Source organism: Lactuca sativa, chromosome 8 (assembly GCF_002870075.4).
Source record: "Lactuca sativa cultivar Salinas chromosome 8, Lsat_Salinas_v11, whole genome shotgun sequence".
NCBI lineage: Eukaryota > Viridiplantae > Streptophyta > Magnoliopsida > Asterales > Asteraceae > Lactuca > Lactuca sativa.
The window spans coordinates 23,993,055-24,065,143 of NC_056630.2; the positions used below are offsets into that span (position 1 = coordinate 23,993,055).

Sequence of the window (72,089 nt, forward strand, 5' to 3'; positions counted from 1 at the left end):
AATTAATTTAGAATTAATTAAGTGATCAAAATGAACTAATTAAATATGGCCTCTTAGATATATGTGTGTGATGGGCCAAGTTCATTTAGGTTGGGCTAAGCTTTCATGGATAGTCCATGGAGTGTTTAACCCATGGATCATATGAAATGAAAGGTCATGGGTTTAACCCTAGTCTCCACACTATATAAAGATGTCCTTGGTTGGTGAAATTGACACTAGTGTGGGTACACTCAGAGGGCTAGCCGATTTCACTAGAGAGAACCAAAGTATTCTTATTCTCAAAGTCTTCCAAGGTGTTTTGGTGATTGGTGATTCCACTTGAGGCTTCAACACTATTAGGGCTAAGCTCTTAAAGCTTGAAGACATCAAGCTACCCCAAAAGGTATGTCATCTAACTAGTCTTTGTAGTATAGTTGCCTCATATTATGTTAGTTAGGATTAAAGCCTTGGAAAGTTCTTATTTGCATGTATAATAGAGAAAACATAGATCCAAGGTTTATAGGGTTGCATGTACACCATAGGTGTGTTTGAATGCTCAAAACCCAACAGTATCCCCCCCTCGAAAATGTTTGAAAATAGTAAAGTAGGGCAGTGAACTCACCCTTGAAGCGTAAAACCGTTGATATACGGTAGAATTTGGTTGTGGGCCAGTGACAATCCAACCATGAGGTAATGGTCCAGAAGGGGGCGATCCAACAGTAAGATTGTGGGCCAGGGGAAATCCAACCGGAAGGTTGTGGGCTAGGGGTAATCCAACAGGGAGGTTGTGGACGCAGTATGTATTATTTGTATATGTTCTGTTATGTGGTATTTAGGGGAAACTCACTAAGCTTTGGCTTACAATTTACGTTTTATGTTCAAGTACTTCAGATGATCGAGGGTGTAACATTCATTATTCAGGTAATTTACATCTTTGACCCCTTAGTATGAATTTTTTTGCAAAGTTGGTCCCTTGGCACTTAAATGAGAAACACGGAGCTGTGTGCATATGCTAGGCATACATGGTCAATGTTCAAACCCTAATTTTTAGGGTTTGAGCCCTATTTAAGAGTCATTAACTCCCAATATGTTCTCCCTCATCAGCCTCCATTGCCCACTTCTTTCCTTACAAACTGTAATATCCATGTATGGTGTTTTGAGCTCATTTTTGGTGTTTGGTGTCCACTTTTGAAGGAAAGAATCCATTGGAAAGCAAGGAAGGAACTCCAATATTTTTAAATCTGAGTCTTACACTCCTTGAGCAATCTCTAGAAGGTATACAGTTCTGAACTTGTTGGTTATCTCGTTAGATATTGCTAAATGTGGAGTTTTGTGCTTATTAGTCTCATAATATTTGTCTATTTGGGTAGGAGTTACTTTGGACTAAATGATTTGTCCTTTTGGATATTTTAGAGTGTTTTGAGTTATAAAATGGGAATCTTGATTGCTCACATCCCTCCATGGATCCATTTTCGTGGCTTAGAACCTTAGGATAGGTAAGGGTTTTGGTGTTGGGCTCTTAATAGCCATACAAGATCATAAAGTTGGAAACTTTATGATTTAGAACGTTATTTGAGTCTAAATCTGGGCTTTGGATGAAAAGACTTAATAGATTAAGCACTTAATAGAGGACAAAAAGTGGCAGCTGAGTATGCTAGGCGTACTTGAGGGTATGCTGCGCGTACCTGGTAAAGATCCCATAACTTGGGCAAATGAATACACTACGCAGGGCGTAATGGCTGAGTACGCCGATCGTACTTAGCCTGAGCTGACTTGGTTGACTTGTGACCTTTCACCTTTGACTGGGATTTTAACTAAGTTTAACCTAGGGGTGTTTTGGGTATTTTGAGCTGTGAATTGAGTCTATGTCACTGTTTTCTAAACAAGAATTTATCGGAACTCGTAGAATTGACAGTTGAAGCAACATTCTTTTTTGCTATCTTTTCAGACTGTAAGGTGAGTTTTCCTCATTGTACTTATGGGTTGAAGGCACCAATATTGGCAATAGATTGTGTATTCTGGTTTGGAATGTTGCTACTTTGTAGTGAACTGTTAAGATCTGCATGATTATCTAGTTGTTGTTATGTTTTTATTTGTTTTACATGTCGACATAGTGTGGTTGAATTGAGACTGTAATGCTTTGTGTTGCCAGTCAACAATGTCAGGCAGTCCAATCGAAAGGTTGTGGGCCGATGGCAATCCAACATTGAGGTTATGGGCTAGAAGGGAGAAATCCAACCCTGAGGTTGTAGGCCGGACAATCCAACCGGAAGGTTGTGGGCCATGAGTAATCCAACCAGGTGGTTGTGGACCCAACATGTATTATTCGTATATGTTTTGTTGTGTGGTGTTTGGGGGAAACTAACTAAATTTTGGCTTACAATTTAAGTTTTATGTTTCAGGTACTTCAGATGATCAGAGGAAAGCTAAGGCATGATCATGCACATTCTTCTGATTTTATGATACTTGATTTTAGGATACATGTTGGAAAGTGTGTCAAATGTCGTTAACTATTGGTAATATTTCTAATAATAATAGGGTCCTCTTGGGTTGCCCTCAAGATTGAAATTAAGTGGAATAAATAAAGGAGGAATTAATTTATTAGTTATTATGGTTTAATAATTAATTAGAAACTAATTGGAAAACAATTTGAGAATTAATTAATAGTTTAATTAATAGAAGGGTTGAATATCAATTAATCAATAGTTGGTTAATCAAGAATATTCCAGAACCCTAAGAAGAAGGGCGGGGGATGAACATTCCCTTTGGATAAGGAGAATTTCGTTCATAGGGTTATCCGTCCCACATGGGCTTGAGGATAAAACCCTGGAAAGTATCCAAGGCTATAAATAGGGCCTTAGGGATTCATTCTTTCTTGCTCATTCTTTGGCTTGATTTTTCGCCACTTCTTTCTCCTCCTTGTGGAAGAGCTCTCATTATAGTTCATACCCTCCTAGTTGTTTTTTATTCTTCTCTTTTGAGTTCATTGGGTGTGAACCAAGAGAGGGATTCTGGTTTGGGTCCTCATCGTCCAAACAAGGTGGCACGCACGAGGAGTCAAGCGCGATGATCTTTGGCTGCAAAATAGGTATGTGATTTTCCTTTGTATTTTGGTTTTATAGGGTAGATTAAATTAGTATGAAACCATAGATCCATAGGCTGCACGTACACTTAGGTATATCGTAGTTTTGATTTTCCCGCTACCTACTTTAGAGTGTATTTGATGCATAAAACCTAACAATACTCTGATTTGTGATTATTACTTTTAGGAAATATGTCTTGTAAACAGTTATGGTTTTTGGTTGAATTTTAAAAATGAAAAATTTACCTTGATTTTTTTGGATGTTACAGGGGTGAAGTAAATGCGTGATCGTGCACATTTTTCTGATTTTATGATATTTCATTTTGGGATACTTTGATTCGTGATTATTACCTTTGGAAACTATGTTTTGTAAACAACTATGGTTTTTGGTTTGATTTTAAAAATGAAAATTTTACCTTAATTTATGGGATGTTACTAGTTGGTATCAGAGCCTTGGTTTGAGATAATTGGATGAGCATTTGTGTGACTCCGGAATGAAACTAGGGATCTGTAAGAGTTTTTAAAAGTAACCAAGGAAGAATGAGATGTGTACGATCAGCTGGAGAAAGAAAGTGTACCCCAAGTTACCGAGACTATTATTTGTTTATGATTTCTATGATAGAACTACATGCTAGTGATATGTTAAGGAACTTCAGGAATTGCATGATAGAATTGCCTGATGTATGATGCCAGATAGCCTAGGAGAACTTTATGTATAATATATGAAATTGAAATCATAACTGTAGTTGCTTAGTGTGTTCATCATGGTTGTACATAACTAAGATTTTATAGCCTGTGAATGTTTGGTTTAGCCTTATTTCTTGTTCCTTATCTGGTTGTGGGCTTAGGGTAGAATCAAGTATTCAACTGTCTATGGAATCAACATTATGTATGATTAGCCTGCACGAGTGACTACAGGGTTGGTGGAAGTTTCATTAGTCAGTATGCGAGTAGCCAGTCAGCTAATGAATGATTAGCCATTATAGAGAGAGTGAGTATAGGATAAATGTGTATCCTAGTTGCGGTTTGTTTTAGGGTAGTTTGTGATGATCCTTTGTGAAAAGGTAGGTAGGTGTGGAAGGTTGTATGGGCTCGTACTACTGGAAGCACATGACCCGTACGCGTAGCAAGGAAGTCACACACCCCTAGGGTTTAGCTTCTCTGTGATGGTTGTAATATTATAATTGTGGTAATTATGATGTATTTATTGGTACATGTTTAGTATGGTGTTCACGAGAGGATCTGGTTCTGGATTTGGAGATGGTGGCCATGATAGGCTAGGGTTGACTGATGATCAGATTCGGGAGTTGATTGCCATTGAGGTGGCTACTATTGTCTGGAGTTCTACTCCGGGACTGTTTAGGTCTATCAAGATAACTATGATCGACCTGCTCGATGATCTCTATGATGCCCTCACTGAGACTGCTACTGCTGTAGCCACTTTAGTCGTTGCTGTTGCGGATTGGGGGGGGGGGTTAATTTAAGTACTGGGACTTCAACAACATGAAGCCCCAGGAATTCGATGGGATCAAGGACCCATTTGTGACTATGAGATGGATTTCAGATGTTGAGGGTTGTTTCTTCACCTGCTCCTGTCCAGAGGACTGGAAAGTCAGGTGTGCCCTTAACCTCCTTCGGCTGGGTGCGAAGGGCTGGTGAAACCTAGTAGCTGGTCCCTACACTCCTGAGCAGAGGACTGTTGTTACTCTGGAGCAGTTTTCCGAGATGTTTCGCACAAGATATGTTCCCTAAGTGAAGAGGGAGAGATTGGTTCAGGAGTATATGGATCTAAGACAGATAACGGATATCACAAAGATGTTCACTGAGAGGGATTTATTCTTTCCCGAGTTTGCTGCTTAGGAGTAGGCTCAGATGACGCGGTAATTGAGCATGCTCAATACAAATATCCGGCAGTTTTTTTCTACCCAGCATTATAGTACCCTTGTTGAGCTTCAGGATGCCACGAGGAGGTGAGATATTGAGATAGAGATCTAGACGTGGGAAGTCTACATCATAGTGGTTCAAGCCCGCTGATTCACGATATGGGGGACAGAGGGGCCGTACTTGTGGTAAGTGCGGCAAGGTTCATTAGGGTGCTTGTCGATCTTCTTCTAGATTCCACAAATGTGGCAGGGTGGGCCATATTTATAGGGATTGGAAGATCCATGATTTGTTACCATTGTGAGCAGGTGGGCCATATGAAGGCTCGGTGTCGCTTGTTTGCTACTAGGCCCGCGCAGACACCAACTGTTAGGTCTAATAAATGTTGTGTCAAATGTATGCTATTATAGTTTTATTTATTCCGTAATGGGTCTGTCCAGGTTCAAAATTACTATGATAGTCTTAGTTTATAAATAGCATGCATGTATCTTTTCGGGTAACACCCTTACGCTTTTTGGCAGCTCTCACAGAAAAGTTTCGTCTTCAAGATCTCTGTTAGAGCTGTGATAATTAATCATTCGCTACTTTTCAGATTATCATTGTTTCTTGTCTTTAATTCATATCATTAATATAGAAACTATCGATCTTTATTGTTCTCACAATTGGTATCAGAGCAGGAGATAGTGTAATCAATTCGCTATTCTTATGTCGAGTTTTACATTAGGATTTTACATTTTTTGCAAATTTGTTCTTGTTGTCTCAATCATCTCAATCGATTGTAAACCATAGATCTAGATCTCTAGTTTATCCTTGAACTCAATTCTAGTTTACACATATGATTCTATATTTTGTTTTCTTGAATTCTCGCTATTATGGCTAACGACGATCTTCACTCTCTTTCATTTAATCTCCCTAGTAGCATCGATTCAACTACAAGGATTCCTATTCTTTTTCCAGATGACTATAAGGTGGGCGCTTCACTTTAAAGACTACATACTGGGAATCGAAGAACATGGCTCAACAATATCTCATGCAATTACTGAAGAAACATGCAAGTCCTCAGTAATGAAAAAAAAGTCAAACCCCAAAAGGATTATGATACAATCATTTCAGACAACCCTGATACTGATGAGAAGATCAAGCTAATGTGCAATCTAAAAGCGATGAGAATAATTCGATTTGCTCTTTCACCTAACACATTCCGACTTGTTATTGCATGTGATACAACAAAAAGTATTTGGAATAGATTGAAGGAATTGTATTCGGGTGAAGACGACTTGCAACATTCTGTATAGACGACACTTCTGTCAAAATTTGGTTCTTTCATGCAAAAACTAGATGAGAGTTTAGAAAAGGCAGCCAATCGCTACAATCACCTGTTAAGCGGAATGCTTAAATATAATATTGAGCGAAGAGACATTGAACAGAAGGTCACATTTATGAAAGATATTAGATCCGAATGGAAGGCTATAGTTTCCAGTTTTAAAGCCTACGAGCAATTCAAAAGCTATTCGTTGGCAAAACTCTTAGGTATTCTGATGTCTTATAGAGATGAGGTCACTAAGGAAGCTAAACTTGTCTCTGGTGTTGGATCTCTGGAATTGGTTGCTAGAGGTAAGAAGTCAGTAGTTGATGATTCCGAATCAGATATTTCAGATAATGAACTCTATAAAGAAGAAAAGGCTCTAATGGTGTCTAATCCAAAGAAATTCTTTAAGAAGAATTTCTCTCGTTTCAGAAACAAATACAAGCAGGGAAACTCTAGTTTGAAAGGCCTAGAGAGGAAGATTTTAAGAAATCTTAGAATGATGTGGAGAATAAAGAAAAGAAGTTGTTGGGTGACTCTGGTTATGACTGTAATTATTGTCATGGGAAGAATCACTTTGCAAAGGAATGCATGCTTCGAGAAGACGCATGATGTGATGACATGGCACCACCGAGAGGCTCCACGTCGCAAAGAGAAAGTTCGGCTCTTCCACCGACCAACCGACATGGCACCACGTAAGCAAGATACATGGCATGTTCTAGAAGGAGGCCATGTAGACAAATTAGCAGGCAACATGTATCAAAAATCAGATTGGCCAGCACCACACATAGGCGTGGTGCGCCAAGAAGAAGGCACGACGCCCCCATATATTCCTATAAATAGTTGCATTGTCTTTCCTTATTCCTCACACCAATTCTCACATCTCTCTCTGGTTCTTTAAGTCCGACTTTTTTCTGGACTTTTGACAATTTTAGCGGGGCTCTAAGATATCTAGGACCCAATGAAGATGAGCTTTTGGGTTGGAGTGTTGCCCACGTAATTTTCCGGTTTACGCTAAAAATATCTATAAGTCAAGCTACGTTTACTAGGCTGTTAGGGTAACTTATAATTATGTTTATAGTTGTTGTTAGGAACCTATAAGTACCTGATTAGTCATTAATTCCAATTAAATATTTTGATTGGTTTACTTACGGGAAAGGTGTCTAGAATAGGCATATTTACTTGGTTGTTGGAAATCAAAAAAGCTATATGTCGAAATGATCATGCTTCCTAACTGTCCTGCATGGCTGATCTATAAGATCCTGTTTTGAGAAGTTCTTATTTCAGGATTGTGGATAATAAATGGATCAAATGGAGGCCTTAGGCTTCAATTGAATGAAGTTTAGAATCTATTGGAAGTGTATGATGTTGGGCAAGTGAGTTAAGCCTTGAATTGTTTGATGGAAGCTGAAGGGTAAAATAGGAAAGGTTATGTTTCAGACTTCTTGCATAAATTAAGGACTTTAGTTTGAGATGTTTTTAGTCATAAGTATGAAGATATAATTGTAGAGCTCATTGATACCTTTTCGTGGATATAAAGATCGTCGAAAATGGAGTTGGAAAGAAGAAGTTGTGACTGTTTGAAGTTAAGTTGGAAGAAGAGACTCTGGCAGTACGTTGGGCATACACCAGGAGTACGTTGGAAGTATTGAATAAGGAAGTCGTATTTTTAGGGTGTTATGCTCGACGTAACTTTAGGTACATGGGCGTACCGTCACAGTTCAAAAACCCTATTTTCATGGTTTTTAGCCCTATTTAAGGAATCGAACCCCTTGGGGTCCTTCCTAACATCAGCCTCCACCCTCTTGAGTCACCAACTCGAAACCCTAGCCTCCTACATCAAATCTTGAGTCTTTCTATATGTTTTAAGTGCATTTTGGATGAAAGAGAAGTTCGAGCGTGTTGATTTTTGAATCTCAAGCTGTGGATCCAGAGCCTACATTGTTTTTCTCAACTCCAAAAGGTATAAAGCTAGAATCTTGATGATGTATTTGTTAGATCTAGCTAGTTTTTGGTTTTATTAGACAACATAATATTACTATAGGGGCTAAATTGTAACTATATCTATTATATATTTATCTCCTGTACATGTTACGTGATGATATACACAATACAATTACCAAAAGCTATTTTGGTATCAGAGCCAAAAATACTTTGGCCTCCTTAGGGTTACAACCCTAGCCGTCAATTTCAAGAACACACCCACACAAATCAATGGCGATTATCACACCCTTCTCCACAACCGAGAAGACTTCACATAACTCTCATAAATTCCCTTTTACCCTATCTCCAACTAATTATGGTTTTTGGAAGACAATGATCCAACCTTTTCTTGTTAGCAACGGTCTTTATGGATATATTGATGACAATATTCCATGTCCCAATGCATCTCTACCAGTGTCGAACAAAACCACTACAGTCGAACCCCAAGCAAACCCGTCACATGCAGCCTGGATCGCCAATGATGCCCATGTCCATATGCTTCTTCTATCAACCATCTCTGAAGCTTCCTATCCTCATGCAAAAGGTACAACATCCAAAGATCTCTGGTTTTCTTTACAACGAGCCTATGCTCCTCAATCTTCCTCTCGAGAATACACACTCAAAACGCAACTCCTCAAACTCGAGATGAAACCTGATGAAACACCTTCCACCTATCTCTTACGAGCCCAAGAGTACTCCGATGCTCTTGCCAACATTGGTGAACCGGTTAAAGATAAAGATTTAGTTATGCTTGTGATTTCAGGTCTTCGTGAAGAATATAATGGACTCAAGTCTAACCTCCTTGCTCGGAAAACCCCCACCACTTTCCGAGATCTTCATGGCCTACTTGCTGATCATGACCTCATGATTTGGAAGTCTATACCCAGTGTACCTCCAGTTCAAGCATTTGCAGCTACCACCGCCACCCGGTCCAACCCCACAAGTTTACCTACTTCTCCTTATCAACTACAAGCTCTCCAACAACTCTTATCTTAGCTTGGTTTACAGCAGAACCAGGCTCCTCCCTCTAACCCTCAAGCTTTTTACACCACTCTTCCTCCATCGTCTCGAGGTCGCAGTTTCAACACACGAAGAGGTCGGGGCAGTCACACACAACCATCTGGGGGAAATCGGACTCAATTTCCTTGGGCTTCTACACAAAACACAGTCTTTGGCACCTGTAACCGCTGCGGTATTGGACACATTCCTTCACAATGTCCTAACCGAGATCCTACCACCATGCGAACCCATTCACATCCCACTGCCAATTTTGCTGAAAATCGCTATCACACTACTACCTGGCTCCCCGATACCGGCTCCAACAGCCATGTCTCTCATGATTTCTCATCCCATGACAGTCACACACCTTACTTGGGTGAGGATGCTCTTCACGTCGGCAATGGTATGGGTCTACCTATTCTTCACATTGGTTCTACTCATTTTCTCACCCTCTAAAACGTTTTCATTATCCAATATTCTTCATGTTCCGGAAATCAAAAAAATCTCCTTTCTATTCAAAAGTTTTGCTTAGACAATAATGTTTTCTTTGAATTTCACTCTTCTTTTTTTGCTGTGAAGGACAAAATTACCAAAACTACCCTCCTCACGGGTCCAAGTGACAATGGTCTTTACTCCATTCGTCTTCCATCCTTCCAGCACCTTCCCAAAGTTGCATACATTTCTATTAGAGCTTCTTCTGACATTTAGCATCAACGACTGGGGCATCCTCATACACAACTTTTGAACTTTATGTTTTCTAAGTATTTTCTTCCTGTTTCTAGCAAATCTTCAGATTCTTTTTGTAACTCGTGTCATATTGGCAAATCATCAAAACTTCATTTATCTACTTCAAGTTTTAATAGTAAAAAACTTTTAGATATTGTTGTTTGTGATGTCTGGGGTCCGGCCCCTGTTAACTCCATTGATGGTCACAACTATTTTTTATTACGTGTTGATGATTTCTCTCGCTTTATGTGGATTTTCCCTCTAAAACGTAAATCTGATGTTTTTGATGTGTTTAAACAATTTGTTGTTGTGATTGAACGTCAATTCTCTACTAAACATAAGTCGGTTCAAACAGACTGGGGTGGTGAATTTCGCAAACTTACCCAATTTTTTTTACCTTTATGGGCATTATCCATCGTCTCTCTTGTCCTCATACCAGTGAGCAAAATGGTCTCGTTGAGAGATGTCACCGTCATGTTGTTGAAACCGGCTTCACTTTACTTGCTAAATCGGGGGTCCCGACTACTTATTGGCATTTTGCCTTTGATACGGCGGTCTATCTCATAATCCGGATGCCCTCTCGTACCACTTCTCATGTCTCTCCATTTGAAACTATCTTTAAGCGTAAACCGGATTTCTCATTTCTTAAAGTTTTTGGGTGCCAATGTTTCCCTCATCTCCGAACCTACAATCAACACAAAATGGATTTTCGGTCCATTACATGTATCTTTCTTGGTTACAGCTCCTCTCATCATGGGTATCGGTGCCTTGACCCTACCACCGACAAGATATACATTTCTCAACATGTCCGGTTTCATGAAACATCCTTTCCATTATTGGCACCTAAACCCGTACCACTTCAGACAGCCTCACATGACCCTTATGTGTCAACCTATCCTTCACCTACTATACCTGAAGCACCCATTTCCACCGAGCCTTTAGCAAGTTCCGCTGTTGATGATAACATACCTTTTCGTACCTATGAACGCCGGAGACGCCGCCTCCCTGTTCTAACCGATGCACCACCGACCGCTACTGACACCCAAAACGCTCCTGTTAACCCTCCGACAGCTCCTTCCGTCGCCCAATCGTCCCCTGCCGAGGCCCCATACAATGCTCGGCCACGCCCAGCTAATTTGCGTCAACACCCGAAAAAAACTCAACCATTTGACCCCTCGGCCTTTCATGCCACTACTAACCATGAACAGGAACCAACAACCTTTTCCGTTGCAGTTAAACATCCCAAATGGCAACAAGCAATGGCGGATGAATATGGGGTTCTTATTCGGAATGGCACTTGGACTCTTGTTCCTCCTAAACCTAACATTAACATTGTTGATTGCAAGTGGGTCTACAAAATCAAACGGGATCAGACTGGTTCAGTTTCGCGCTACAAAGCTCTTCTTGTTGCTAAAGGCTTTCATCAACAACCTGGGATTGACTATCATGACACCTTTAGCCCGGTTGTCAAATTTACCATGGTTCGAGTTGTTCTCTCTCTTGCGGTATCCAACAAATGGCCCCTCAGACAACTCGATGTTAAAAATTCCTTCCTTCATGGTGACCTTCATGAGACCGTTTACCTGCACCAACCACCAGGGTTTGTTGACTCACACAGACCTAATCATGTTTGCTTGCTTCATAGGTCTTTGTATGGGCTGAAACAAGCTCATCACGCCTGGTTCCACCGCCTGTCTCGTGCTCTCAATACTCTCGGCTTTAGAGGATCTCACACTGATCCTTCTCTTTTCATCCTCTTGGCTAAGGCTATACAAGTTTTCATGTTAGTTTATGTTGATGATATTATTATTACTGGTAATAATCCAGGGGCTATTAATCATATTGTTTGAAATCTTAGTGAGACCTTTGCTATTCAAGACATGGGGGCTCTCTCTTATTTTCTTGGTGTTTCTGTTACAACTTGTGGCACTGATCTTTTCTTATCTCAGCAACAATATGTGTTGGATATTCTTCAACATGCAGGGCTTACTGATGTCAAGCCTGTAAGCACTCCCCTTCCTACCAGCACTTATTTTACTCTTGGTGACAGTGCTCCCTTTGATAACCCTATTCGATATCGTCAGACAGTTAGGGCTCTATAATATGTCACCTTATCTAGGCCAGATATTTCTTATGTAGTCAACAAAGTGTGCCAGTTCATGCATTCTCCTACCGTTAATCATTGGTCAGCGGTTAAACGGATTCTTCGATACCTTAAAGGCACCAGCACCTTTGGCTTATGTCTCACGCCCTCACGAGATACTACCCTTCATGCCTATGGTGATGGGCATAATCGTCTGCTCACTGCTTATTCTGATGCTGATTGGGCTGGGTGCCCGGATGACCGTCGATCCACCAGGGGCTATGCTATATATCTTGGGAAGAACCTTGTTTCCTGGTCAGCAAGGAAACATAATACTGTCTCTCGGTCATCCACCGAGGCGGAATACAAAGCTCTTGCCGATACCGTTGCTGAGGTTACTTGGCTTGAAACCTTGTTATGTGAACTGTGCATTCTAGTCATGACAACCCCGGTTCTTTGGTATGACAATCTTGGTGCCACCTATATGTTTGCTAATCCTGTATTTCATGCTCGCAAAAAACATGTTGAGATTGACTTCCACTTTGTTAGGGAGAAGGTTTCAGCAAAGCGTCTCTCAGTTCAATTCATATCCACAGATGATCACATCGCTGATATATTCACTAAACCATTATCTTCACAAAGATTTGAGGGGTTACGATCCAAGCTCAATGTCCTTAACCGGCATAAGCTTGCGGGGGAATATTAGACAACATAATATTACTATAGGGGCTAACTTGTAACTATATCTATTATATATTTATCTCCTGTACATGTTACGTGATGATATACACAATACAATTACCAAAAGCTATTTGGTTTTATGAGCTTTTGGTCACTTTAGTGCATAAAGTTTAGATCTTGAAATTTTGTGACCTTTTTATGGATAAAGTTGGAAACTTTATCCATCTAAACATCGTATTGATTCAGATATAAAGGTTGGAGACTTGGACTTAATGAATTAAGTTGAGAAAGATGCATTTTTTGTCCCTCTGAGACTTAAAGACTAGATCTTGGTTGTTTGGACCATCCTAATGGATAAAATTGGAAACTTTATTCATTATGGAGCTATTAGGAGTAATAAAAAATGTGATCTTGGTCCCTTTCTTCCCTCCATGCAAGAGTCATGATGCTTTGGTTTGTGTATTAAGTTAGGATTTTGGTGTATGGACTCCTTCTATCCATAGGATGCCATCAAGTTGGAAACTTTATGACTTAGAATGTTATTTGGGACTAGATTTGATATTTAGATGTAAGATCTTAATGAAATAAGCACTTAATGAAGGTAAATGGAATTGGTCAAGTACGTTGTGCATACCTGGTAGTACACTGAGCGTACCAGGATAGAGCCCCATAATCAGGAAGGGATTTACTATGCTGAGCGTAGTGACCGAGTATGCTAGACATACTCAGTCTGTGTTGACCACCTTTGAGTTTTTGAATTTGACCATGAATTTGACTGATTTTGACCTAAGGTCATTTTGGGTAATTTGAATAGTAGTTGAGATTTGGGACCCTGTTAATCGTATAGGTAACCGGTAGAAATAGCTTTTGGAGTAGTGATCGGTGCAACTATTCTTTTAGAGTGTGAGGTGAGTCTCCTCACTATACTTGTGGGTCGAAGGCACTAATGTCAACCCACTGAATTATGTTGTAGGATGGTTGTGGTCTTTGTGAAACTTACTAATATGCTTGTATATGCTTTCTATCTTTGTAACTATTACTAGTATGATTGTATGTTATATGTATAGAGCCAATCTGGGCTCGGAGTCATTATGGACTCGGGGTTGATACGGACCCGACACAGCTACATGTTGTTACATGGAGTCATTATGGACTCAGGGACGATACGGAACCGACACAGCCACGTGCTATTATATTTCATATGTGTTATATGTGGTATTTTGGGGAACTCACTAAGATTTGTGCTTACAGTTATGTTTATGGTTTCAGGTACTTCCGTTTTCAAATGGAAGGGTCTGACTTGATCGTACCGCATCCCTTGGAGTTTTATTCTGCACTAAATGTTTACAAATTACTCTAATGTTTTTAGAATACTTTGACTTTGATCGTCTTTTGGAACAATGAATGAATGGAATTTAACTTAATGAAGATAAAAATGTTACTCGGTATTTTTGGGACATTACATGATCCTGATTTGATACCCATGAAAGTATATTTGGAATTTTTAAAGAATCTAATTTCTACCGGATTTTCATAAATGTTAATAAGTTATAGCATTATAGTTTAATACTTCATAGCCGTGTTACCCACCAATTGGATCGTCAGAAGGATAGTTGTTAGTCGTCTGAGTAATTTTCCATGTGAGTTATCTCACTATATTGTGTGTTACAAAATATATCGATGTATGTTAGGATATATGAGCTAGTAGAGTAGAGACCGATAGTTCCCATGTGCCTGTACTAGAAGAGCCGAAGTATAGCCTCTATGTGATAAAGTGTTATTGTATTTGAATTATTAATTACGGCTAGAATAGGGTTTGAAGGAGAAACAACGACATGTTAGGAGCCTATAGACCCATGTATTGACGAAGAAATGCCAGGAAGACCGTAGGTCTAAATATGCATAAAATTGGTGGATCGGCGAAAGGTTGGGAGCTAAACGGTGGATCGGCAAACAATCATGAGTCTTTATTTGTATGCATGTATATGTATTGTGATATATATGGTATTTTGGGGAACTCACTAAGCTTTGTGCTTACCTATTTTATTACAAATGTTTTATGTATCTCTTCGGATAATGAGAAAGGCAAGGCTCGACTGTACATATGCGCATTCGTATCATGTTTTCCACGTATTGTAATTATACTCTAATATATTTGAATTAATAAAAATGAAAAATTTATGTTGAAAATCGGGATGTTACAACGTTTCAGGGTACAGGAGCGTACTAGAGTACTATGTTAGTATCCTACATTGCTTTCTTTTTATAAGCTTCGTGTGTGAGCGTTTCCCTTTTCGTGATGTTTGGACGAGCTTCGAGACTCAGACCACTACTATGTATGTCAGAGTCATCTAATTAACTGGTGGATATGATGCGTCGGAGGACCATTACTAGGATAGTCTAAGCCATATAACGGGTGTTGATAACCATCCCCGATTTAACTGTCTTGTGGTGTTAATGAATTATACCGATTTGAGGAGACTGGATCATATGCCCATTTGAGCACTTCATTCCTCTCATTTGTTGTACTTTTTATCCTCGTTTGCTGCCAAGGAATCCCCAAAGCAACTTGTTGTTCACAATTATCCTTTTGATAAAATCCATGAGGCTGTTACATAGGGTTAGTATGTGAGGATTAACGAGATGGCTAACTAAAGCAGATATTACCTTATAAGATATCTAGGATATATGATATGGTTTTGGTAATAGTTGGTTTTGCAGGTTTGATAATTATAAATTATTATTATAATAATGTTGTGGGATTGAAAACATTATGTGACTCACCAGGTTTCCCAACCTGACCCACTCCACTTACATGCATCATAGGTAGCGGTGTTAAGACTGATTTGAATAGGACGATGAGTGATTAAAGATAAGAATTGTAATAGAGTTTAAGATTGTAGGTCATTATGCTGTAACTATGTTGTGTATTGATAGTGGCATCCTTAGATTTTTTTATCTCGAAACAACATCTTTATTCAAAGATAGTTTTTTTTTTTATAAAAGGAAACAATTTACACAAAATTGTTTATTATACTGAGGTTTTCCGCAAATAATGATGTTATGGTTTTTCAAAGCGTAAAAAAAAGTTTTTTTTTCAGTTCTGGAAAATAAGGGATGTCACATAATTACTGTGAAAAACATGAATAAAATAATTGGTCTTCAAGATTTTCAGGATGACGATGACCTGATCAAGAGGACTTTTAGGGAAGAAGATTATGTTGAGATTATAGGAATTCGGCTTATAGTCATTAGTGCATTATGTATAAATAGGCAAATTATGTCTCAAAATCATACACAAAATCACTCTCTTTATCACTTGTATTCTACAACTAAAAACATACTAATTATACTCATTCGATTCAATGAAATTACCAAGGCAACCCAGATATTTCGGCTCCTGAGGTTTTATGTCGGCGATCTCACCCGGGTTCAAGGGTTTTCCTCATAATTCTTGTGTCTAGCACCTCGAAATCTTGGTTAATATTCTGAATACAACACCACAACTTTTACGAATTTGGTTGATTTTTTTTTTGCATATTTTTGACCAAAACAAAATAAATGATAAAAAAATAGAAAATTTTGTCTATTTCCTAGTAAATTTCATAATTACGCATATATCCTTATAAAACTTCAAATTATATATATATATATATATATATATATATATATATATATCCTTATAAAACTAATAAACTCACATATATACCTTGATGTAACGTCCCAAAAGTTATAACGTAAAAATTTCATTTTTAGTTCAACAGAAAACATCATTTAATCTTATCAACCATTCAGAAGTACGTCAAAGTAAAAATGTTTATCAGAGTACAATTCCCAAAATCATAAAGTACGGAAACATGGGTGTATGCACTGAGACCAAGTCGTACCCTTCCCTTTCGAACTCGATGTACCTAAAATCATAACCATAAAATGTAAGCACAAAACTTAGCGAGTTCCCTAAAATACCACATACCATACATATACTTAGGCCTAGCCCTCACATTGGGGTCGACCCACAATAATGGGCATAGCCCTTCCTAACCAATGGGCCTATCCCAACATATAATGCAAGAGTCACAAACACAACTAGAATCCTACATAACATACATTGGTCCAAGCCCTTCCTGTTCCATGGGCCCAATTTAGCATAAAAATGGTCCTACCCCGTCATATAATGGGCCTATCCCGTCATAAAATGGGCCTAGACCAACATACCATGCACGAGTCATAAAGACAGCTAGCATATACAAATACTAGTGGGCCGACATTGATTCTTTTGACCCACAGGTATAGCGAGGAGACTCACCTCGATCTGAGATAACTGAAACACACGTGCTGCTACCGGGTTCCTCACACAGAACACAACCAAATTATTCCTATTCAATAATTATGGTAATGTCCCATAATCCAAGGTCTAATTCATATTCTATCATTCCAATGGGTAAAATACCATTTTACCATTTGTAACGACCGCAGATTCGGGCTAGTAAATTTAGAGATAATAAACGTTAAAAATGACTTTGTCATAGAAGAGTATTTAGAATAAATAATCTTAACCAAAGTTATAGTATATGTCACAAGGATTCTGTACATATAAAGAACGCTGAAATCCGACTTATAACGAAGAAGTTATGACCCATCGAAGTTTTGCGACTAAACTGACACGACACCGTGTATCGTAAAAAGTGAATTTTGACGTAATACTTTTTAGCCTTAGCGAACTAAACGAAATTCGTAGTAGACGTTAAACCGAGATCGTTCATATAGAGAACGTCCAAATCTGACTTCATTTGAGGAAGTTATGAATTTTCTAAGATTTAGCATACAATATACAACCCAAAAATCGAATTTTAGATTGATCGAATTTTAGCCAAAACAATATAAAAGAGAATTAATATCTCGTTAATAGGAGCTCAAAGATAAAACGACAGTAAAAAATGGAGCTCGTTTGTGAAAGATATGGACGAAACTTAGTCCCTACTCTTCGAGCGCGACAAATTCGATACAGATTTGTAAATCTGAGATAGAATGAGCATTAGCCGATGGAGTCTAAATGAAAGTTGTAGCACTCGAAAATACCAACACGTGGATATAATGAACGTTGAGAATAGATCTTGTATGTTAAAGATATGGACGAAACTTAGTCCCTACTCTTTGAGCGTGATGAATTCGATACAGATTTGTAAATTTGATATAGAATGAGAATTAGCCGACAAGTCTAAATGAAAGTTGTAGTAATTGTAAATACCAAAGCGTGGATATAAAAACATAGAAAATGGAGCTCGTACGCAGAAGATAGGGACAAAACTTAGGGCCTACTCTATGATCAGACCCCTATAAATAGAGGATGGATTCTTCATATTTTCTTACTCTATTCCTCTAAACTCTCTCTAGAATCCTTCTTTATTTCTTGTTAGATTTCTCCTAGTTTTAGGGTGCTATAAAGAAACTCTGAGTCGTCAAAAAGCCAACGAAAAGAAGTTTTTAGAGTCGGAGTTCTGCCCGCGTAATTTCCCGGTTTTCGTTAAAAGCCCTGTAAGTTAAGCTACACTATTTTGTTTTTAGTGTAACTTATATCTATAGTCATAAGTCGTTATTATGAACCTATAAACAAGATTTATCAGTGATTCCAAGTCTTTATATTTATTGATCTACTTATGGGGATGATGTCTAGATTGTAATTTAGTGAGGTGTTTAAAGTGAGATTTCCAAACAATCTACTTCGTATACGAAACAGAACCTACCTCCGATATGATCCTACCTGGTTGTTCCTTACTTGATAGATCTTGAATGTAGACTTTGTGTTAATGATAAATCTATACTAATAATTAGTCTCAATAAATATTAGACTAAAACTTAGTGATAATAATACTAGGTTACGTCGACGGAAAAGACAATTGCTAAAAGCGAAGCGCTATCGTTCGGATTACGAGTCATCACTTTAACAAGTCAATGCATAGTCCCTTTCATGAACATGATTTTAATACAAGTATTAATTAAAGTAATAAATATATGTTTATGTGTGAAATATTTGATATTCCCTGAATTACGTGTTAAGAGCATTTATGATAATATATGATGATTTACAATAAACCTAAATTAATTAAGATGAATATCGGGTAGAATCTTCTTATGAATACGGGTGTGATATACACTGAGGGTAGAACTTTAAAATGTGTTATTGATCCGAGAGCATGGATTAGACATAGTTATTTGTCCCTAGTTCGAGAGTATGGAGTGGGCATAGTCATTTGTCATTAATTTGAGAGCATTGATTAGACATACCTGATCCGAGAGTATGGATTAGGTAAAATTGTTAATTTTAGATCTGAGAGTATGGACCGTTTCTTTGTAAGGATCGACGGGGTGGGGTAAAATTGATTATATGAGGCAAAAATAGTATATTTCAAGTTATTATATATATATATATATATATATATATATATATATATATATATATATATATATATATATATATATATATATATATATATATATAACATTATGGGATTGAAATCCCTATGTAGTCACCAGGTTTGTCAACCCGACCCACTCAGTCTATTTGTATCATAGATATCGGTGCGAAGATATATTACACTGAGAGATTAAAGGAGATCTACATAACTAGTGTAAATGAATGTAAGGTCTGTTTATGCTTATGTTTCTATATTGATGATGACATCCCAATGTTTTAATATAAATAAAATACATTTCTTCAAAAATGCGTTGATAATATATTTGTCATATTTTTGGGACAAATTCTGTAATAATATTCTTCAAAAAGAATACTTTGATTTTTAGATAAGCATAAATAAAATTTTTAAAATGACCGTGAATTTGGGAATGTCACACCATTCCCATATCTGACCCAATAACTCATGGACCAATTCCCAAAAGACCTAAGGCCCAATAAGGGTATCTCTCGAGTACGCCACATGTACCGGGCTGGTGTGCCCCACGTACTGCTTGCTAAAGCCAAACATACAACCTATCACAGGGAGGAATCGGGGAAATCCATGCATTACGCTGAGCGTACGCATAAGTATGCCCAACATACTCGATAGGTGACCAATTCCCACTTTTAGGACTTAATGCTTAAGACCGAAACATCCAAAACACAAATCTAACCACTAAGGGATGTCTTAAGTCACAAAGTTCCTAACTTTATGACTTTTCGTGGCTTAATGGGGTCCAAACGAAATCCATTAGTCTCAAACTTCATCAAAAGACCACCAAATCATGCATGGAAGGACTATACTCATCAAGATCTGATTTTTATGATTTAATGACCTCAACAAAGACCAAATATGATTCTCAAAGGTTCTGGAGTAACTTCTACTCATAAGGACCAGAACCATGGGACCAAAACATGAGAAATCATAACCCAAACTAGATCTACATGAGAAAGCCATCAAGATGAATTTTTTTTACCTCCAGAAGCTATATCAAGATGGAGAAGGCCTGGATCTACAAACTCCAAGACAACCAACACTTTTCCAAGGATTTTTCTTCTTCTTCCAAATGCACCAAAATCCACCCAAAATTACTCCAAGGCTCAAAATCCTTCCAAATGGGGCTAGGGTTTCGAACATAGGGTTAAAAGGGATGGAGGATGAAGATAAGAAGGGTTGGAAATGATTAAGAGACTTAAATAGGGTCTAAGACCCCAAATTAGGTGTAACATTTGTAATTTGGTAAGTTTCATTTTATCCCCTTTAATGCAAATTGTTAATATTTCGGTCCCTATCTAGTACGCGGGGCGTACTCTATGAGTACGCTTAGCGTACTAGCCCTTTAGCTAATCGTGGGTTTCACCCACGTACGTGGGGCGTACTTGGAGTACGCATGGCGTACATGGTGCAGGGGAAAACCCTAATTTAGGGTTTTCACCCTATTTAAACAACTTATCTCAGTCTTGGACACACCATTGATCAGTCTCCATCACCTTATGCCCTAAAAACAAAATCCTAAGCGCCTCTTGTGAGTTTTGAGCTTGAAAGTGAGATTTTTGTGGTGTTTTAGTGAGAGAAAAAGAACTTTTGGTGGTTGCTTAGGAGTAGCTTGGGCTTGTAGATCCAACTTTAACATCATCATCATTGCAAGCCATTTGAGGTATAAAGCTCTCTACTTGATGGTTCATTATGGTAGATCTAGTTTTCGGACTTCGTTATGCATTTTTGGGTCTTTTTAGCTAAAGTTAAGCTTTTGATCTACTCTAGAAGCCATGGATGTTAGATCTTAGCTCCATGGAGGTCCCTTGTTCATAAAAATGCAAACTTTATGAAAGATATTGGTCCATGCAAGTGTTAAGAGCTTTATTAAGCTTCTTTTTGAGTGTTGGGTCCCATTAAGTCATCCATGGGTGTAAAGTTGCCAAATTTACGTATTAAGTCACTCTTTAGGACTAGATCTAAGAGTTTGGTAAGAGGTCTTAACTAATTAAGTCCTTAATGGAGTGGATTGGTAGTTTGGGGAGTATGTTGGGCGTACGAGCTGAGTACACTTTGCATACTGTGCAAATGGGCTCTTGGGCTTGACGTTCTCAAAATTAGGCCATGCTTTGGACTTTTAAGGTTGGGCCTTGTTGGGCCACCAAACTTCTAATTTTGAGTTATTTCTAGTATTTTGGGCTCTCTTGGATTTAGGCCCATGCTGGGTTTGTGACATCCCCAATTTCGCGGCCAGAAAAGACCAATTTGTTTATGCTTTGTTTTAAAATCAGAGTAATCCTTTTTAAGGAAAACACTTGCGGAATTTGTCCCAAAAACAAAATATGATAAAATTTATCAAAACGTTTCTTAAAGAGAATGTAATTTTCATTAAATAATAAAACCTCGAGATGTCATGTTCCGATACAGACCAAAAGCATAAACAATATATAATAGACCTTACAAAAGTTATTTATAACTACTGATCTATAATCCAAATTCTCTCCTCAAGTCCATCAACTTATACCCTTGTGAATGCAAAGAAAACTGAGTGGGTCAGGCTTGGGAGCCTGGTGAGCATATAGGGTTTTCAACCCACAATAATATTATTATTATATTCAATTATCTAACAATTAACCCAACTACCCTTCCCCATTATCTTCTTTACTCTTAAGGTTTTACCCTAAGAATCAACTATCATTCATTCAATCATTCCTAAGGATTGACCTAAGGAACTGGCACGAAGTCCACTGCTGCTAAAGTTTATCTCTCAAGTACTAATTCCATAGCTATCAGGTGCTAACTCCATAGTCACCAAGGTTTACTCAACAAGCGCTAACTCCATAGTCACCAAGGTTTATACAATAGGCACGAAGTCACATCGTTACCAAGGTTTACTCGATAGGCACTAAGTCGCATAGTCGCCAGGGTTTACTCAATAGGCACGAAGTCACATCGTCACCAAGGTTTACTCGATAGGCACTAAGTCGCATAGTCGCCAGGGTTTAATTAATAGGCACGAAGTCACATCGTCACCAAGGTTTACTCGATAGGCACTAAGTCGCATAGTCGCCAGGGTTTACTTAATAGTAGGCGCTAACTCCATAGTCACCAGGGTTTACTTAATAGTAGGCGCTAACTCCATAGTCACCAGGGTTTACTCAATAGTAGGCGCTAACTCCATAGTTACTAGAGTTTACTCATACCATCTCTCATCACCCACCAAGTATTCCATCTACCCATGTTCTACCCAACATATTTGTAGATATAATTTACATATATAGTTTAAATTATATACAAACTTGTATAAAACATTCATCCAACATGCATCTAAAATAAACAAACAATATATAAACACATAACACGTATTTCATAGCAAATACTTCAGATCTATGTGTTAGAAGAAAGTAACCACACACTCACTTGGTTAGACGATGCTCGGACTGCCCTACAGCTCTAAGAGTAGTATTCTTCGGTGATATCAGGATTACTTCGCACACCGGGCTTCTCGCGGGCAGAGCTTCGACTCGGAAACTCTTTTCTTCTCAGGATCTTCGGGCTTCGGGACTTGCTTCGGGTCTCAGGGTTGATACCGGAGCTTCGGGGGGTTAAAATAAGGCTTAGAGGGTGTATCGGGAGTGGGAGAGAAGGGATGGAGCAACCATAGTCGGCTGGCCCTTCAAATCTATTTATAGGACAAATTTGGCCCTTGCTACGTCGTGGCACCCTTTTTCCATGTCGTGGGCTTGGTATTCACTGCACACGTCATTGAAAGTTGCATCTGGGGGACTCCCGGAGGTGTCAGGAGACTTGCCACGTCGTGGCACTGGTTTCCATGTCGTGGTCTCTGACACAACTTTGGGGTTTGTGCCTGAACTTCAGAAATTCATAACTTTCGCATACGAACTCCATTTTCGACGTTTTTATATCGATGCGAAGGTGAGATTATGCTCTACAACTCTCGTTTAGACTCCATTGGCTAATTTTGACTTTAGTTTTAATATATTATAAATATATTACTTATATATTATTTTTAGTAGGCTGGGACAGGAAAACTTCGTTCGAAATTCATAACTCCTTCATCTGAACTCCGTTTTCGTCCGTCTTTCCGTCGTTGCACTACTATCGATGAGATCTTCAATTCTCATTTAGATTGTTTTGGATAAATATCTCTCTAACGTAAATTCACTATTTACATCGCGCTGTGTAGTGCCGGTTATGTCGCGAAACTTCGACAAGTCATAACTTCTTCGTTATAACTCGAATTTCGGCGTTCTTTATATTTTCGGAAACCTTGAGACATATACTACAACTTGGTTAAGATTAATCCTTCTAAATAATCTTCCATCAAAAAGTCATTTTTGATGCTTATTGTCTCTAAATTGACTAGACCTAATCTACGGGCGTTACAAGGTTTTGGGCCGAATTTGGAAGATTGGGCCATATTGGGCTTAAGGTTGCCATTTAGGATTTTGGGCCTTTTGATTAGTTGGGTTGGGCCTTGGTTTTGGGCCAAGTAAGAAAAAGGGTAAATTGGTCTTTTACTTGAGATATGGGTCAAGTAGCTTAGATTATTGATTATGGGTCAAGATACAATTATTAATTGGATATTATTTGATGATGTTAGCTCGGGGACTTTCCGGACCAGCAGACCGAGATTCATTTGAGTGTTTTAGCAGCTAGAGGTGAGTTTCCTCACTTTGTTTAGCGGGTCGAAGGCACCAATGTCGACCCATGGTTGATATGTTTAGGATGCTAGATGTCTGCGTGACTCTTGCATATGTTATGTGTTTATATGTTTACTGGGCGGGGCCTGATGACCATTATGTATACTATTTATCTTTGAGATTATTCCATGTGTTATGTATCTATATGCTTATATGTTATATGTATACCAGGCAGGGCCCGATGACTGATAGATTTGTATACCGAGCGAGGCTCAATGTCGGGCGGGGCCCATTATATGTTTGTTATGTATGGTATGTATTATCTTGGGAACTCACTAAGCTTTGTGCTTACGGTTTTCCGTTTATGTTTTTAGGTACTTTTAGTGTAAAGGAGAAGATCCTAGGATGATTGCAGTACACACACCACCTCGTTCCATATTTTATGATTACTCTGATGTATTAGGATGTTATTGATACACTTTGTTTCACCATGATTTCTATGATGATGTTTTGGATAATAGATTTATTAATTTAAAAATAAAAAGTTTTAGTCTTAAGTTTTGGGACGTTATATTAGGTTTTGCATCTGACTGGAGTATGCCCACCGTACTCCAGGTACGCCCAACATATTGGATATCACTCCGCGATCATCCCAGCGTACGCCTTGTACGCCCAGTGTACTCGGCTTGGCCCAAAATCCTCATAACTTCAAATGATCATAACTTCTTCGTTCCAACTCCGTTTTCGATGATCCTTATATCCACAGAAAGGTGCTGAGGATCTTTACAACCCTATCTGTTTACTTTTGACTTAAAATTCATCGAACTAAAATCTTTAATTCATGAAAGGCCCGAACCATCATTTTTACTATTATACCCTTGGGCTCCAAAGTGCAAACCGAACTCTCTAAATTAGCATCATCCAAAAGGGTCTAATCCACTCTTTCCCCAATGTCCAAAGCCTTATTATAATTGATCTTCGAGTCACAGCCCCAGATTATGAAATGACTCGAAATAGGGTGTAAACACCTAACACTTAATTTAATATAACTAATCTATTTAAAAAGTTAAAACATTATCTTTAAATTATATTATTACTAAATTACTAAACTACTCATTTGCAATCCCTCGTTTAAACGATCTCCTTATTCGCGATATGATTATTTATGACTTGATTCTTTGTCGCTTTGTATGTTATATAATCGATTAGCAAAACCTGGTGGTTGCATATTACCAACTGATTTTAGTGGCGAAACATAGTGACTGCATACTCGATAAATTAGCAAAACTAGAGTAAAACCTAGTGATTGCAAATTCAATTAACAAAAGCTGGTGATTACGCCAAAAGCTGTGGAATTACTCAATAGAGTCTAACGGGTTATGCATAGTAATGTTATGACTCCAAGATCTATAGATGTTGTTTTTAAAATAATTAGTTTTGCCATCTAAAAAGGGGGTTGCAACACAGCTTGTTGCTCGTTTACCTGCAACGTCTATGTAAATCTTTCTTTTGAATTTGGTAATGAATCATCTCATGGTTATTTAAAAAAAAAAATTAGCAAAAACATTATAGGTCATGAACAATTATATTGTGAATAAGGATATCGGTTATGCGAAGGATTGCATATGGGTATTTTAGTAATTTTTTTATAGTCTATTTTAAAAATAATGTTTTTAATTGTTAAATAGATTAATTATCATTAAGTTAAGTATATATACGTGAATTTATAGATTTTGAAGAATATATATATATATATATATATATATATATATATATATATATATATATATATATATATATATATATATATATATATATATATATATATATATATATATAATTAAGAAAAATAAAGGTTGAGAATGAGGGAATCATTCTCACCCACATGGCGGAAATGAATAACGGATAAACATATTTTTCCAACCAAATATGTTTCTTTAAACTATGTAATCATTACCTTAATATACACAAAAAACATTTTTTTTTTGTTTTTTGAAAGCTATTTTTATCAAAAAATTATTTTAAATATATTAAAATTCATAATTTTTTTATTCTCTATAAATAGACATCCATATTGATATAGTTTTAAGATAAAATAAAAAATTTATATTTTTTTAGAGTTTCAGCTCTCGTTATTTATAAGTGAATATATTACAGTACATTCGTTATTCACTTATGAATAAAACGTATGTTTAACTTGTTTTATAGTTTGAATATCGTTCATATATGAATATAACACGTAATAAAGTTTTCTTACTTAAAATATATTTTTTGACATCATCTTTCATCGTATATTATATTTATATACAAATAAAACGTATATTAGCTATCATCATATTTTATATTCATAGATGAATAAAACATTTATCAGATTTTTGTTACAGTTAATTTGCTATTCATATATGAATAAGTATTATAAATGATACTTAAAAGTAAAAAAATTAATCATATTTATTTATTTATAAGTGAATAACGAATGTACTGTAGTAAAAATCTGATGAATTTTTATTCACTTATAAATAATGATAGCTAAAACTTAAAAAAATAATTTTTTTAATTTATCTTAAAACTATAACAATATGTATGTCTATTTATAGAGAATAAAAAATTATGAATTTTGATATATTTAAAATTATTTTTCGATAAAAATAGCTCTTTAAAAATTAAAAAAACGAAAAAAATGATGTTTTTGTATATATTAAGATAATGATTAGCATAGTTTAAGGAAACATGTTTTGTTGGAAAACACATGTGTATTCCTTTCTCATTTCCACCTGTAGGATAGAGGTTTTTGTGGCAAAAATAAATGAGTGAGTAAGAATGATTCTTCTATTCTCAACCTTTTTTATTTTCTCAATTGAATTTACGTCTCTCTCTCTCTCTCTCTATATATATATATATATATATATATATATATATATATATATATATATATATATATATATATATATATATAGGTGGGTTCAATTGAGAAAATAAAAAAGATTGAGAATGGGGGAATCATTCTCAGCCACTCATTTTATTCAAGCATAAAAAGACATGGTGACAAACTTGTAAATATGAGAACAACCTTCAATCTCAAATACGTATCTGTAGTTCAAACCCATTCATCGTTCATCATCCAAATTTCTTCTCCAACTTTCAACAATCATCCAGATTTCTTCAATTAAACCACCATCAACATCATCCAGTGCTAATCAATCATCGATCTTCATCAATAATCAACACGATTCAACAGTTAACAACAAAAATTCGTTTTTGGTTCTTTTAATTCAACCTTCAATTGTGCTTAAATACGATCAGATCTTTAACATCTATGATTAATTATACTCCCAACGTTATTAGATCAACATCATCGATAATCAACAAAAATCCACTTCATATCATTCATTCAACATCGATTATCAAATAAAACTTGAAAATTGAGGTTAGAAAATATCAAATTGTTTTTTTTGAAAAATTTCATATAATTCTCTATAAATCTACTCTTTTGTAAGATTTAAATAGTCAAAATATCATGTTTTTAATATTTTTAAAAACAGTTAAATTGTATACACTCCAACTGTTTGATAAAATATATGAATTAAATTACCACGTTATATTCATATATGAATATGTTTTCTCAGTATATGATTATTAAAAAAAAAAAACAAATATGCAAGTCTGTATGTTATTCATATGTGAATAACATATAAAAATTATATATATTTGTGAAAATACATTGTAATATTCATATGTGAATATACTGTGTAATATTCATAAATGAATATATCATCTAATATTCACAAATCAATATACTATGTAATATTCACATGTGATATACCATGTAATATTATATAATATTCAGATATGAAAATATTATCTAATATTCATAAGTGAATATACCATCTAATATTCACAAGTGAATATACTATGTAATATTCATAAGTGAATGGATCGTCTAATATTTAAATATGAATATACTATATTTATTATATGCTATATTCATATATGAATGATACTTAAATTGTAAAAAAAAAAAATAATAATAATCATAATTTTTATTCATAACATTCATAATTGAATAACGAATGTACTATAGTAAAAACTTGATTCATTTTTATTCACTTATGAATAACGATAGCTGAAAATATAAAAAAATAAATTTTTTATTTTATCTTTAAACTATATTAATATTGATGTCTATTTGTAGAGAATAAAAAATCATGAATTTTGGTATATTTAAAATCATTTTTCGATAAAAATAGCTTCTTAAAAATTAAAAAAAAAATAAAAAAACTATGTTTTTGTATATATTAAGGTAATGATTAGCATAGTTTAAGGAAACATGTTTTTGTTGGAAAACACATGTTTATTCCTTATTCTCAACCTTTTTTTTTCTCAATTGAACTCTCTCTCTCTCTCTCTCTCTCTCTCTATATATATATATATATATATATATATATATATATATATATATATATATATATATATATATATATATATATATATATAAGTGAAAATGTATTATTTGTAGCGTTGCATAGGAAATCCTAAAATTCTAAAACTTCTAAATAAAAGAAAATAATCTCTAAAATGATTAAACTTGGAGATTAATCAACTACGTAAGCAATGGATGTTTGGCTATGCAACCATAATTCTAAAAATGTTGCCTTTACAGAAAATAACTCTCGTGCAAACAACACTTTTACCAAAAACAAAATGTTGTAAATAAAGGTATTAAGAGAAGAAAATTCCGATGACAAAATTTAGATCATGCTCCAAACAACCGCTATAAAAGAGTAGGGCCCGTCATATGAGGCAGGCGAAAGAAAAAAAATGACATTTAAAGACAAATATAATAAAGATTAAAAAAAATTATTTATTTTCACTATAGACGTGCTCAATTAGCAATAAAAAACAAGTCAAATTGTTTATATTTTGAGTTAGTTTGAATTTGATCTAAATTTAGGCCCTAAAAATCATTTTGGTAATAATTTTTTTATAAATATATACTACATAACCCAAAAATTTTGGGCCCCTGGAGATTTGGACTCTGGGCAGTCGCCCGGGTTGCTCACCGTCTAAACCGGTCCTGAAGATCACTCCACAGAAAAGAATACAATGGTACCGTGAAAGCGTGTAACTAAAGAAAAGCTATATACTCAATAAAGTTGTACATGATTCCATATACATTGTTTGCTTATTCACTAAATGTGCATCCGTACATATTTACTTTTTAACTATTGTCCCTTAGGAGGGGCAATATGATCAACATGTAAATAATGTACACACTAAGTAGGCAAACAAGATATATGGAATTAAACAAGACAATGATGAAGAGATCTCACCAAAAAACTGCAATCTGTCCGGAGATGGAAACCCGACCTCCTTTAAATAATTAAATTCACTCTCTAGTCTCCACCTTGTAGGACTTTCAATCCCCCAAACGTAAGATTAGTTTGCTGGTTTATGTGAAATTCGCAAATAGTATTTCTTTGCATGTGGGTCTTGGTGTAGAAAGTACTGTATGTTCATTACTCTTTTTATGTTGCCGAACATGTGATTTTCTTTTCCCCATGAATCTTTGTAACTCATTGAGGATCGAGTGTTTGTCCTTGAAGTGTATTTCCTTTTGAGGATTGGCTCCCAACGTCCTGCTCTTTTGGGGGCCTTCCCTACTTTTTGTTTCCTTCGCACTCCAGGATTTGTCGAGTAAGGTTGCTTTGTATACTAGTATCAGTTAGAAATAAGTAGCGCTTTACAAATGTACTAGTACTCAGTAAATTCACACTAGAATGGCAACTTGGATTAAGAAAGTCTTATGTCTTTCTGATTGGCTGAAGGTTGCTGATCACAAGGATAAAGCCTACGGTCGGGGTGTGGATTCTTTAATCAAGTGTTTAAAATTATTGTTTGAAAGCAAGTCAGGACCCACAGGGATCACATGTGGGGTATGGTACCAAATGGGAGTCCTACAAGACAGAAATGCTACTCCACAAAATCTTATGTAATCCCTTCTCCACCAATCATCGTTCATCTCCCACATCGTATATTTCTTGGCTCATCTCTATATAAATTGATCAAGACTTCCATGGCTTCACTCTAATCATTCATTTTTCTGAAGATCAAATAGATATTAGGAGATGGGTGACTCTTCGGCTTCATACATACACATGGTAATAGGCATATAGAGAACCATGTGTGAGTATTATTCATTTTACATGTTGATCATGAAAAAATTGTTGACTATTGTAGGTACAACATCTTATAGAAAAATGTCTGATCTTCGGCATGACCAAAGAAGAGTGCATGGAAGCCCTTTGTAAACATGCAAATATAAAACCGGTAATCACCTCAACGGGTTAGTTCCACATCATCTCTCCTCCTAGATACCATATAACTTACACAAGATAGAACGTTAACGTTGTACTATGTTAATGACACAAAAATTGCAAGTATTTGTCCCACCTAAAAGAAACATAACTCATTTTCAGTCTGTTGATAATTTTTGAGGATCATAATTGCAGTGTGGACCGAATTAGAGAAAGAGAACATGGAGTTCTTCGAGGCCTACTGGTCGCAATCTCAGTATTTTAGAAAAGCTGATCAGATTTCAGAACCTGTGACGAATGAACAGATTCAAAAGACGGTGTTTGATCTTAAATCAAAAACTTCAAAACGGAAGGATGATTGAGTAGCATGCATAAATGAAAAACCTATATGACGTAGGCATGTCATATGGTCCCAGGGTGAACCTACAACCGTGGTCTGTGGGTGCATGTATTATATATAGGGTGGGGGATGGGTGATCGATGCACCCAAAATGTAAATGTGTCCTACTATTATGCAAATAAGTCACTTTGTGTCTTTCTATATGTGATGTGTGTTGTTGTCATGTGAAAATTAAAGGCAAACTAAGTACGTACGCAAATGGTCCAGAAATTGTTACACAACAATCGGAATATACAAATAAATAAATAAACTTTTATTGCCTTTGGTCAATAGAAGTGCTTATATGATTATGATGATTTCTGTTGGTGTTTGTTTTTTTAAATTAAAATGTTTATAGACCACATCTGCAACCTTGTGCAGCAGAAGATGTAGACCAAACTTCTGCAAATTATAATAAAAATTCTGTTTGTTTTTTAATATTTTCGGACTGTTGAAATAAACTGAAATCAATAGTTAAAAATAGTTATATACCAAAATTTTATTTACTTTTAATCATATGCAAATTGAATATAAACATAATGATGATATGATTTCTGAAGATATTTATATAAAATAATTAAACATAATACTTGCTAAATAACAATAAATAAATTGTTAATTTAATGAACAACATGTTATTTTTTGTTAAATTTAACAGGACGATTGTTATTTCTTCGGTTAGTTTCAATATATTTGATAATTTTAGTTATTAACTTTATAATTTATTAATATTTGACTATACATAATTTAACACAAAAAAATATTTATATAAAATTTACCAAAACAATTTTAAATTATGTAAAGTATACTTGAATTTCTTATAAAAAATACTTGAATTATTTATAATATCCTTCATAATATTATTAAAATAAAAAAACATGTTGAAAATATAAAACAAATTTATGTTGAATAATATAATTTAAAGTAAGGTGTGAAGTGGTTTGAAGAGTAAAATCCAATATTGCCTCACATAACAGTTTTTAAATCAACAGTTTTTTTTAAAAAGGCAAACAACTACGAAAGGTCAAGTGTTGCACGTGTTATGTGCGGCACAACAAGAAATAGTTAGAAGTGTTTTTTTTTTCTACAAAAAAAAAAAAAAAAAAAAAAAAAACAAACAAACATGCAATCACTTTCGACATTTTTAATGTACTATTAAAGATGTGTTGGTTATAATAGTCCTTGTATATATGGCTGTGCAAGTTGATAGAGACAATGCTTTTGTAAGCAATAATAGTCCTTGCATACATGATTGTGGTGGAGTTGTCTTTGTTGCTTTACTTTGACATATTGTACTATATATAGGTGTTAGTATCTTATATATCCCCTAATCTTAATTGGTGAATGATCAGTTTCATATATAACTTGTTTTTTACATGGATCATACAGTTTTGTATTTTGGATTCCAGTTGATGCTTAGATGATGGTGGAAACCTCACTTATTAGATTTGTAAAAGGGAGAATAACGTGATATATATATATATATATATATATATATATATATATATATATATATATATATATATATAGTAATGTATGCAGTTTATGGGATATGTAGATGAGTTGGAACTTGGAGTCTATCTATCTCCATATTTGTATGTTTACCTTGCCCCAAATTTCTTTGCACCACATTGTTTCTGCAGATGAACAACAAAGAGCAATCTCAGCAACGAAGAAACCAATACAAGAGGCTGCAGCATTCCAAACCTTCGCGTAAAGCAAGAGAGAAATAACGATTGAGCCTAATGTTCAGTGATTGAAAAGTGCAACAAAGGATGAGCATTACAGTTTCTGTGGTAAGAAAGGCCATAATAAGGATGGGTGTTTCAAGAAGATCGGCTACCCGGAGTGGTGGCTAGGTAAAGGCAAGAAGGAGAAAGGAAAATACAAGTCAGCCTTGGCAGATACGACATCAAGCCCTATACCAGGACTCACGAGTGAACAGTACCAGAAGCTTGTTAAACACTTGAACAAGGAAGACAAAATAATGTGGCTAACATGGCTGGTAAAATCGATAAAACTTGTACTTAGATTGTTGACACAGGTGTAACGGAGCACATGACGAGAGATTATAATCTTCTAGAGGGAGATATATATGATGATGGAGAGCCACCGGTCATCATATCCAATGGTGATTAGATTTTATTGAAAAGAAAAGGAAATTATATTTTACCTAATGGAGTCAAGATTGCCAAAGTTGTATATATTCCAAAGTTTAACTGCAATTTATTATCTATTAGTCGAATAACAATGGATCTAAATTGTTATATAATATTTTTCCGGATTTCTTTATTGCACGGGATTTGCAGACGATGAGCTTGATTGGAGCGGGGAAATGTGATAAGGGTCTATATCAGATGGTGTTGTGATATGTCTCCGACTTAACTCCGTCTCCTTGAGGGGTGAAAAAGATAAGCCTGAGAATCACAACAAAGAAAACAAGATTGTTAGAAGTCGTCTGGGAGGTGATCCCGAAACGACGCTCCGATGGTCAAGTTAGTGAATCCCCTTGAGAAAAGGTATCATATGGAGAGTATGAGACTGGGATTTAAGAGTCGATCCCTTCTCTTGGGGGAGAAGGGACCTTTTATACCTGTGGTCAGGGGAACAGATCCCCGATAGTATCTTCTACTTTTTCAGGGATGGAAGGACGAGGCGGCCTTCGATTGGAAGATCGTACCCTGTAGGTGGCTATTTGTTATTGGTGCAGAACTGCCAATTAGCAGATCACCAAGCACTACACCTGCCGCCCTGGGGCAACTGGTACTCATTTTTTTTATCTATAGCGGGAGTTTCACTTTTAAAAGAGGGCCAATCCTGAGGCCAAATCATCGGTGGTAGAATGCGGGGTCTTATGGACAATGGTTTTCTCCCGGCTCTTGTCGGGTAGTGGGTTTTTGATAGGTCGTTCTTTAGTTGACGGCTCCGTTATCCTTGGACGTAACTCCGGGTGAGATATGTCAACAAGTACCCTAGGCTAGTGCATATCAGCGTTTGCTCGGGTAAGCAAGGTCATTCTAGCCTTAGGCGAGTGCACGTGTTCATAAATGGTGGTTTCTACTGCCTATTGACATGACAGAATCGTCTAAGTCGGCGGCTTCATCATTGTAATTGTTCGGGTTTCCCGCATGCATTTAAAACCTTCCTTATCCAATCTGCTTTCCTTTTTTCCTTTGCTTCTTCTTTCCTCAAAGAATGCTTCTTTCTTTTTTGTTTCTTCCACATTTCTTCTTTTTCATTTTTGTTTCCCCTTTGTTACCGGACCATGGCATCTCTGAACATGGGTGTCGCTCCATCTTCCAAAGAGTTTTCTGGGCTGCAGGAGCAATTCGGTTTCCTCCCCAATCATGGAGTTGAGTTTCCACACAAGGATATGTTATCTCTCGACCACTAGAGGGTAAGGTCGGATTTCATATTTCCATCTTCGAGGCAGGGCTCTGGTTGCCAACGACCGACTTTTTTTGACGAGATCATGCGTCACTACGGTTTCACTCTTGACGACCTTACCCCCAACATTGTTAACAAGATAGTTGGCTTTGAGATGTCATGTCGGACTCTAGGTGTGCTTCCTTAACTATGGGCTTTCAAGTACTTTTTCAATTCATCGACTCAATCTGGTATTCACACGTTTTCTCAATGCAGAGGTGTTCATGCTTTCATCGTAAACCAGAAAGCGCCAAAGAAGAATTGGCAGGACAGGTGGCCCTGGGTGAATCGAGATTTAGTCGGTTATGGTTATCCCTGTAGATCCAACTTTTCTGACCGGATTTCTACTCTTTAGGGGGCTAGCGAGCAAGTTTCCAACGCTCTGAAGAGCATCTCTTTCAACGGGGATGACTGGGAGGACCGTATGTTGGCCGTTGTGGGTATAAGTGTAGCTTGGAGGTCTCAAGGAATGATGCCTCAGTTTTTCGTTTTGAAGGATGGTAAGCGCTTCTCCCTTCCTCCCTTTTTGATTTGCTTTCCTTCGGTTGCGTTTGTGTTTCGTAGTGTGGCATGCCCCCCTCCCTTTTCTCTTTTTTTTTGTGTGCTTGATCTTCTTGTTTTGTTGTTAGGTTGTGGGAGGATCAGTCCAGTCGAGATGTTTTTGAGGGGTCATTTTCAAGGTGCCTGCCTTCATCGGGAGGTGTCATTGGTGGAAGGGACCTTCCCCTGCCCCCGATAAGTGATTTCTGCTATATCCCTTATTATATGTGGATTGAATTTGGTTGGTGAAACTCAAACAATGTTTTCTTGTGAATGGTTTTTATTTGGTGAACAACTTTGACAATTTTTGTTATTCGTTTTTTGGTGGCCCTGCATGGCCTTTTTCTAAGCCCGATATCTGGCCGGTAGACAATTTGTTTTCTTTTTTGAAGAAACATAGCTTTGTACTTTTTTGTGGTTTACTTGTGGTTTATTTGGATTGAATCTTGGGGGGTTTATGTTGGCCACCCTGGGGCTGAGTTCTTTCCTGGACCCTGGTCAGTCCCAGAATTGCTATTATGTGTTGTTGTTCCTGTTTAAGTTTGTATTAGGTGAGAGATTGGCAAGAAATTTTCTCTGTTATACGTAGGTTATCCGTTTTGGTTACTGCCCTTTATTTCTCTACCCTTTTTTTTTCCTTTCAGACTTTTATTTGGAGTTTTGGGCTCCTGAGGCCCCTGTCTTCGATTTTGATTATTTAATTCATGTCTGGATTGTCATCATGGGGCTTCGACGCTTAGATATTGTTTTATTGCGAGGCGAGGTTATGATCCTTCATAGCCTCTAGCTATCCCTGCATCCTAATTCCCACCTTCCTTAAACAGAGCGGGATTTTTTTAAGGAACGGTTGTGAGCCTTTGAGGCCTATGATTGTGTTTTTTGCAATGGTTTCATGTAAGTGGTGCGGATGATTAGTCTGTCTTTGTTTTCCATTTGTATGAATGCATGTTTATACGCGTTTGTTTCGAATCAGAGCTTTTCATTGCATACTTTCTAGTGTCTTAGAGACATCTACATCATTAGATAGGTATCAGGGGTAGGATAGTTGATGCTATTCTAGGCTTAGCTCCTGGGCTGGCTTATTAGGGCGTGATTATTCTTTAGGAGTTTGATTACTTGTCCCTTTCCTTGGGTTCCCCTTTCTCCCCCGTTCTATGATTGTTGGTTTGGGCTTTCGGCCTATAAGGCCATCAGAGTGAATTCCTCTTCTTGGTCTTTCTTGGTTTGTGTCCCTTGGCGGCTCGTGTCCACGAGCTCTTCAACGTTCATGCTCGCGCGCGGACCATGATTGACTGTTTTTGGGTTGGTCGTTTTTCGTACGATGATCTTCAATTTTCTCTACTCTCAGGTTTTGGTTGCCTAGTTATCATCCATGGATGAGTTCTTCTTGTTCGGTGTGCGTGTATCGCCCATGTTTCTAGGCTAAGCATTAGTATGGTGATGTAATAGTTAGGGTCAACAATTGTAATCTATTTTGAAGTAATAAAGAGGAATTATTTGAATATTATGTGATTTTATGTGCAATATACTTATTTATAAGATATAATATGTTAAGAATGAAAATAAGCGTAAAAAGTAAAATAATAGATAGACCCAATATCTATAAAGAAAGTTGCAGTGGTCGTAAAACGAATTTCGGAGATATAAAGAACGCCGAAATCCAATTTATAACGAAGAAGTTATGACATGTCGAAGTTTTGTGGCAAAACCAAAACGACACCATGTGACGTAAAAAGTGAGTTTATGAAAAAGTACTTTATAGCCTTAGTGGTCTAAACGAAAGTCGTATTATACGTTGAACCAAGAGCGTGCATAAAAAGAACATCCAAATTTGACTTCGTATGAGAAAGTTATGATTTTTCTAAGATTTGGCACAACAGTATGCAGCCCGAAATTTGAATTTTAGATCAATTGATTTTTAGCCGAAAAAACCTAAACGAGAATCAAAGATCTCAGTAATAGGAGCTCAACGATAAAAATACAGACAATAACAGACATCGGATGGCAAAGTTATGAAAATTTAACAGACTTTAACTGTCCAGGCCTGTTAAAATATAGCTTTAAAAAAGTAAGGTCAAAATTAGCCGACGGAGTCTAAACGAAAGTTGTAGAGTACGTCTCCACCTAGGCATGGATATAAAGAACGTCGAAAATGGAGCTCTTATGCGAAAGTTACAGAATTTAGAAGTTGTAAGAGGTTGTTGCGAGGGTGAGTATGCCTTGCGTAGATGAAGCGTACGCCCCGCGGTCTCGCAGTAGTTGGCTCCGAAACGTCCACGTCACCCCATACGAAGTTCGCTACGTGCCCATCCTACGTAAAATGTATGCTCATACGCCCTGTGTACCAAAGAACGCCCAACATAATATACACAGTGTTATTATAATATCTTTTAACTAATCGCGGTACGGGGAATCTGGTTTGAAAGGCCGTATAGGGTTGTTGGATTTCAGAAGCATAAACAGAAACATATTTCTTCTCATATTTTTAGGAACAAATTCTACAACATATTTCTTCAAAAAGATACTATGATTTTAAATAAAGCATAAACAAATTGGTCTTTTCTGGCCGTGAAATTGGGGATGTCACAGTACGTGTTTGTGTTATTATGACCCCTTAACTCTTTTGTGGTTCAATGTTCCCTGTGTTGTTTGAGAGGTTCCCAGTTAGATGTTGTCCTGGAGTAAGAAGTCTTTGCCAGTTGTGGTGGGTCTCCTGTCGACATCTTCCTTTCTGGGGTAGTTACCTACCCTCGCTACTCTAGTTTTAGCGGTTACCCCCTTGGATTTCTGGTCGATCTGCGAGACTTCATGCGTATGTCTTATTGTTTCCTCTTTTACCATGCTCTGGTCCTTCGTTGTGTGACAACATGTTGGCAGGCTTAGCGGTATCCATCCTATCTCGGTATTCATGCTGACTATCCTCGATGTTTCTAGCGTGGTAATATTGTTGATATCGCGCCATTCTCCCCCCCCCCCCCCCGGGGGGGCTGTTTGTGTGGGGGTGGCTACTTTTCCCCCTGTCCTAGATCTGGGTGGTATTTATCCTTTCGCATTTGACTATGTGGGTGGTAATTACTCTTGTGCACCACCTCTTGGAATGTGCATGGTAGCCCAAGCGGCGATTGCCCGTTGTTTCCCTGCTCATGGGTTGAGGGTGGTCATTGTTGCCAAGTCGTTGGTTGTAATAAATTTTACTGTACCATATAATTTTGATGGGATGGATTGGATCCAGAAAAGGGCTGGCCGCCCATGGATCATATCGTCGTCGGACCTATGTTTTACTACTGAGAATTCAATTATCCTTGTTATCGTTTATTCCCATCACGGTTGAGTATTGTTAATGGGAGGCTTATGGTCCCGAGCGACCACAACTTATGTCCTGTGAATCTGAAGAGTGGGGCTCGGTTCGATGGTTTGAGATTCTTTTTTCAGGATATCGAGAGTCGTTCGAAATAGTGCTCGTAGAGGACATTGATGTTATTGCTACCGTCGACCAAGGCTTGCCAGATCTGATGTTGTTGGATGTAGGCGGAGATTATGATTGGGTATGTGGGGTCCCAGTCGGGTGCTCGCGGGTCTCAGAAACTTATGTGTAGAGTATTGCCAGGTAGGGCAACTATGCTATTGTTTTCCGATCGGTGTCTGGCTCTGTTTTGGGGCTTCACGATTATGAAGATCTCTTCCTTTTTGACTGGTTGTTTATTTTCTTCCTTCCAGGTTCGCTCGTCTTTTTGTTTGACTTCGAATTTTGATCGTAGGGTCTTTGCGATTTCCATTAGGTCTCCATTCAATTGCTTGTCCGCTACTTCTCTTTTGAGGGCCATGCATTCCCTGGTGTCGTAGGTTTTGCTCTAGTGGTATTCGCAATACTTCCCTTTTTCTATTTCCACCCACTGAGGAGTTTTTTCCACAGTATGTACTTCCACCCTATTGCTCCTGGGCTCGTCCTTGATAAACGGGCAGAACCTATGGAATGAATATCTCGAATGCCTGTTATTGTTAACGTTACCGTATGCGGCCACGTCAAACTTGACGGAAAGCACTGACGGGACGTTATTAAGCCAGGGCCTTGGTCGGGACCTAGTCTTGGCCAAAGTAGGCCAGTGCCAAGATGATAGCCCACTTTCCCTCACGAGGAAAGAATATTCCTCGTGATCTTCTCATTCTCTCACGACCAATCAGGTCATGACAAGGAGCCTGATGATGCCCAGAACTAACGTTACCTGGCTAGTTAGTTAGTGTGGGCATACTTCTCCCAGTAAGAGAGTGCCACGTCTCACTCCCGTGTGGGAGAGTCACCTCAGTCCGTTAGTAATAGGTACAAAAGGATCTCTTCCTACCCAAGGAATGGATCCATCTTCTTCCCTATACAATTTACGCTAATCTCTCTCTAAGTAAGAACTAACTTGATCGTCGGAGCGACGTCCCGGGAGAACCCCCGGTTGTCCTTTAACGATTCTTCTGTGTTGTGTTCTCAGGTAAACCTCCAAGACAAACCCGTCTACAAGAAACCAGTTTCTTGTAGAGCATGTCACAACATTTGGCGCCATCGGGACATATCCTCAGAGTGATATAGCCATTAGACGAAGTTGGTTCTCTGCAAAGGGAGATCTAAATCCAATAGTATATGGGGCGGTAGTAGAAGATCTGTTCAGAACATTGGTGATAGTAAACAATGACCATCACCGCGAGTGTAAAACACATCCCCCAATCCAGGTGCTGATGGCAAAGGTCCCGTTAATTATGACAAAAGTAGGAGGGCCAGTACTCCAGAGCAGTTTCCGATAATTGTTGTCAAAAGGTTCGTTGCCTCAGATGGCTATAACACATCCCGTTTTACTTCAGGAACCTCCGTATGATGGAACCGAGGTACTTACTATCTCTAAATCCCGTAAGAGAAACGCAACTCACCAAACGGAGGATGAGATACAGGTACTCTTGAGAAATCTACTCAATATCACTTTTTCGAGTAGCGATTTTTCGAGTAGCGACCCCAGGCCGTTGAATTGGGATCTGCGAGATCCACTCCTCATATATGGATTCATTCGTCATACGTAAAACCATCGGATATACATCGACAATGGTAGTTGCTCCGACATACTCTATGAGCATTGTTTCAGGCAACTACCGGAAACATGGAAGGAGGGGCTAAGGCCCCCAATTCGAGGATCGTTGGTGGGGTTCACCGGTCATAGCTTGTGGCCATTGGGCACTATTCGGTTGCCCCTAATGTTGGTTAGTCATGAAAAATGGGACAGAATCACAAGAACAGTCGAATTCTTTGTGATCTGGTTTCCAGTAAAACACAATATTCTACTTGGACGGACAGCAATCTCCCTACTATAGTTCGTGCCATCAACGATACACGGCATAGTTAAATTTAGCACATGCTAGGGATCAACAACAGTTATTGCCTCAAACATCAGGGTGCGACACTGCCATCAAATTATAGCTGCTCCCGAGTTGGTGCGAGCTCCAAAGAAGTCGAAGGAGGGTTGTTCCACTGAACAACACAAGATAAACATGGAATACCTAGAGCAGATTATGCGAATTGGTGCTCACCTATCAAGCAAGACCAAGGCATGACTAGTAGCGCTCCTAAAGCAATATTCTGTTGTTTTCTCCTGGAAGCCTACAAATCTAACAGGTGTAGATCGACAGGTTATAGAGCATAGTCTTAATATCACTTCCGGAAGCAACCCTGTCATACAAAATAGGAGGGGCCAGGCGGAAGACCGAAAAAAGGCTATAAACCTAGAAGTAGGCGACCTAGTGAGTGTCGGCATACTCAGGGAAGTAATGTTCCTGACATGGATAACAAATCTTGTTATGGTAAAGAAAGCCGATGGGTCATGGCGAACGTGCATTGATTACTCAAACCTTAATAATGCTTGTCCAAAGGAGTGTCATCCCCTTCCATAGATAGATCAGGAAGTCCAATCGCTTGAAGGGTTTCAGTTCAAATTTTTCCTTGACATGTAAAAAGGTTATCATCAAGTACAGATGAAACGATAGGATGGGGCAAAAACAACCTTTCACACCGAGAAGGGCACTTTCAGCTACTAGAAAATGTCGTTTGGAATAAAAAACGCGGGAGCTACATATCAGAGACTAATAGACAGGAGATTCGTTGATCAAATTAGGAGGAATATCGTGGTCTACGTTGATAACATGGTAATCAAGAGCCATAATGAAGAAACACTACTCCATGATGTGGAAGAAACTTGTAAAACGCTAGCTAAAGCGCATATGAGATTAAATCCGGCCAAGTGTACTTTTGGTGTAGGTGAAGGTCAATTCCTTGGGTATTAGATATCCAAGGAAGGTATTATGCCCAATCCCATCAAAATCCAAGAGTTCCTCGAGTCGAAAACTCCCTACAACCTCAAGGGTGTGCTATAGATCAACGGTAGGCTAACGGCATTGGGAAGATTCATCGCCAAATCAGCAAGAAGGCGCTTCCTCTGTACCAAAACCTCAAAGGGTGCCTAGTTAAAAAGCAGCTCAAATGGATAGAAAGAGCATAAAAAGCATTGCAATGACTGAAAGATGCCTTACATCAACTACCGGCCCTCGCTTGCCCGCTACCAGGGGAGACACTACAGATGTATTTAGCAGCTTCAGAAGAAGCTATCTCCTCCGTGTTGGAAGTGGAGAGGGACGGCAAACAGGTCCCCATCCAATTTGAGAGTAGAGCCTTGGAAGGTACAGAGGTTAATTACCCGGCCTTAGAGAAACTAGTCCTCACCCTGGTATACGCTTCCAAGCGGATATGGTCATATATTCAAGCCCACAAGTTGGATGTCCTAACCAGCTATCCGATAAAGCAAGTTCTGCCAAGGCCAAAAAAGTCTGGGCGCCTGTCCAAGTGGGCCATAGAATTAGGCGAATATGATATCAATTATCAACCCCGAACTACCATCAAGGCCTAGACCCTTACAAATTTCCTAGTCGAAATCCCAGATACTATCAAGGGAGTACCAACGATAATCTCCATCAACCCATTGGCGCCTGCAGCCGACAAAGAACTTTGGAAGTTATACACCGATGGTGCGGCAAGTAAGGAAGGCTAAGGTGCAGGACTGATCCTTCAAAGCCCCAAAGGTGAAGAAATCACTTATGCACTGTGATTCGATTTCCAAGTATCTAATAACGAAGAAGAATACGAAGCACTTCTAGTGGGCCTGAGGTTGGCAAAGGAGGTTGGTGCACAACAATTAGCAGCCCTCAGTGATTCGTTACTCATCACAAATAAGATAAACGGAACATATGAAGCAAAAGATTCAAGGATGCAGAAATACCTAGATGCAGTCCGCAACTTAACAATCACATTCAAAAACTTTTCAATAAAGCAAATTTCCCATGGAAAGAATGTGAGGGCGGATACTCTCAGCAAGCTCGCCTCAACTTCCTATGATCACCTAACAAAGAAAGTGTTTGTTGAAGTGCTCCTTGAGAGAAGCATTTAACCAAAAGGTTAATACAGTATCGACTACCCCAGAATGGACCAAACCATACATCGACTACTTGTGCCATGGCGTACTCTCGGATGACCCAGAAGAAGCGAGAAAAGTCAAGGTCAGGGCGTCACATTTCACAATAAGAGAAACCAACTATATCGAAGAGGGTATTTAAGCCCATGGATAAAGTGCATCTCTAAGACAGAAGGACATACACTCCTGGAAGAAAGTCATTTCGGAGATGCGGCAACACATGAAGGCGCCCGAGCGCTCATTGGCAAAATTCTCCGTCTAGGAGTATATTGGCCAGACGTATACAACGAGGCAACAACCCTAACCAGGAAATGAAAAGAATGCCAAGAATTCTCTCCTTTCCAGAATCAACCGGCCATGTCGTTGACCAACATCACCAGCCCATGAACCTTCCATCAATGGGGGGTTGACATAGTAGGACCATTCCTACTAGCTCCAGGAGGTGTGAAATTCTTTTTAGTCGATGTGGACTATTTTACAAGTGGATAAAGGTAGAATCGCTGGCCACCATCACGGGAAAGCAAATGATGAAGTTCATGATAAAAAATATATTGGCTCGCTTTGGTACACCCAGAGTTCTCATAAGTGACAACGACACACAATTTGAAGGGAGCCCCTCAAGAAGTGGTGTGAAAACAAGAAAATTCACCGCCAGTTCACGTCCGTGGCGCACTCACGGGCCAATGGAAAACTGAGATATCAAACAAAACCTTAGTCAATGGTTTGAAGAAACGTTACTCATATCAAGGTCTGCCTGGGTGGATGAGCTCTCGACAGTGTTATGGTCATATTGTACCACTACAAGGTCAAGCACGGAGTCTAACGCCATTCAGCCTTATCTATGGGACATAAGCAGTCCTCCTATTGAAAATAGTGGTTGGCTCACTAGGAACAGGAAGTTTCGAGGAAACAGCCAATGAAGTTAGGCGACGCCAAGACTTAGACATGCTAGATGAAAAACGCGAGGCTGCACAAATGCGCCAAGCATTGTACAAATCGTGTATCGGGAACTATTACAACTGCCAAGTTTGGGTTAAGAATTTCAAAGTTGGAGAATGGGTGTTAAGGAAAAATGAGTCCATCCATGTCGATCCATTGGGAAAACTTAGTGTCACTTGGGAGGGACCGAACAAAATTGTGGAAGCCCATAAGAATGGCGCTTACGTACTAGAAGCCTAGGACGGGCGTGCAATCCTAAGAACTTGGAATGCGCAGAGCCTGCGCCATTTCTATTCTTAAACAAGTGTCAAAGATAAATTGAATGTTAGCAAAGGCATTGTGTATTAGTTTTGGAATGTAAATTTAACCAGTAAGAATTACTTTACCATTTCCAGTCTTATGACACTCCAACAATAAATTTTAAAAAGAAAAGAGAAAGAGCAATTCAGATGCTCCTTATTTTCAAGCTTGAAAAAATAAAATAAAGAGGTTGTGTACATTTACCATGCAACAACAAGGATTGATCATCCAACGTCACATGAGAGAAATCAATACAAGGAGGCAGCCAGGGGGTTTATATAAAAAAGGTTCATAACCTTTCCCCCAAAACATGTTCATCACTCACATTATAACAAACATTCCCAAAAACAAACGTGCAAAAGAACATGTAACATAAGTGTAGAAGGGTCATAACCTTCCACTAATGAGAAAAGCACAACCAAATGGGCCTCAAGATGACGATCTTGGCTACACCTAGAGTCTTTAAGCAACAAATTAGAATAGATTTCTCAAAGACTGGCATGAGTAAAGCACAATGAGCTCACAAGTAAAAGGACTCAGACCAGGGATTTAAGCAAGCCATGCATAAAGACTACATGATGGCCAACATAAACCATTTACGAAGCTATCAAACAAAAGAATATATGCAATGATAGGAAACATTTACATCCATGAATTAAAAGAAAACATTGTCAATCACCGGACTCCCAGACTTTAGGGCTACCACGATGTAACGCCCGTGTTTCTGGGCTTGCCATTTTTAGCAATGTAATAGTCTAGGTTAACCTTTGTAACCTCAATTTTAAATAATAAAAATGTATTATTTGTGAATTTGTGAATTATGTGAGTTATGTGTTTATTTGCTTAATTATGTGATATAATTAAATTAAGAATAAAATAAGCGACAAAATTAAAGTGTGAGATAAGCCCGATATCTTTTCATAAAGTTGTAGTGGCTGAAACAAGGATTCCGGAGATATAAGGAATGCCAAAATCCGAGTTATAACGAAGAAGTTATGACCTGTCGAAGTTTCGCGACAGAACCGACATGACGTCGAGTGACGTAAAATATGAATTTAAGATAGAGCGATATTTAGCCTTAGTGATCTAAATGAAAGTCGTAGATTTCGTTAAACCGAGAGCGTGCATAAAAGGAACACCCAAATCTGACTTCGTATGAGGAAGTTACGATTCTCTGAAGTTTCGACGTGGCAGTATGCAGCCCGAATACTCGATTTGAGATCGAGCAGCTTTTAGCCGAAACAATCTAAATGAGAATCGAAGATCTCGTTGTTAGTAGCGAAACGACGGAAAGATAGGCGAGAACGGACATCGGACGAAGGAGTTATGATTTTATAACGAAGTTTTCCTGTCCGGGCCTTCTAAAAATAATTAATAAAAATAAAAGTCAAAATTGGCCGACGGAGTCTAAACGAAAGTTGTAGAGCGTAGTCTCACCTTCGCGTGGATATAAAGAATGTCGAAAACGGAGTTCGTATGGAGGAGATATGAATTTTTGAAGTTTAATAAATATTTAATATTTATTTTTAATTTAACTCCGATATTATCCGAAGAAGGGTGAGGCGGTCTATCCGAAGTACGCGCCGCATACAGCGAAGGGCACTCGAGTATTCCGAAGTCGTATGTAATGACGTATGAGGGCCGATGACGTAAGCGCTGACGACAACCGAGGCGTACACCCCGCGTAGCCTCGTACGCCCCGCGTAGCCTCGTATGCCCCGCGTACGTGCGAGGGTCCAGCACTATAAAAGGGGATCCGAAGCAGTCGGGTTTCATTCACAAATTCCATCCTTCTCTCTAGTCCTTTGCCTCGTTTTGCGTGCCGATTGTGCCCCGAAGCCCCGGTATTATTCCCGAGCCCAGAAGCGAGATCCGAAGCCACGAGAATCCCGAAGAGCGTTATTCCCGAGCCGAAGCCCTGCCCCGAGGAGACCGGTTTTTGTGAAGATCTTCCAGATCTACAAAGAGACACTACTTCTATAAGCCGTAGTGCTGTCGGATCATCTTCTGATCAAGTGAGTGTATAGTCCCTTTTCAATACGCAATATTATGAAGTATTTAATATAAAATACGTGCTACGTGTATATATTTTGTGGTTATAAGTGTGAATGTATATTCTCTATAAAATACGTGTTATGTGTGTATGCCTCTTCTGTTATATATGTATTGATTAAAGCATGCTATACAGGTTTTTAAACAATGTATAAAAATGTATATTTTTATCTACTAATATGTTGGGTAGAACATGGGTAGATAATTGGTGTGAAATAAACAGATGAGAGGCATCGGTGTTATTGGTGTTATTCTAGTCATTCAGCAGAGTATGGATGACGACCACGGACTATTCTAGACTGTCCTGTGGAACACTAGAAGGCTCATTACCTGTAGGTGTTGTGAACGACGTGTTCATCGGTGTACTCTATCCCCCACATGGTTGCCTTTAGGGCACTTATTGTTGAGGAAGCCCCTCTGCAGTAATGTCCGTCCTGATGAAAATCCTGAAATAAGTTCCTTATAATAGACGTTATTTTTAGGAACGTAAGGTGAGGATAACGGGAATGGGTAATCGGGTTTATTGTTGATTGTTGAAATTAAATATAATTATTGTGGGTTTGAAAACCCTAGATGCTCACCAGGCTCCCAAGCCTGACCCACTCAGTTGATTTGTATTACAGAAAGTGGCGCAAGAGCTTAAGATGGGCGAATCATCAAAGTTGTTTTTGTTTACAAGTCTGTATATGTATATATTTGTGGTATGACTTGTAATGCTATCGTTTATGCTTTGTGATCTGTATCGGAACATGACATCCCGACTTTTGAATTATGAAATGAAATCATATTTCTATATGAAATGTTTTGATAAATATCTATTTTATCATGTTTTGTTTTTGGGATCAAATTCCGCATCTTTTTATCAAACGGATTTACTCTGAAAAATGTTTAAAAAGCATAAATGAAATCGGTCTTTTCTGGCCGAGATTTTGGGGATGTCACAGTTGGTATCAGAGCATTAGTTTAAGCGAACTAGGAATTTGTAGGATTTCTAGACTTAAACTTTGTATGCTAAGTAGAGATTGTGAGGTGTGTGTCTGATAAATTTTAGACACGAGCACTAGTTTATTTTAGGAAAGTTGCCTAAATTGCTTTTATGTGCTAAATGTTATATGTTGCCATACATGATATTAATTGTTCGGATCTACGGTTTGTTGCCAACCGGATCTGAAAGTTTATGTGTTTAGGATTCTAAGCGTATGTATACGATATTAGAACTAGCATGTAATCGTTTGGAGTAATAAGGCGAAATTATTCGGTGTGTAGATCAAAATGGTGAGAACAAGAAGCGGAGTTGGAAATGCCAATGAAAACAGGAATCAACCGCCTGTAATTCAACAAGTACCTGTCGTAGCTGATGCATCTGAGCTGATAACAATGGCTGGTGTACAAATGATGATTCAAATGATGTTGGATCGTCAGATGGAAGAAACAAGACGCTTGCTTAGACAGAATCGTGAAGAACCGTCAATTCAAGCGGAAGAGCCCGAGGAGAATGGAGGGCAATCTGGAGGAGAAAACTTTAGTGGGATTATTGGTCAAGACGAACAACCAGTGGTTAGACGCAATAACCAGTATGGAGGAAATGATGGTCGTGGGTGCAAGTATAAGGATTTCATGGCATCCAAACCACCGTGTCTATCCGGAAGCCCGACGCCGTTGCAAGTTATGGACTGGGTCTCCGAAATGGAGACTATGTTTGAAAGTTGCGAATGCAGCAACAGGCAGAAGACCGCACTTGCGATCCCTCTGCTAAAATCTGGCGTGTTGAGTTGGTGGAAGCTGTTAGCTGACTCTATGCCCAAGGGAGAAGCAAGCAAAATGTCTTGGGAAGACTTTGTGGAACAACTAAAACTGCAATACTGCTCCGAGCAGGACCTTCTGGAAATCAGTAATGAGTTTCAGAATTTGAAGAAAGGGAAATTGAGCGTTACTAAATACGCTGCAAGTTTCACAGAAAAGATGAAGTTTATCCCATATTTGGTGCCTACAGAACTCTCTAAGGTCAACAAGTTTGCCCTTGGACTACCAGCGGACTATGGTCCAATGGTTAAGCAGGCAACCACATTGAAAGCTGCCATCTGGGCTGCTAGAAATGTTGAGACCCATATCAGGGAAAAAGGTCAGGAAAGGTCAGAGGTTGGTGAGAAGAGGAAAATCGATGGATTTTCAGGGTCCAGCAAGAAAAGTAAATTCTCGAAGTCTAGTTCGAGAGGAAGTGGAGGAAAGGTAGAGGCGAAATGGTGCGACAAGTGCAAGAAGAAGCATCATGGGAAGTGTGGCGGGGAAACCACATGCTTCAAATGTGGAAAGCCAGGGCATTATGCCAACGACTGCACCTTCACCAAGAATGTTTGTTATGGTTGTGGTGAGGAGGGGCACATCTCAAGGGATTGTCCGAAAAAGAAGGAAGCAGCAAGACCCAACATTCCGCCAAAGCCAAAGGCGAGAGCATTCCAGATGACACTGGAAGCTGCTAAAGATGAAGCTGATGTCGCTTCAGGTACCTTTCTCGTTAACAAATTGCCTGCCCAAATTTTATTTGATTCTGGAGCCAACTACTCCTTTATATCGCATGAATTTGGTAGAAAACTAGCTTTGCCTGTTGATAGACTAGATAATGCTTTATTAGTCGAAGTTGCTAGTGGCAAGTTTGTACCTGTTAGCCATCGTATGAAAAACATCTTAATTGACTTGAATGAGAATAAGTTCCACGAGGAATTATTGCCTATCAAACTTAATGGTTTCGACATCGTTTTGGGAATGGATTGGCTTAGCGCCAATGATGCCGAAATTTTATGCAAGAAGAAAATAGTGAAAATGAACCCGCCTGGGAAGGAATCGTTTATGGTGTATGGAGATAAACGCAGAGTAAATTCTGGAATCATTTCTCTAATGAAAGCCAGAAAATGTTTAACCAAGGGGTGTACATCATACTTAGCATTCGTGATCGATGCTAAGAAGGAAAAGAAGGTGATGCAAAATATTCCTGTTGTGTGTGATTATCCAGAAGTATTTCCCGAAGATCTTCCTGGATTACCGCCCGATCGACAAGTAGAATTTCGTATTGACTTGTTGCCCGGAACAACGCCAATTGCAAAAGCACCTTATCGATTAGCACCAACGAAGATGAAGGAGATGATGATGCAACTTCAGGAGTTATTGGACAAAGGTTTCATTAGACCTAGTTCATCACCCTGGGGAGCTCCGGTGTTATTCGTAAAGAAGAAAGATGAAAGCATGAGGATGTGCATTGATTACCGAGAGCTGAATAAGGCAACAATAAAGAATAGATATCCGTTGCCAAAGATTGATGACCTATTCGATCAACTACAAGGTTCAAGTTATTTTTCAAAGATCGACCTAAGGTCAGGATATCATCAGCTAAAAGTAAGAGAGCAGGATATAGAGAAGACTGCATTCAGAACGCGATATGGACACTATGAGTTTTTGGTTATGTCGTTTGGACTAACCAATGCTCCAGCAGCATTCATGGATTTAATGAACAGGGTTTGTAATCCGTTCCTTGATAAATCTGTGATAGTGTTCATTGATGACATTCTGATTTATTCGAAAAGCCAAGAGGAACATGGCAGACACTTGCGAGAAGTGTTGGAAGTCTTGAAGAAGGAGAAGCTGTATGCAAAGTTCTCTAAGTGTGATTTTTGGATTCGTGAAGTCCAATTCTTGGGTCACATGGTGAACCAAGAAGGGATAATGGTTGATCCAGTGAAGATCGAAGCTGTGATGAAGTGGGAACAACCGAAAAGTCCCACGGAGATCCGAAGCTTTTTGGGATTAGCTGGATATTACCGAAGGTTTATCCAAGGCTTTTCTTCGATCGCTAGTCCATTAACAGCTTTGACCCACAAAGGAACTACTTATGCTTGGAGTGATAAGCATAAAGAAGCATTCGAGAAGCTAAAGAAGAAACTATGTGAGGCACCGATACTTTCTCTACCCGATGGGGTTGAAGACTTCGCTGTTTATAGCGATGCGTCTGGGGTTGGATTGGGTTGTGTTTTAATCCAAAGGGATAAGGTGATCGCATATGCGTCTCGACAGCTGAAAGAGCACGAAAAGAACTACCCGACTCATGATTTGGAGTTGGTAGCGGTAGTTTTCGCACTGAAAATATGGAGGCATTACCTCTATGGCACGAAGTGCAAACTTTTCATTGATCATAAGAGTCTCCAATATCTCTTTAGTCAGAAAGAATTGAATATGAGGCAACGACGCTGGCTGGAATTACTTAAGGACTACGACTGTGAGATACTTTACCACCCCGGTAAAGCCAATATTGTTGCTGATGCTCTCAGTCGGAAAGTCAATCTTGAAAGGAGAAGGCCAAGAGCGTTGAGAATTGAAGTTGTCTCGACTATTTTGGAAAGTATAAAGAAAGCTCAAAGCGAAGCTTTTGAGAAGAATGACCGGAAGGAGGAACGTTTGGGCAAAACGTTGGTGTTCGGTGTAAACAGTCACGGACTGAAGGTGTTCCAAGATCGGATTTGGATACCTAAGACAGGAGGAGTCAGAGATCTTCTGATGGAAGAAGCTCACAAAACCATGTACTCGATTCATCCCGGTAGCACAAAAATGTATAGGGACCTGAAACCCTATTATTGGTGGCCGACGATAAAGCTCGACATTGCGAAGTATGTGGCCGAGTGTGTAACCTGTGCAAGAGTCAAGGCACAACATCAGAAACTATACGGGAGTTTAGAACCATTACTTGTGCCTATGGGTAAGTGGGAAGACATTGCTATAGATTTTGTCACTAAACTACCCATAACAAAAAGTGGTCATGACATGATTTGGGTGGTCATTGATCGATTCACTAAGAGTGCGAATTTCATAGCAGCCAACGAGAAATGGTCTATGGAAAAGCTTGCGAATTCTTACGTGAAGGAAATTGTGAGGCTTCACGGTGTTCCATTAACGATTGTGTCAGATCGTGATAGTCGTTTCACCTCACGATTTTGGAAAAGTCTAAAAGAGGAATTGGGTACCAAGTTGTGTTTAAGTACAGCTTACCATCCGCAGACTGATGGTCAGAGTGAAAGAACGATACAAACACTTGAAGATATGCTGAGAGCGTGTACCTTGGAATTCCTAGGTAATTGGGATGAACATTTACCTTTGGTAGAATTTTCCTATAATAATAGTTTTCACTCGAGCATAAAGATGGCACCTTATCAAGCATTGTATGGACAGAAGTGTCGTACGTCGTCTTGTTGGCTTGAGATAGTCCATCAAACTGCAGAAAAGTTGAAGATAATTAGGGAAAGAATGTTAGCAGCTCAAGATCGTCAAAAGAGCTATTCTGACAAAAAGCAAAGACCGATGACTTTTGAAGTTGGAGATTCGGTTTTGCTTAAAGTCTCGCTGTGGAAGGGACTTATAAGATTTGGTAAAAGGGGAAAGTTAAGTCCAAGGTTTATTGGACCGTTTAAAGTTCTTCGGAGGATTGGGAACCAAGCTTACAAGCTCGAACTACCAGAAGAACTGAATGGAATTCATAACACTTTCCATGTGTGTTACTTGAGGAAGTTCACGGGAGAAGTTCCCGACATAATTCCACTGTCAGAGTTGAGGATCGATGAAAACAAGAGGTTGATTGAGGAACCAGAGGCAATCGTTGACCGAAAGACTATGAAGTTGCGACGTAAGATGGTTGAGTTAGTGCTTGTCCGATGGAAACACACGAATGGGCTGAATCTCACCTGAGAGACGGAGAGTGACATGATGAGTCGCTATCCGCATTTGTTTGCTGGTGTGTGATTCCGGGGACAGAATCATTCTAAGGTGGAGAGAATTGTAACGCCCGTGTTTCTGGGCTTGCCATTTGTAGCAATGTAATAGTCTAGGTTAACCTTTGTAACCTCAATTTGAAATAATAAAAATGTATTATTTGTGAATTTGTGAATTATGTGAGTTATGTGTTTATTTGATTAATTATGTGATATAATTAAATTAAGAATAAAATAAACGACAAAATTAAAGTGTGAGATAAGCCCGATATCTTTTCATAAAGTTGTAATGGCTGAAACAAGGATTCCGGAGATATAAGGAATGCCAAAATCCGAGTTATAACGAAGAAGTTATGACCTGTCGAAGTTTCGCGACAGAACTGGCATGACGTCGAGTGACGTAAAATATGAATTTAAGATAGAGCGATATTTAGCCTTAGCGATCTAAATGAAAGTCGTAGATTTCGTTAAACCGAGAGCGTGCATAAAAGGAACACCCAAATTTGACTTCGTATGAGGAAGTTACGATTTTCTGAAGTTTCGACGTGGCAGTATGCAGCCCGAATACTCAATTTGAGATCGAGCAGCTTTTAGCCGAAACAATCTAAATGAGAATCGAAGATCTCGTTGTTAGTAGCGAAACGACGGAAAGATAGGCGAGAACGGACATCGGACGAAGGAGTTATGATTTTATAACGAAGTTTTCCTGTCCGGGCCTTCTAAAAATAATTAATAAAAATAAAAGTCAAAATTGGCCGACGGAGTCTAAACGAAAGTTGTAGAGCGTAGTCTCACCTTCGCGTGGATATAAAGAACGTCGAAAACGAAGTTCGTATGGAGGAGATATGAATTTTTGAAGTTTAATAAATATTTAATATTTATTTTTAATTTAACTCCGATATTATCCGAAGAAGGGTGAGGCGGTCTATTCGAAGTACGCGCCGCATACAGCGAAGGGCACTCGAGTATTCCGAATTCGTATGCAATGACGTATGAGGGCCGATGACGTAAGCGCTGACGACAACCAAGGCGTACGCCCCGCGTAGCCTCGTACGCCCCGCGTACGTGCGAGGGTCCAGCACTATAAAAGGGGATCCGAAGTAGCCGGGTTTCATTCACAAATTCCATCCTTCTCTCTAGTCCTTTGCCTCGTTTTGCGTGCCGATTGTACCCCGAAGCCCCGGTATTATTCCCGAGCCCAGAAGCGAGATCCGAAGCCCCGAGAATCCCGAAGAGCGTTATTCCAGAGCCGAAGCCCTGCCCCAAGGAGCCCGGTTTTTGTGAAGATCTTCCAGATCTACAAAGAGACACTACTTCTATAAGCCGTAGTGCTGTCGGATCATCTTCTGATCAAGTGAGTGTATAGTCCCTTTTCAATACGCAATATTATGAAGTATTTAATATAAAATACGTGCTACGTGTATATATTTTGTGGTTATAAGTGTGAATGTATATTCTCTATGAAATACGTGTTATGTGTGTATGCCTCATCTGTTATATATGTATTGATTAAAGCATGCTATACAGGTTTTTAAACAATGTATAAAAATGTATATTTTTATCTACTAATATATTGGGTAGAACATGGGTAGATAATTGGTGTGAAATAAACAGATGAGAGGCCTCAGTGTTATTGGTGTTATTCTAGTCATTCAGCAGAGTATGGATGATGACCACGGACTATTCTAGACTGTCCTGTGGAACACTAGAAGGCTCATTACCTGTAGGTGTTGTGAACGACGTGTTCATCGGTGTACTCTATCCCCCACATGGTTGCCTTTAGGGCACTTATTGTTGAGGAAGCCCCTCTGCAGTAATGTCCGTCCCGATGAAAATCCTGAAATAAGTTCCTTATAATAGACGTTATTTTTAGGAACGTAAGGTGAGGATAACGGGAATGGGTAATCGGGTTTATTGTTGATTGTTGAAATTAAATATAATTATTGTGGGTTTGAAAACCCTATATGCTCACCAGGCTCCCAAGCCTGACCCACTCAGTTGATTTGTATTACAGAAAGTGGCGCAAGAGCTTAAGATGGGCGAATCATCAAAGTTGTTTTGGTTTACAAGTCTGTATATGTATATATTTGTGGTATGACTTGTAATGCTATCGTTTATGCTTTGTGATCTGTATCGAAACATGACATCCCGACTTTTGAATTATGAAATGAAATCATATTTCTATATGAAATGTTTTGATAAATATCTATTTTATCATGTTTTGTTTTTGGGAACAAATTCCGCATCTTTTTATTAAACGGATTTACTCTGAAAAATGTTTAAAAAGCATAAATGAAATCGGTCTTTTCTGGCCGAGAGTTTGGGGATGTCACACACGAAGGGAAGCAAAGACAAAAAAAAAGAGAGAAAATATTGTTCACAACAGTTTCATCAAAACAAATAAGGAAAATGATGTTACTCATGAGAAGGGGTAGTACCATCACCAGGTGGAGAGCTCGAGCTAGGACCCGACTCATGACTCTGAGCACCCTGACAAAGAACACAGATCCCGACCAAATTTATGTCGCCAAGGAAGAGATAGCCAACAAAATATGTCTCTGTGAACATTGCAATGGCATCCTCCATCTCCCGATTCTTGGTGGCCACATCCACCTCCTCCTCTGAGTCAAACTCCCCAAAAACCACCAGTTCTCTTGAAGCTTTTTTCCCCTGCTCAAAACTCGCTACAACGCAAGCTGCCTTCACTTGCACCAAGCCCTTGAGAAACTGGGGGCTTTTGATCACCCTATCCACAACCTGACTGAGCCCATCACGAAGGATCCACGCAATGTCCTTCTCTAACACCCCTCTTGCAGTGCTTTCCCCAACCATGTCTGCCTCCAGCTCTGCCGTTCGCTCGATCAGGCTAGTGTTTTCCAAGGTCAGGTCCCCCACACGATCGTTTAAACACTTCACCTCCTCGTCCAGCCTTGCCACATGTTCTTCGACGCTTGCCTTCTCGCACGACACAAGCTCTTTCTAGGCCTCCCAGTTGCACTTATTGGCTTCCATATTTCACCTAGGCCTTCAAATTTTCACATTCAATGCTCATCTTGTCCGAATGAGGCTGGATAGCCTCTATGTCGAAAATGAGCTCGGTAGATGAAACCAGGTAAGATGACACTTGGGCGGCGACATAGAAAAGACCGTCAGCCATGTGCTCATCCACCAAGATGGACAAAACTTCAGTTGTGGCGGATGGAAAAGCATGCCGACACCACTCAAGAGCAGTGTCGTGGTCAGACACGAGATCTCTGGGGGTTAGGCTCCAAGACGGCCTATAGGCGCTTGAATGAGACCCTAAAGGAGGAGGGACAACTCCAATTTTACTAGAAGAAGTTGGCACAAAACCCTGAGAGGGTTCTGATGCAACCTTCGCCTTGGCTCCCTCAGCAGTAGAATCAAGGTCGATCACATCGGGGTTTTCCTTCTCTGTATGACCGGGAAGTACAGACGCCCTATTGTGTGCCGCCTCCAGCAGTTTCTGAGGACCTGCATCGGGGGCACTGGTGGAACCTTTGGAACCCCCCCCCCCCCCCGGCAAGAAACTCAGATTATGTTTCTTGCGAAGTGGGCGATCGGTACTAACCGTCTCAACGCTGACGCCAGAAGAGGTTTCCAGAAAAGTGAATCGCCTCTTGACACGTCGTAGACTCCTCGGGGACCCAGAAGTGGCAGGATCCTTCTGAGAAGCACCAAAAACAACAACGTCTTGCAGATCCGGATCCTTGCCGGTGCCAACAACACTTTCTGAACTGACGGGATACCCATATATAGCCCCGATTCCCCGACCAGAAACAGGGGGTGGAAGAGTCTCTACAAGGTCGATTTCACGACACTCAAGATCACCATCGAATAAACCTTGAAGAGGTATCTCTAAGGAGATAACCTCCTCCACACCTGACAACAAAACAAAGGCAGCATCGGTTAACAAAATTATCGATTTTAAAGTACTTTAGCAAGTAAAAGGGGGGGGGGGGGGGAAGAGAAAACAGAAGAAAAAGCATCATACCCTCTCTCTCGATGAAAAACTCAGGCATTTTCCCATGAGCCCTCCAAGCGGCGCTCATCCCGCCAGCGACCAAGAAGCAGTCAAGCCAGTCCTCACCATTTATGTTACCCTTTTCTAGGGCACCCACTAGCTCTTTGTCAACATCAAAGAGCGTTGGAGTGCGGTCCACAACGCCTTAGTCCTTGGATAGCTAAGCACCACAAGGTCGCTATTCACCAACAAAAACTTCTCATGTCAATTCTTTTTGGATTTTTTTTTATCATGGATGAGGGTAGGGACTCCTCGCCGACGAGAAAGGCCCGAGCCCCAGACTGGGTGGATGCATTAAAAAAGTACTCGAACGCCGGGACAGTCGGCGTATGGCCTAGGGCACAACAGAGAAGCTCAAAGTCCACTATCTTTTTTATGGCAATTGGGGTAAGTTCTCTCACAGAAAACCCATATTCACGAATGATCAGGTTGAAAAAGTCCCTAGTGGGAAAACGTAAATTCGCCTCGAACAAGGCAATCAGAATGTTGACCTTGCCCTCGGGAGGACTATAGAGCGATGCATCGGGAAGAGGGATTTGAAACCCATGTTCGGGGACAAACCCAAATCAGAACTTGAAGGATTCCCATTCCTCCACAGTAAGTTCCCTTCCTAAAGGACGAGCGGTAGCCATGGAAGAATACAAGAAAAGGTCGAAAGGGTTCTTTGGAGCAAGAAAGAAAAAAGAGAAAGGAAGAGAGTGAGGAGGAAACGCCTAGAGGAACAAGGGTTTAAATTCTACTAAAGGAGCTGCGATCCGTCTCATGATAAAACCGCTGAAGAACGACAACCCCGTCCTGAAAACCACACAGACTAGCAATAGCAGTCTGCCACATGTCTATAAGTAGACTAGAATGACTCTGCTACGTCACTAATGCAAAAGCTTACCTGTCTAAGGGACTTGTTAACGTTACCATGTGCGGCCATGTCAAACTTGACGGAAAGTACTGACGCGACGTTATTAAACCAGGGCCTTGGTCAGGACCCAGTCTTGGCCCAAGTAGGCCAGTGCCAAGATGATAGCCCACTTTCCCTCACAAGGAATGAATATTTCTTGTGATCTTCTCATTCTCTTACGACCAATCAGGTCATGAGAAGGAGCCTGATGATGCCTAGAACTAACGTCACCTGGCAGTTAGTTAGCATGGGCATACTTTTCCCAATAAGAGAGTGCCACGTCTCACTCCTACATGGGAGAGTTTCCTCATTCCATTAGTAATAGGTATAAAAGCATCTCTTCATGCCCAAGGAAGGGATCCATCTTCTTCCCCATACAATTTACCCTAATCTCTCTCTGTGTAAGAACTAACTTGATCGTCAGAGCGACGTACTGTGAGAACCCTCGGTCGTCCTTTAACGATTCTTCTGTATTGTGTTCTCAGGTAAACCTCCAGGATAGAGATGCACACTCAAAACGGATTTGGGTATAGGATTCGATCCAATCTGGAAACCGGATTTAGTCAAAACCGGATTTGATCGAACTGGTTCGGATTAATCCGGTGACTGGATTCAAACCGAATTGAAGCTTCGGACCATATTTTGGATTCGACCCCGGATCATAAACCGGATTCCCCTCAAACCGGTTCCTAAACCGGATCCAAACCGGTTTTTTTCGTGACTGTTAGAAAACGGTCATTTTCAATTTTTTTGTAGCCGTTGGAACACCTAAAAAAACGGCTAGTTTGACTTTTGTTTACTTTTTGGCCCTTCTAAACACATAAATACATCCATTTGATACAGTTCCATTTTACACAAATTTCTACTACTTTATACTTGTATTTTCATAATCCTCCAAAAAATGAGCTCAAGAAATTCTACTGCGGGTCAAGATTCGGATGCACGGTGGTTAAAATCTTACCAACCTCTCGGAATAAAGAAGTGTTGGAACATTATGATTTGTGTTTGTTGTTGAATGGGAAGGAAAAATCAAGGTGAAAGCAATGCGAGATGTTTTTGGGAAAAGATAGCAATATTCGTTGAGGAGTCATACAACAAAAACTTGTCTAGTTGTAAAGGTCAAGGCGATCCGGATCAAGCAAATATTAGTCCCGACTGGTCGATCTTTATTTACAACAATGATGACATTCGTGAAAGCTTTTGCAAGTTCGTGATTCAAGACGGCTTGCCTTTCAACCACTTTGACAACGCACGATTAAAAAAGATTTTGCGAGAAAAAATGCAACCACAAAACCGACAAGTAAGTCACACTTCTCTTAGACATGATGCTTTAAAGTATTGGAATATAGCCAAAAAAAGATATGCAATTGGGATTTTTAAATACAAAAACCGGTGTTTCTTTAACTTGTGATGTTTGGTCCTCCACCGGAAGTTGTCCCAAAAGTTATCTTGCCGTCACGGCACATTGGATAGATCCCTATACTTGGGTAATGAACAAACGAGTTATTGATTTTGAACTTTTTGTGCATCCTCACATGGGGGAACGATTATTTGCAATTTTAGTAAGCGTTATAAAGACTTATAATTTACGCGACTAAATTTTCTCTATTTTGTTTGACAATGCAAGTAACAATACCGCCGCCACAAAAAGATTAATTGCAAAATATAAACCTATTTTGGATGGCTCGTTTTTTCATACTAGATGTGTTTGTCACATTATTAATCTTGTGGTACAAGATGGTTTAAAAATGATAGATTCAACGATTGAAAAATTCAAAACTGTGTTAACTATAGTTTTTGGAAAAAATAAAGCTACAATGGAAAAATATCGAAAGTTTATCATTTCCATTAACATAACTCCATATAGTCCTCATTGGGATGTTCACACTAGATGGTGTTCGAATTGCATGATGTTTGAAAGTTTTACACGTCAATGAATTGTTTTGCAATTAATTTACGACACAATTTCAAAAGCAAAAAACCAGGTTTCGGATTTTGATTGGGATTTAATGGAATAGTTTGTGGAAATGTTAAAAGTTTTTAAACAATCAACCACTTTTTTATCGGGCGTGCATTACCCTACAAGTTCGTTATTGTGACATCCCCAAAATCTCGGCCAGAAAAGACCGATTTTCATTTATGCTTTTAAATATTTTCAGAGTAAATCCTTTTGATTTGAAAGAGTTGCGGAATTTGTTCCCAAAAACAAAACATGATAAAACATTGTTTACCGAAGCATTTCATAAAAGAAATGTATTTTCATTATAATCAAAACTCGGGGTGTCATGTTCCGATTCAGACCAATAAGCATAAACGAATACATTACAAGTCATATAACAAATATAAACATATGCAGACTTGTAAACAAAACAACTTGATGGTTCATCCATCTCATGCCCTTCCGCCACTACCTGTAATACAATTTAAAACTGAGGGGGTCAGGCTTGGGAGCCTGGTGAGCATATAGGGTTTTCAACCCACAATAAATATCATATTTAATTTTCACCAACCAACAATAACCCAATTACCCATTCCCGTTATTCTCACTTTAATGTCCCTAAAACAACTAACATAAGGGACCTAGTCTAAGAATATTTCATCGGGGTGACAACACATGCTTCGGGGGTACCTCAGCAATATAAGTCAAATAAGGCAACCATGAGGGGGATGGAGTACAGCGAATGAACACCCAAGTTCATTAACACCTACAGGTGGCGAACCTGCTAATGTTTCCACAAGACTGTCTAGAATAGCCAGTGGTCGTCATCTAAACTCCGCTAGATGACTCAATCAAACAACAACGAGGCCTCTCATCTGTTTATTACACACCAACTGTCTACCCATGTTCTACCCAACATATTAGTAGATAAAAATATACATTTGTATACATAGTTTAAAGAAAACCTGTATAGCATGCTTTAATCAACACATATATCACATAACAGATGAGGCACACACACACATAACACATATCTCATAAAGAAATAAGCAGATCTATAAGATAGAAGAGAGTGAATACTCATTCACACATAACACAACCAAATATATACACATAGCACGTATTTTTATATAAAATACTTCGTATTATTGTATTAGAAGAAATAACTACACACTCACTTGATCAGAAGATGATCGGACAGCACTACGGCTTATAGAAGTAGTAATCCACAGCAGATCTGGAAGATCTTCTCGAAAATCGAACTTCTCGTGGGCAGAGCTTCGACTCGGGAACCGCACTTTTCGGGATCTTCGGGATCTCGGGACTTGCCTCGGGGCTAGAGTATGATACCGGGACTTCGGGGTAGCTTCGGGGGTTTTTGCACAGAGCTTCGACACGAAAACGAGAGGGAATTGGCAAAAATACCCGGAACCCTCGCATCCTATTTATAGGAGGCTGGAGCCTCGGAGTACGCGGGGCGTACTGCGTTACGCGGGGCGTACTGCCCAAAACGTCATTGCTTACGTATCCGAAGTGCTCGAGTGCGAGTGTCGACATCCCTCGGAGTACGCGGGGCGTACTCGAGTACGCGGGGCGTACCTCGGATCAGATCGGTGACTCCTTCGGATAATGCTTCCGAATTTTGAATTAAAAATAAATACAAAATGATTAATAAACTTCGGAAATTCATAACTTCATCATACGAACTCCGTTTTCGACGTTCTTTATATCCACGCGAAGGTGAGACCATGCTCTACGACTTTCGTTTAGACTCCGTCGGCTAATTTTGACTTTATTTTTATTAATTATTTTTAATAGGCCGGGACAGAAACTTTCGTTATAAATTCATAACTTCTTCGTTTGACGTCCGTTCTCGCCTAACTTTTTATCGTTTCAATACCAACAATGAGATCTTCGATTCTCATTTAGATTGCTTCGGCTAACAACCGCTCGATCTCAAATCGAGTAAAACAGGCTGTATATCGCTAAGCCGGAACTTCGATAAATCATAACTTCCTCATACGAAGTCAGATTTGGGCGTTCTATATATATTCGGAAACCTCGTTTCAACTACTACAACATTAACCAAATATATTAAGTTTATTTTACACTTAAATTTTGACGCTTATTTTTATTCTTAATTAATCAAACCACATAATTAAGCAATTAAGCACAAAACACACAATACTCAAATAATACAATCTTATTATTTCAAAACGGGTTACAGAGGTTAACCTAGACTATTACATTGCTACAAATGGCAAGCCCGAAACACAGGCGTTACAATTCTCTCCACCTTAGAATGATTCCGTCCCCGGAATCACACATCAACAAACAAATGCGGATAGCGACTCAACATGTCACTCTCCGTCTCCCAGGTGAGATTCAGCCCATTCGTGTGTTTCCATCGGACAAGCACTAACCCAACCATTTTGCGTCGCAACTTCTTAGTCTTTCGGTCAACAATTGCCTCTGGTTCTTCAATCAACCTTTTGTTCTCATCAATTCTCAATTCAGAAATTGGAATTATATCGGGAACTTCTCCCGTGAACTTCCTCAAATAACACACATGAAAGGTGTTGTGAATTCCATTCAGTTCTTCGGGTAATTCGAGCTTGTAAGCTTGATTCCCAATCCTCTGAAGGACTCTAAACGGTCCAATAAACCTTGGACTCAACTTTCCCCTTTTACCAAATCTTATAAGTCCCTTCCACGGCGAGACTTTAAGCAAAACCGAATCTCCAACCTCAAAAGTCATCGGTCTTCGCTTCTTGTCAGCATAGCTCTTTTGACGATCTTGAGCTGCTAACATTCTTTCCCTAATTATTTTCAACTTTTCAGCAGTTTGATGAACCAACTCCGGTCCCATAAACTGCTTTTCCCCAGCCTCAAGCCAACAAGACGGCGTACGACACTTCTGTCCATACAAAGCTTGGTACGGTGCCATCTTAATGCTCGAGTGAAAACTATTATTATAGGAAAATTCTACCAACGGTAAATGTTCATCCCAATTACCTAGGAATTCCAAGGTACATGCTCTCAGCATATCTTCAAGTGTTTGTATTGTTCTTTCACTCTGACCATCAGTCTGCGGATGGTAAGCTGTGCTTAAACATAACTTGGTACCCATTTCCTCTTGTAGACTTTTCCAAAACCTTGAGGTGAAACGGCTATCACGATCCGATACAATCGTTAACGGAACACCGTGAAGCCTCACAATTTCCTTCACGTAAGAATTCGCAAGCTTCTCCATAGACCATTTCTCCCTGGCCGCTATGAAATGTGCACTCTTAGTGAATCGATCAACGACCACCCAAATCATGTCGTGACCATTCTTTGATCTGGGCAGTTTAGTGACAAAATCCATAGCAATGTCTTCCCACTTACCCATAGGCACAGGCAATGGTTCTAAACTCCCGTAAGGTTTCTGATGTTGTGTCTTGACTCTCGCACAAGTCACACACTCGGCCACATACTTTGCAACATCAAGCTTCATCGTCGGCCACCAGTAGTAGGGTTTCAGGTCCCTATACATTTTAGTGCTACCCGGATGAATCGAGTACATGGTCTTGTGAGCTTCTTCCATCAGAAGATCCCTAATTCCTCCTGACTTAGGTACCCAAATACGATCTTGGAATACCTTCAGTCCATGACCGTTAGTACCAAACACCAACGTTTTACCCAAACGTTCCTCCTTTCGGTCATTTTTCTCAGAAGCTTCCTCTTGAGCTTTCCTTATACTTTCCACAATAGTCGAGACAACTTCAATTTTCAACGCTCTTGGCCTCTTCCTTTCAAGATTGACTTTCCGACTGAGAGCATCAGCAACAACATTAGCTTTACCGGGGTGGTAAAGTATCTCGCAGTCGTAGTCTTTAAGTAATTCTAGCCAGCGTCGTTGCCTCATATTCAATTCTTTCTGATTAAAGAGGTATTGGAGACTCTTATGATCAGTGAAAAGTTTGCACTTCGTGCCATAGAGGTAATGCCTCCATATTTTCAGAGCGAAAACTACCGCTGCCAACTCCAAATCATGAGTCGGGTAATTCTTTTCATGCTCTTTCAACTGTCGAGACGCATATGCTATCACCTTTTCTCTTTGTGTCAAAACACAACCCAATCCAACACCAGACGCATCGCTATAAACAGCGAAGTCTTCGACTCCATCGGGTAGAGAAAGTATCGGTGCCTCGCATAGCTTCTTCTTTAACTTCTCGAATGCTTCTTTATGCTTCTCACTCCAAGCATAAGTAGCTCCTTTGTGGGTCAAAGCTGTTAATGGAGTAGCAATCGAAGAAAAGCCTTGGATAAACCTTCGGTAATATCCGGCTAATCCTAAAAAGCTTCGAATCTCCGTGGGACTTTTCGGTTGTTCCCACTTCGTCACAGCTTCAATCTTCGCTGGATCAACCATTATCCCTTCTTGGTTGACCACGTGACCCAAGAATTGGACCTCACGAATCCAAAAATCACATTTGGAGAACTTCGCATAAAGCTTCTCCTTCTTCAAAACTTCTAACACTTCTCGCAAGTGTCTGCCATGCTCCTCCTGGCTTTTCGAGTAGATCAGAATGTCGTCTATGAACACTATCACGGATTTATCAAGGAAAGGATTACAAACCCTATTCATCAAATCCATGAACGCTGCTGGAGCATTGGTTAGTCCAAACGACATAACCAAGAACTCGTAGTGTCCATATCTAGTTCTGAATGCAGTCTTCTCGATATCTTGCTCTCTTACTTTCAGCTGATGATATCCTGACCTAAGATCGATCTTCGAGAAATAGCTCGAACCTTGCAATTGATCAAACAGGTCATCAATCCTCGGCAACGGATATCTATTCTTTATTGTTGCCTTGTTCAGCTCTCTGTAATCGATGCACATTCTCATACTTCCATCTTTCTTCTTTACAAATAACACCGGAGCTCCCCAGGGCGATGAACTAGGTCTAATGAAACCTTTGTCCAATAACTCCTGAAGTTGCATCATTAGCTCCTTCATCTCCGTCGGTGCTAATCGATAAGGTGCTTTTGCTATTGGCGTGGTTCCTGGTAACAAGTCTATTCTGAACTCCACTTGTCTATCAGGTGGTAATCCAGGAAGATCCTCGGGAAATACTTCCGGATAATCACACACCACTGGAATGCTCTGCATCACCTTCTTTTCCTTCTTAGCATCAATCACGAATGCTAAATATGATGTACATCCCTTGGTCAAACACTTTCTGGCTTTCATTAGAGAAATGATTCCAGAATTCACTCTGCGTTTGTCCCCATACACCATAAACGAATCTTTCCCAGGCGGGTTTACTTTAACTATCTTCTTCTTGCACAAAATTTCGGCATCATTGGCGCTAAGCCAATCCATTCCCAAGACGATGTCGAAACCATTAAGTTCGATAGGCAATAACGCCTCGAGAAACTTATTCCCATTAAGGTCGATCAAGACGTTTTTCATACGATGGCTAACAGGTACAAACTTGCCACTAGCTACTTCGACTAATAAAGCATTATTTAGTCTATCAACAGGCAAAGCTAGCTTTCTACCAAACTCATGCGAAATAAAGGAGTAGTTGGCTCCAGAATCAAACAATATATGAGCAGGTAATTCGTTTACGAGAAAGGTACCTGAAGCGACATCAGCTTCATCTTTCGCAGCCTCAAGTGTCATCTGGAAGGCTCTTGCCTTCGGCTTTGGTGGAATGTTGGGCCTAGCTGCCTCCTTCTTCTTCGGACAGTCTTTCAAAATATGCCCCTCTTCATTACACCCAAAACACATCCTTTTGTTGTTCGGACATTCATTGGCAAAATGTCCAACCTTTCCACACTTGTAGCAGGTTACATCCTCGCTACATTTCCCAAAGTGCTTTTTCCTACACTTATCACACCACTTCGCTTCGCCTCCTTTTCCTCCAAACTTTTTCGAATCAAATTTCGAAAATTTACTCTTCTTACTGGAACCAGATGTTCCTTCAAACTTCCTTTTCTCACCAACCTCAACCTTGTCGGTGGTTCTTCCCTTTATCATGTTCTCCACAGACTTGGCAGCCCAGATAGCTGCCTCTAGAGTAAGTGCCTGACGTACCGGCACCTCGTACTCCCATGGAAGTCCCTTCGCATACCGATCCACCTTTGTCAGCTCGTCTGGAACGATACGCAAGGCAAACTCCATCTTATCGGTGAAGTTATTGGTGTATTCATCTACTGACATGCTACCCTTCGTCAATGTCAGAAACTTGTTCTCCAACTCCAACAGATTTTGAGCCGAGCAGAACTTGCGCTTAAACTGCACCAAGAACTCTGCCCATGACAATTGCAGTGGCTCGCTAGGGCTTAAGGTCTTCCCTAGAGTGTTCCACCAACGAACGGCTCCACCTCGGAATTGTCGCACGGCATAGATAGTCTGCAACTTGCCTCTACAGCCACATGTCATAAAGGCTAACTCCATTTCGGAGATCCAATCCATAACCCCAATCGGATCCTCCTTTCCATTGAAGGTCGATGGTTTACAAGTCAAAAAGTCCTTGTACTTGCATCCCATTCCATCATTCCTTCCATCATGGTTATCTTGCCTAACTATCGGTGGGTTGGCTGGACCAACAGACCCACTGAAGTTTCCACCTTCCGAGTGCCCTTCATTCAGTTCAGGCTCTTCCACTCGAATCGACAGTTCTTCACGATTTTGTTGAAGCAACCGTCTAGTTTCATCCATCTGACGATCCAACATCGTCTGAATCATCAATTGCACACCAGCCATGGTTATTGGCTCAGGTGCTGCTGCTACGACAGGTATTGGCTCAATCACTGGTGGTTGATTCCTGTTTTCGTCAGCATTTCCAACTCCACTTCTTGTTCTCACCATTTTGATCTACACCGAATAAGGTGAAATTAGATCCTCAATCATGATAGATATTCAAATCATCCTTATCACTCCGAAACGTTTACATGCTAGTTCTAATATCGTAGACGTACGCTTAGAATCCTACACACATAAGGTTTCTAGATCCGGTCGGCAACAGACCATAGATCCGAACAAATAATATCATATATGGCAACATATAACATTTAGCACATAAAGCATTTTAGGCAACTTTCCTAAAATAAACTAGTGCTCGTGTCTAAATCACAACAGACACACATCTCAAAACTTCACTTAGCATTCTAAGGTTAAGTCTAGAAATCCTACAAATTCCTAGTTCGCTTAAACTAATGCTCTGATACCAACTGTGACATCCCCAAAATCTCGGCCAGAAAAGACCGATTTTCATTTATGCTTTTAAATATTTTCAGAGTAAATCCTTTTGATTTGAAAGAGTTGCGGAATTTGTTCCCAAAAACAAAACATGATAAAACATTGTTTACCGAAGCATTTCATAAAAGAAATGTATTTTCATTATAATCAAAACTCGGGGTGTCATGTTCCGATTCAGACCAATAAGCATAAACGAATACATTACAAGTCATATAACAAATATAAACATATGCAGACTTGTAAACAAAACAACTTGATGGTTCATCCATCTCATGCCCTTCCGCCACTACCTGTAATACAATTTAAAACTGAGGGGGTCAGGCTTGGGAGCCTGGTGAGCATATAGGGTTTTCAACCCACAATAAATATCATATTTAATTTTCACCAACCAACAATAACCCAATTACCCATTCCCGTTATTCTCACTTTAATGTCCCTAAAACAACTAACATAAGGGACCTAGTCTAAGAATATTTCATCGGGGTGACAACACATGCTTCGGGGGTACCTCAGCAATATAAGTCAAATAAGGCAACCATGAGGGGGATGGAGTACAGCGAATGAACACCCAAGTTCATTAACACCTACAGGTGGCGAACCTGCTAATGTTTCCACAAGACTGTCTAGAATAGCCAGTGGTCGTCATTTAAACTCCGCTAGATGACTCAATCAAACAACAACGAGGCCTCTCATCTGTTTATTACACACCAACTGTCTACCCATGTTCTACCCAACATATTAGTAGATAAAAATATACATTTGTATACATAGTTTAAAGAAAACCTGTATAGCATGCTTTAATCAACACATATATCACATAACAGATGAGGCACACACACACATAACACATATCTCATAAAGAAATAAGCAGATCTATAAGATAGAAGAGAGTGAATACTCATTCACACATAACACAACCAAATATATACACATAGCACGTATTTTTATATAAAATACTTCGTATTATTGTATTAGAAGAAATAACTACACACTCACTTGATCAGAAGATGATCGGACAGCACTACGGCTTATAGAAGTAGTAATCCACAGCAGATCTGGAAGATCTTCTCGAAAATCGAACTTCTCGTGGGCAGAGCTTCGACTCGGGAACCGCACTTTTCGGGATCTTCGGGATCTCGGGACTTGCCTCGGGGCTAGAGTATGATACCGGGACTTCGGGGTAGCTTCGGGGGTTTTTGCACAGAGCTTCGACACGAAAACGAGAGGGAATTGGCAAAAATACCCGGAACCCTCGCATCCTATTTATAGGAGGCTGGAGCCTCGGAGTACGCGGGGCGTACTGCGTTACGCGGGGCGTACTGCCCAAAACGTCATTGCTTACGTATCCGAAGTGCTCGAGTGCGAGTGTCGACATCCCTCGGAGTACGCGGGGCGTACTCGAGTACGCGGGGCGTACCTCGGATCAGATCGGTGACTCCTTCGGATAATGCTTCCGAATTTTGAATTAAAAATAAATACAAAATGATTAATAAACTTCGGAAATTCATAACTTCATCATACGAACTCCGTTTTCGACGTTCTTTATATCCACGCGAAGGTGAGACCATGCTCTACGACTTTCGTTTAGACTCCGTCGGCTAATTTTGACTTTATTTTTATTAATTATTTTTAATAGGCCGGGACAGAAACTTTCGTTATAAATTCATAACTTCTTCGTTTGACGTCCGTTCTCGCCTAACTTTTTATCGTTTCAATACCAACAATGAGATCTTCGATTCTCATTTAGATTGCTTCGGCTAACAACCGCTCGATCTCAAATCGAGTAAAACAGGCTGTATATCGCTAAGCCGGAACTTCGATAAATCATAACTTCCTCATACGAAGTCAGATTTGGGCGTTCTATATATATTCAGAAACCTCGTTTCAACTACTACAACATTAACCAAATATATTAAGTTTATTTTACACTTAAATTTTGACGCTTATTTTTATTCTTAATTAATCAAACCACATAATTAAGCAATTAAGCACAAAACACACAATACTCAAATAATACAATCTTATTATTTCAAAACGGGTTACAGAGGTTAACCTAGACTATTACATTGCTACAAATGGCAAGCCCGAAACACAGGCGTTACAGTTATTACTAAATGAATTATGGTTGATGTCCGCACAATTGGAGCATTTTGAACAAAGAAGTGAAATATTTGTTTTGGTTACGAGACCAATGAGACCAAAAATAGTCAAATATTTCAAAGAAATGCCACCACTTTTTACTTGCGCCGCGACATTAAACCCATTTATCAATGTTACGGGTGTAGAGGCTTTGATTACCAAAATTTATGTCTTTAAATTTGCACAAAGATGACTCAAACTACATCAGTAACCAAATGCACACTTTTAATAATACTTTTACTAATTTGTTTGACATTTACGCTACAAAATATGGCAATATGTCAAACACTTTTGCAAGTGTAACTGACTCTACTAGTGGTGCATCAGGTAGTGGTGGGGGTCGAATGGATTTTCATATCAACCTCTATAACTACCTTTTGGAGGAACAAAAAAAAGAGCATGCACATTAACCCCTAGTAGTGAACTTTGAATTTATATGGGGTCAAACTTTTTAAAATTCATGAGTGCACCACAATTTTAAATTTTGGATCTTTTGGCTTGGTGGAGAGAAAAGGAAGCACAATTTCCTATTCTCTCCATTATGACACGCGAATCTTACCCCGGTTGCGGAAGAGGTTTGCATTTGCTTGAAGGATTACTTGGATTCGGTGGAACGTATACAACACTTGGCATCACTAGAAGGCCCACTAGCACAAAATGTTGAACCGGAGATCATGGATGAAGAATATGCACAAGGCTTATCAACACCTTCGGAAGACGAAGACGATGATGATGAAGACGAAGATGAAGATGAAAAATATGGTATTGATGAGACCCCTAACTATTTGCGTGGTGGTTGAAGAATATTTTAGTGAAAGAGACAAGAAGTGGAAGACCACAAAAACTATTTCTATTTCGCTAAATATTATAATGCCACTTTATTATTATTATTATTATTATTATTATTATTATTATTATTATTATTATTATTATTATTATTATTATTAGTTAACTAGTTTAAAAACTCTTTCTAATTCGACGTTTGATGTATGTTTTAACTATTTTAAGGAACCTATGTTGCATTTTGCGTTATATATAAGTTCCAAAAAATGTTTTATTTTTAAATGGCAAGAATCAATTCAGATTTTGGATCCGATCCAAACCAGATCGGATTAAACCGACTCAGACTCGAGGGGAGGAAAAACTGGTCAAAACCGGTTTGAAACCGGATCGGATCTAGGCTAAATTCGGATTGGCTTTGACGTCACGAAACCAGATCGGATTCGGATCCGGATTGGATCGGATCCTAGGTTTGTGCATCTCTACTCTAGGATATACCCGTCTACAAGCAACCAGTTCCCTGTAGAGCATGTCACAACAGTTATGCGTCCCGTGGCTTCCATCAGGGCACTCCTTGTGACTATGGCAGGAGTAGGAGTTAGCAGATTCTTGTTTGAGGTATGCGTTCGCTAAAGCTTTTAGATTGCCTTCTTTGCACTCTTCTCCCTCGATTTTCCTGAGGTATTTTTTAACCCTATACTTAAGTTCGTCCCTAGATATTGGCACTGTTCCTTTCATTTTCCTTGACAGGGGACCTGGGAGTAACCCCTGGGCGAAAGAGACTGTGACTAGAAAATCCTCATGACCGGGGACACTCAGAGTTACGAGGGTAAATCAGTTGTAGTATGCTCAAATGGAATCTTCCTCTTTTTGTTTGCATGCCATAATGGAGTTGGCATCTACTTTGATTTTCCTTAACTGCATAAAATTATTGAGGAAAAGATACCTCAAAATTTTAAAGCTAGAGATACTTCCTGGACGCAGTGCCTTGAACCATTTTCTAGCATTTCCTGACAGCATGACCGGGAGGTAGGTGCAGGTAAACCTCTTGTCGATCCATAGTGATGTCATTGTCCATTCGTAGGTGTCTATGTGCTCATCAAGATCTGTCGTGCGGTCATACTTTGGAATGTTTGGGATCGTGGTGGAATGTGGTATTTTGTACTATAAGAAATCATGGAAGAATGTCGAGCTGATGCTCGTGGTCAGGCTGTCCATGTGTGGATAAGTGAATGCTCTGCCGACCATCACCTGTTTCACGTGGTATGGGTTGTTGTACCCTTGGCCATACCAATATTGGTATTCGTGGTTGTACATGGTTATTTTTGGCATATATGGTGCCTATGTGGAGTATGTGTGCATTAGCTAGTTCGATTGTAAACTTGACTCTGTTGGCCCCGTAGTGTGTGGGCTCATCCCCTACACTGGTGTGCCTTGACTGTTGTGACTTTTGTGACTCCATTGTTTGGGGATACGCACCTTGGTAGTGGTATGAGTATAGATTGAACGCTGGTTGCTATGCGAATAGTGGGATATGTGACCTGCTGGCCATCGGGGATAACAGATGTGGATGGCAGTTGTGTAGTGGGTAGAATGGTAGCGGGGGACCAGGTAATGGTCCCTACCTGTCGCAGTGGTGGCGGAGGTCGATTTGGTGTTAGTTGTGAGTGGTTGGTCTGTGCTCTTTGAGGCGTTGTGGTGGGTGTCGTGGTCGAGTGTTCCGTTGTGATGGGCGGCGATCACTATAAACTGTCAATGAACTATGCCACGGACCCAACTAGCGGTGTTGTCAGTGTTTTTATCAGCGGTTGCCCTTCCATTGTCGACAGACCGCCCATTCGAGGGACTGCATTGGCCTGACTGGGCAGGTATCACCACCATTGTAACACCCATAAAATTCATGAAAAATTTAAACTCTTTAAAAACACTCAAAATCATCATTGATTACAAACTGATTCCAAAATAAGATTCATATTAGAGAAATCCCAAAATTGTAAAAACAAAATATGAGGAGGTGCATGATCACACCTTCGCCTTCCCCTGATCATCTGAAGTACCTAAAACATACTCCAAAACTGTAAGCTCAAAGCTTAGTGAGTTTCCCCCAAAATACCAATACATAACAAATAACACAAGTATAATAACAACATACTTTGGGCCCAATCAACCATCGGGTTAGAATACCCCAGGACCCTCAACCATCGGGATGGAATGCCAATATACTACGAATCGAATCATCCTCAGGATGGAATACCCTAGGCCCTCAACCATCGTGTTGGAATGCCAACATACTATGGGTCCAATCATCCTCGGGATGGAATACCCTAGGCCCTCAACCATCGGGTTAGAATGCCTCGGCCTATTGGCTTATGCACAAAGCAGTGAACCCTCATCCACTGTTGTGACATGTCCAATAGGGGTTTGGATGTCGGATGATGGATCTGCCTTGAGAGTTTTCCTGAGAACACAACATAGAGAAGAATCGTTAAAGGACATCCAGGTGTTCTCCCGGGACGTCGCTCCGAAGAACAAGTCAGATTTCTGAGAGAGGTAATTCTAAGGTAATATTCATGAGAGAGGGAGAATATGGATCACCTCCTTAAGGAGGAAGAGATCCTTTTATACCTGCTTCTAACTGATGGGTTTTAGCTATAAGAACATCCTATGTGCTCATACAAACCCTAATGCTTGGATCTAGGTTTCTCTATTGTACATGCAAGTCATCCAAGACTATGAACCCTAGATCTAGTATATGATACTAAATATAACATATAAATTAGGGTTTAGATCATACCTTGATTGTTATGTAGCAATAACAATCTCAAATCCTCCTTGTAATGACTTTAGAAAGCTTAGAGTCACAAATGTCACTCCTCTAATGGTTCACAAACACCAAGAGCAAGAGGATGAATAGGAGAAGAGAAGAAACACCCAAAAACGTGTAGAAACCCTAAGGATTCAGTTCAACACGTTTTTGAGCCTTAAGGGTCCTTTAAAGAGTAAGGCTATTAGGGTTATCTAACAAGGAAACCCTAATTTGGATGCTTAATCCCTAAGCAACCCATGGACTCCTTCCTTAAAGGCCTAGGAAGATTTCTAATGGGTTTCCCCGTCGAATTCGTCCACCCTTTTAATATGGAGTCCATTAGCTCAATATTCAACTATCATACAATTGACAGTTCTAGTCCCTTAAGTTTAATTAATGTCTTTTAGCCACAAACTTAATTCTTATTAATTCTTGACTAATATTAATTAAACAATATGATTTCTCCTTTAATATATTATTCTCATAATATATTAATAAATCACATTTAATCCTTTCTCCCTATAATTCATCCTATCAAGTTGCTTTGGTGAAGGTAACCCAAAAGGACCATGCACCATCGGGTCAAGTACATACCAAAATAGTTATGAACTTAGACACTAATCCAACAGTCTCCCACTTAGATAAGTCTAATAAATATTTTGCGTATGACTTCAGATCCTGATCTGCAATCGTAGCTTTCTAAAGCCGCTGTCAACTTTGATCTTATCAGATACGCGTGTCCTTTAGATAAGGTATCATATATTCCTCCATTCTAGATATCAAATAGACTGAGACATGGATCTAAATCATTCTCTCTGTCTATGTGCTGTTTCCCGAATTCAGATTTATGACGACTGACAACAGACTGCAATTGAACACATCAATTTAGTCCCGGCTTGGCCAAGCACTTAGGTGCCATCACTTAATCATCGAGGGGCCCACAGATATCGCTTTCATCCTACTTTGGATAAAACGAACGGATAAACTTTGATTGAATGCTTGCTTGCACTAACTTACCGAATTACACACAACAATATGTTTTATAACACCAAGTTACTGGTGCGTTTACATATTATCAATGTGTAACCGATTCGCAAGATACAACTCACATATCTCGGTTTCAAGAATATAAGATATTATCGGCTCACCAATCACTCGTGATAAAATCCATGAAGTGATCCAAGTGAGCGTGGGTTTAATCCAATGCTCAAATCATATTCACTCATGA

At 39.2% G+C, this 72,089-nt stretch overlaps 1 protein-coding gene and 1 long non-coding RNA gene across 2 annotated transcripts; both read left to right on the forward strand.

Moving 5' to 3' along the window:
- The first annotated feature begins 29,833 nt into the window (after positions 1 to 29,833).
- On the forward strand, positions 29,834 to 30,870 carry LOC111888967 (uncharacterized). Its single transcript, XM_023885099.3, has 3 exons — positions 29,834 to 29,973; positions 30,053 to 30,158; positions 30,325 to 30,870. Exons 1-3 carry the CDS (start codon positions 29,941 to 29,943, stop codon positions 30,489 to 30,491), a joined length of 306 nt encoding a protein of 101 aa, XP_023740867.1. The 5' UTR covers positions 29,834 to 29,940; the 3' UTR covers positions 30,492 to 30,870.
- A 1,822-nt stretch (positions 30,871 to 32,692) lies between these two features.
- Positions 32,693 to 35,492, forward strand: LOC128128050 (uncharacterized). Its single transcript, XR_008225650.1, has 3 exons — positions 32,693 to 34,068; positions 34,151 to 34,434; positions 34,564 to 35,492. It is a non-coding gene; the product is annotated as an uncharacterized LOC128128050 (long non-coding RNA).
- The last annotated feature ends 36,597 nt before the right edge of the window (positions 35,493 to 72,089 follow it).

Excerpts from the sequence above, each read along its gene's own strand:
- LOC111888967 (XM_023885099.3), top strand. The coding sequence starts at position 29,941 with ATGGGTGACTCTTCGGCTTCATACATACACATG. Across the intron at positions 29,974-30,052 it reads CGGCTTCATACATACACATG|GTACAACATCTTATAGAAAA; the intron begins GTAATAGGCATA and ends TGACTATTGTAG. Across the intron at positions 30,159-30,324 it reads ACCGGTAATCACCTCAACGG|TGTGGACCGAATTAGAGAAA; the intron begins GTTAGTTCCACA and ends TCATAATTGCAG.